Here is a 59944-nt window from a genome sequence, read left to right on the forward strand (position 1 = left end):
CAAAACTTTCCGAACTACATTGACCTGATTCCTGTTTAGCCCAGGATATGTAGGAAACCTCTGAAGCAAAGGTTCGGTCAAATCTTTTTCAAAAAATGCTTCATACGGAGTACTCGGATGGGCAAAAATCGCTCACTTTATCTTTGCACGAAAACCCTTCGTGTCTTCGGGCAAAGAGGGGCAGCTGTAAGCACGTGATTTTTGTCCTATATGAGAATTACTCCCAAAAAATTCAAAATAAAATGATTTTCCTTGGTGTGCAATTTTGAGAATTTTCGTGACATTTTTGGATAATTATTTGTATTTGTCTGTGCATGTTTATTTGTTAAATTAATAAAAAATACAAAAATATATCGCATTTTGCATGTAGGATTTAATTCTACAATTATTAGTAATTAAGTTTGTTTTACAAAAATTGAAAATTACAAAAATAGGCATCTTTTGCATTTTTAGCATTTAATGTCCCATTGTACAATTTTATGCTTAATTATTACTTAATTGTGCATTAATTGTTATTGGGAGTTAATTTGCGCTTTTATAACTTAATTTAGTTCTTAATAATAATTTAAGAATTTTTAGAATTTAGTTTTAGAAAAATAAAAGAAGAAAAGAGAGCAAAAATACAAAAAATCGGAATTGGGCTCTTCTTCTAATTCAAGCTACAAGCCCAAAAATACCCAACCTTCCCCATGACCCGATCCATCTCCACACGGGTCGACCCGGTCCGCCCCATAACCCCAATATCTAACCCCTCTTCATTTTTCATTTTTTTCCCAAAACAAAACAAAAACAAAAAACAAAACCAAACCCTAAACTAAACTATCCGCCCCCCGCCCTTTCTTCTTCTTTTCAAACTCCCCGAGCTCCCCAACCATGGAAGCTACCCTTTCCCCCTCTGTCTCACCTTCGTACACATGCACAGACCCTCCGTCGACCAACCACAGCACCCATCGACGACCTCACATCCGAAATAACCAACGTCCATGGCTGCCATGGCTAGCGCTGCCACTGCTGCGTCTTCGTCTTCTCCATGGCGAGCTCAGGCTCGTCCATGGACTGCTCTCCACTGCCATCTCCGAGCTTCTGCTAAGTTATCGCTGCCTCAACCCCGTCTAGCAGCTTCATCTTCTCATCAACAAGCGACTTCACGTCCAAACGGCCCCTCCTCTGTGGTCCACCATTGACGCAGCCAACAGAACTGCTTCAGGACTGCTGCTCATGCTTCTGCTTCCTGCTGCGACCACGCTTCTGTTTCTGCTTCATCTTCTTCGTTCTTCGTCAAACTCGAGCTTGAGCTCGACATCTATGGCTGCTTCAAGACTGTGCTTCATCTTCTTCAGTCGTTTCCCAGCCTGCTTCAGCTGCTTTGCTGCTGCCCCGTCGTCCATCACGTTCAAAACCAATTCCCACCGCTACTGCTTCATCGCTGCCATGGTTATGTCTTCTGCTTCACCTCCTTCAGTTGCTTCTTAGGATCGTCTTCGTCGTCGTTTGTTCGAGTTTTGGTTGGGGTTGTCGAAATAGTCCATACATAGTTCGAGTTCATCATTGTTCGTCGTTTCGATCCAGTTAGTGGATTTTGAGTTTCACTTTTGTCCATATTTTGTTTTTGATATTCTCAAATCTAAAATTGGTAAATGTTTGATTTTTGTTTTGTTCGTGTTCATTGTTTTGTTAATTTTTCAGTTTGTTCATGTGAAATTGTTAGTTTAATGTTTGTTAAATTCAAATTGAAATTTAATTAATTATTTCTTCAGTTTGTTTCATGTGTTTTATGTATTTTTCAGAAATTGTTAATGTTGTTAGATTCAAGTTTAAATTCATAATTGTTTCTTCTTCGGTTTTTTTTATTTGTCTAAAAGAATTTAGTTGTAATAGGGAAATATGTTGGTTTAATCATTTGAATCCGTCATGTTTGTTATTTAATATGGATTTAATGCATGTTTATTCTTTGTTTGAAGTTCATCCAGTAATTTAATTTGAGTTGGTTTTGGTTTTTGATTTGTTGATTTAGTTTGAATCATGTATTTTGTTGTTGGTATTGTTGTCTCTTTGCTCATTCATTTTTGGTCTAAGTTAACCAGGATTGGTTCCCAATATGGTTAACTTATTTCTATTAATTTGAAGTTGTATGATTCATCTGTGTTCATATGATTTGTTGTTGAATTTGTTTAGAAATTGGTCATATTGGCTATATTTTGGTTGAGATTGATTAGGTGAATTGGTTATAGCTGATGGGGTAGTTTGGTAAATTGCAGTACGTTCAGGGGTAAAATAGTAATTGCAATAAGGTCGGAGGGGTAGTTTTGAAATTGACCATTTTGAATAATTCTTTATGTTAAGCATGTGAGACAAAATGTAATGGGGTGGGGTTGATATAATTGTTTAACATAATGGGGGACAAGACATAATGTAGTGGGGGGGAATATTATAATTGTTTATGTTAGGCATGTGGGACAAGATGTAATGGGTTGGGTTGATATATTTATTTAATGTAGTGGGGGACAAAAGCATGTAGGCATGAGGGACAAGGTTTAAAATAAAGAAAACATTAATTAGTGGGGAAAAAGCATGCCATTGGGGAATATTTCGGGTTGGGGATTCAAGACAAGAGTCTTGTTATAAATAGAGTTATTTGACACATTCTTAGGGAGAGTTTTGGGGCTTGACGACTTAAGACAATTTTTACACTTGGGGACTTTTACAAAACAGGACTTTTACACTTGAAAAACTAAGACTTAGAGTTGGAAGACTTGAAAGATTTTTGAGGTTGACTTTTGAGAGAGTGAGACATTCTGAAAATCCTAAGAGAGTGTTAGAGAGTTAAAAAAAAAAAGAGAAAACAAAAACAAAGTGAGAAACGAGTTTAGTTTCGGGTTTAATACACGCGTGGTTTGTTGTTGTCTAGTTTGTTTACAAACTTTTGGGTTTGCTCTATTGCGTTGTTCGGTTTTTCTTCAAAGTTTTCTGGGCCTTGAATCCGGTTCGAATTGCTGCTGTTGGGTTGTTGTTGTTGCTGTGTATTTACACTACTGCTGCTTCTACTGATCTTCATCTTCTTTCCTTGCTTTCCAAATACCAGGTACACAAATTGATACACTGGTTCATCTTGTAAGCCACTCGAAGCATGAATGCAAAAATGAGAAAGATTTGAAGTTGTAGCTTAATGTAGTCTTTTCTTTCTTTTACTGTATGTATATAGAACATTATATCCATTGTCCATGTAAACTCTTTAAACGACTCACTTTTGAAACTTGACTATAATAACTCGAAAGTATGTAAATAAAGTAGGACCTTTTCTTCATTTATTTTAGAAAACGAAAAAATAGAAAATGTAGTCATGCTAAGATTATCCTTTTAAAAATAATGAGACGAGCCTCGCCAAATAAAAATACAAATTGCGGGGCCCTCAATAATTAGTCATAATAAATACTTAGAACTTGGGATGGATTGTTTAGTGAATTTCACTGCCTTCCCCAAAGATAATAACACGTTAGACTCTTTAGACGCGATTTAATTAAATTAATTTTCTTAAACTCGGGTGCACATTTATGTGACCCAAATCCAAATCTCAACGGAGTCGAAATGTGTCTCTAATCAGGGGTACATTGATTGTGACGTGGTTCGAGATGCGTGTCCATGACGTTGCAAATTCCTTTTAAAAAAATAAGAATGAGATGAGCCTCGCATTTATGTGGCGCAATTCGAGATGCATTCTCACGACGTTGCAATTCTTTGAATAAATAATAATAAAGCGGTAAACAGTTAAAATTTGCACGTTGGTTCATAATTGTATAAAATCAGATAATCAAGCCGAATATGACAGTTGAACGACCGTGCTAGAACCACGGAACTCGGGAATGCCTAACACCTTCTCCCGGGTTAACAGAATTCCTTATCCGGATTTCTGGTACACAGACTGTAATATGGAGTCATTCTTTTTCCTCGATTCGGGATTAAATTGGTGACTTGGGACACACCTAAATCTCCCAAGTGGCGACTCTGAAATAAATAAACAAATCCCGTTTCGATTGTCCTTTAATTGGAAAAAAAAACCCTTCACCCCTCGCGGGGGCGGAAAAAAGAGGTGTGACAATAGTGACATTGTAAAATTGGAAAAATGACTAATAGTGAGATAATATTTATAACAAATAACTTAATATAAAAATATAATATAGCGAAATGTTGTCATTTGTTGGACGAAATGCAAAAAGTAAAAAGATAAAAATGAAAACTTATTTATGGTACATTTTGTTTTCTATTATTTTATTTCATTATTTTAAATTTATATTTTTACCAATTGAACTCTCAACAATATACTATAATCAATTTGGCTTTATATTCTGATTTCTTTCACTGCCGATGCTCTTTTTATGAAAATAAATTTATGTACCTTAGTAGTTTAGTCAACTTGACAAGTAATTAATTTTATTAATACGATGAACTTGATAAAGAATAAAATTGGATGTTCTTGCTAATTATTTAATTCAAATATTCAATTATGTGTTCTATTAGAGGAAATAATTTAGTTTTTGTTAATTTAAATTATTAGTTTTTATTATTTCCTAATATTTTACCTTAAAACCAACTAACGTTATGGGTTATTAAATTTTTCTTTATTTACAATAAATTTGGATTTTCTTTTATATAAATTATTTTTTATCATAGTATCTACTTATACTTTTATAAAATCAAAGAAATTAGGCTACCGCCTTTTTTTATTTTTTATTACCCATACAATTTAATTCATCACGTTTGAAAACTGTGTAAACACATTCCTCAATTGCTAATTTATAATTAAACAAATATGCTAAGACAAGTGAGTTATCACTTGAATAACCTGAAGCACGTTATATTATATTAGTAGCATATATAATATATGTATAGATAAACTATTTTCAAAACATTGATAGTCTTTTATTGTGGGTTGTAAGCAATACTCAAAATTTATGTATCAAAATATGATAGTAACAATGACGGAAATATATTAGCAAGGTATTGAATCTTCTCGGTCTTCACAAATTCAAACCATAAAAGAATTTATATAAAATAAAATTGTGTCTAGTTCAAACCGACAAAGGATTATGTTAAAAAATAAGACTCTTAAACCAAAAAGGAGTTCAAAACATTATTTTTTACCTAATATATTTGTAAAAAAGTAATTTGTCAAAATTTTATTAACTAAAAAACCTTCCTAAACCTAGAAGAAGTATATATTGGTTAAAACTTTTCAAAGTGCAAAATTTAGTACTCTTAGATCCAAATGGAGTTGAAAGTAAAAACTTTCCTCGTGAAGAAATTGAAAACGAATAAAACTTTCCAAGCGAAGGAAGGGATTTGAAATCAAACAAAACTTTGTTGGTGAAGAAGAACTAATTTTTCTTACGGAAGGAATTAAAAAGTTAAATTAATTATCTAAGATTCCTAGTGTGAATTGGACGTCCTTGAAATTCTAGTATGGAAAGAAATTGAAAAATTAAAGCTTGAATATTCGAAAAATAATTAGTTGACTATTCCTAAATATTAGAGAATTAATTAAATGAGTATTCTTAAATATTAGAAAAAATAGTTAAATGACTATTTTGTCCAGTGTGAACTCTATTTTTAAAGGATAATAAGGTGAACGACATTTGACTAAGGGCTTTCGTGCTTTTAATATAGTATAGATTTAGATTAATCGACTAAAATACTCTACACATTCATAACATAGTATGCTTTGTTGGTATATTATTATTATTATTATTACAAGTTTATAACAATGCTTGAATAATGATAATACTATTGAAAGTCTACAACTTAGATAATTTATTATCAACACATACGAGGTCATAATTGTTCTTGACTTTTTTCCCTTGAATACTTACTATAGACTTTCTCGTGTCACCTGTTTAGAAGATCTAATTTCGCAGTTCGCAGTATCCCCTAAAATCTATATAATTTCATTAGTCAATCCCATTTCCCCTCTTATCATATTTGATTTGCGCCGGTCATTTTGTTTAAAAAATTAAATTTTTCTTAAAGTTTTTTATGATATAATTTAATGTCAACCTGAATTTGTATCGAAAGCAATGATAATAATATAATTAAGATTGGAAGTTTATACGTTCGAACATTTCCTCAAAGTTTTAGACATATTTGAAGCCAAACAATGTCAGTAACACGACAACACATTTAAGGAAATTTGAAAGGGGAAGCAATAGAAAATAACTCTTTATTAATTGTTATTTATGTATTGATGTTATTTTCTGTTAACTTTCTTTTTTTATACATTCCGCTGACTGGGTTCTCGGAAAATTTTATTTTGTGTCTCATACAACTTACACTAGTTGTATGAAGTATCTTTTTTGTCTTACAGTTTTATGGACCCAAATTTTTGTGAACCCAAAAATGTAATATTGGGGTCCACAAATTTATGAAACAAAAAGAAGTCTCACACAACTAATATCAGTTATATGAGACACAAAATAAAACTTCTTCCAATGTTTTAAAATTTGAAATAATATTTGAAGATTATTTCAACGTTTGGCTGGTTGGCCAAGAGTCATCATTACCTAAAAGTTTTTGTTTCGTCAGTGAAATTGCAAAAGAATGTTATGAAACTTCAAGGGTTTGAGTGCCCTCTTTTCAAAAAAACTGACTTCAAAACCTTTTAAAATAAAATTTACATCGATAACGAGAAGAATTATAATTTACAGAAATTTACAATAAAACAATATCAAAGTATTTTAAATTATAATGAAAAAAATTATGTTTGTAACAACAAATTTTTGCGTCGAGAAAAATAAATAATCAAGACTGAAAAATTGCGTAACAAATGTAGTATTTGATTTGAATAAATGACAGTGTTACAATCTCTATGGTATTCCTCTGATTCTTCGAGAATGTAAAGTATCTTAATGAGTTTGACTTTGATTTGATTCAAGGGCTTGTAAAGCTTGATCTTGAATCTACTCCTAGAACTTGAATTTGGGTTTGATCACGAACAAGTAATTTGATCTTAAACGCATTTGTATTTGACTTGACTTCGTTCTTGATCTTGAACTTGAACTTGTAGCTTGAGTGTTTGAACTTGTAGCTTGAATGCTTGAACTTGTAGCTTGTAGAGAAATCTGTTGTGTTTGATCCACGAGCTCTCTACTTACTTCTTGTTATCACTTTTGGTGTCTTCTAGCTTTATGAAGACCTCTATTTATAGTTGTAGGGAGTGGTATGACTCTGCGATTTGATTGGTCCGTTTGAACTGACCAATACTATCCCGACACTTGGCATGATTTAATTGGCTCATTTATTTAGCTTGGATTGCCATATTACTTGACACATGTTATGATTTCATTGGCTCATTTACTTGCCTTGGATTGACACATGGCATGATTTTGTTGGCTCATTCTTTTGACTTGGATTGCCAAATCACTTGACACGTGGCACGGGCCTAGGCTTTAAGACGGGCAAATAGCCATTTGGACCCTTCGCTACTGAATTGAGCTTATCATTTAATTTATAGTCCAATTATATGGACTAGCCCAACACATATATTGGCTTTTAATAATTAGCCCAATTTACTAGCCATAATATTTGTTTTGACTAATGTCTTGAATTTAATATGGTCCAAATTATTTTATGAATTTAAATCCAATAAAATTTATATGCTTGCAAATGCCCCCTACTTCAAGACTTATCATTTTTTTTTTGAAGACTAGGCTTGAAGTACAAACTCAAAGACAACATATGTATTTGAAGCAATTGACACATGAGACAATTGTTCTCCTGGATCTTGTGGGCCTAGGGAGGACTGTTGATTAGGGATTTTTACCTATCTATACCATATATCAAACCTTATTACCCTCAATATTTAAGGTTTGTGTTTATTACATTTAAGCATACCAAATTACCATTTCTCTACCATAATTCAAATTAGGGATATAATTAAGGGTTCATTTATATTAGGCATAATTATAGGACTGTATCTTCCCACTTTCTCTTTCCTTTCATCTCAACTGTTCACAACACACACACACAACTCACGATGCTCCTATGCTTCCTCTCGTTGATCATCCCCAACTGCCTACCACCGTCGAAGAATATCATATTTTCAAATTCACAAGAAAATTTTAAATTCTTTGATCCAACCGCTTGAATTCCCACTGGAAATAATAATGGCAGAGAGTTCGAAATTCTTTGACCTATTTTTTTTTTGGACAGTGGTTGAAGGTTACTGGTTAACACAGTCGATTGAAATTCGAAGAAGAAGATGAGGAAGACATATTTCCAGAATTTGTAGATATTTTGTAGTCAAATTGTAGTCAAATTAGAAAAATTGTAGATAAATTGTAGACTGTTTTTTGCATAAGATTTTGTAGAAGCTTTAGTCTTTTTGGATTTGTGAAAACAGAAAATAATGCATCTACAATCAGAATACAAATAATCTACAATTTATCTAAAAAATAGATACATTGAATTTTAATATCCAAATTCTCATTTCAATTGTAGCATAATTGACATTTTCGACATAATTGTAGAAGATTTGTAGAAGTTTTAGTCTTCCCAATCTACAATTCATCTACAATTTATCTACAATATATCTACAATTCTACAATTTAACTACAATTTAACTACAATTTCTGGAAATACATCTTCTTCTTCTTCTTCTTCTTCTTCTTCTTCTTCTTCGAGTTTCAATCTAAAATTCAGTCAAAACCAAGTATAATCTTCACCAAAACCCCTCAAAATTGAGATATAAACTCATAAACATATTCCGAATTATTTACAACAACACCCAATCCAAACAAATAATGATTTTTTAAAACCCAAATTTGAATTCAAAGCTTTCAAGCTTTTTAATGGCTATCAATGGTGGAAAATATATGGAAGAACAGATGAAGATGAAGAACAGAAATCTCCTTTCCGTTTGATTACCGGAGCTTCAGTAGCTTGCGTTTTTTGAGAATTGTAGTTGAGTGAGAGAAGAGAGATCTCTTTCCGTTGAGGAAGGAGAGAATTACGCAGCAATTCGAATTTGATGTTGACAGAATCACACGCAGATCTGGTGCCTCATTTTAGGGCTTTTTTTATGGCAAAATCTACCTATTTTTGGATTGGTATATAATTTGTAGTAAAAGTGTGGACTACACGGGTAAATAACAAATTATGAACATTTTTGGTAATAAGATTTGATATATGGTATAGATAGGTAAAAATCCCTTGATTATATTTGATAAATTTTGATCCCCATCCAATTAAAGAATAACTATTTTGGATCCATAAAATTCTCCTTTTTTTTTAAGAAATAATGATCTCGCCCATGGATAAACATAATTCACAAGGGAATGTGATATGAAGATGTCACTTCTGCCAGTAGTAAAACAAAAAGACAACCACTTTCCTCTAGGCCTTATCATATTTTCTTCTCTTTCTTTATTTACTTTAATTTTTTTCCGTTGGATTCTTCATCATTTCACATTTATTCTCTCATGCATATGTACTCCTTTTCAGTTATGTGGATACATCGGCTTCTTTGAGGGCCACTCCTGATTGGATATTTCAAAGTTTAACTCAATCCTTTTTAAAAATGGATAATAATCACTTTTACCATCTCCTAATTTTTTAGAGATGTCAAATCCTATTTTTTTTGGAAAGATAATTGTTTACAGATATCTAGATGCATTAGGATAGCTCCTTAAAGCATCTATATAAAGGGCCAATCTCTTCAACCTTAGCACACTACAATTTTTATTCATATATTACCGTATGCTTTTTTTCTTCTTGGGCAACATCACCAGCTTGAAGTTCTTCATTTTTTGTGGTTTACAAGTCCTTTTCTTTGAATAAGAAGAATTACTTTATTAGCTTTTCAGCATGTATAATATCACTTTTCTTGCACCATTCAAGAAATACATGACAAATCTTATCACAGATTTTACCTCAAGCTATTTTTTTTACTTCAAGCTGTAGAATAAGTCAATGCCAACTCTTGTTTGCTTTATGGCATTTTCAACAAGTACGTCATTATTTTTTTGTACTTTCACTTCTTCTTCTTTTTTTTTTTTTGCAAGAAACACCCAACTTGAAGATATTCTTGGACTTTTATCACAAACTTTGTTTCAAACCTCTTCCCCTTTTTTCAGGCGAAGGAGATTACACTGTCTAAGCCAAAATTTTACTTTATCTGAAGCAAAAACCATTACACCGTCTAAGTCGAATTATTATTTTGTCTAAAGCGAAGACCCTTACATCGTCTGAGTTGAAAACTTTATTTTGTTTGAAGATTTGACTTTACTTTATCTGAAACGAAGACCATTACACTGTATAAGCCAAAGATTTTATTTTTGTCTGAAACGAAGACCATTACATCGTCTAAGCTAAAGACTTCATTTTGTTTGAAGATTTAACTTCATTTTATCAGAGGCATAAACCATTACACCGTCTGGGCCAAAAATTTATTTTGTCTGAAGCGAAGACCATTACACCGTCTAAGCTAATGACTTCATCTTGTTTGAAGATTTAACTTCATTTTATCTGAGGCATAGATCATTTTACTGTCTAAGCCAAAGACTTCACTTTATTTGAAAACTTGACTTTCTTTATCTATGGCAAAGACCATTACACTGTCCAAGCCAAAGACTTTGCCTTTTCCATGCTTGGTAGGATTAGTCTTGAGATATGACACATTATATTATGAATTTAAGGCCATGAATATCACATTTCTAAGTTAAGTGCTAATAAACACTTTTCTCTCTTTTTGCAGTCTAAACATGGTTTACTTTAGAGACTCAAGAATTTCTTCCTCTAATTCGCAATGCCTTATTATTTTGGACCATAACGGAAGCAGGGAGGGGAAAAGGTTACTAGTTGATCGGTCACTAATCGGCCAATATGCTGCAGCTTCATGGGTACCTTTGAGGGACCCACCTTATTTGGCAGACTGGACGCTTGAATATAGTAGTCGTCCTCCCAAGACATGGATGCTTTGCACCACTACTCATTATGCTTGGAATATCGCGAGTACCTTACCATGCCTAGGGCGTCGAATTATTAACAAGGAAACTTATTGGGGCAATGATTTGTCGTTCGGCGGTGAATTTCATTACATTCTTGGCTACTGGGAATGGGCAGAATACGTCTTAAGTAGGTGTCGCTTGTCACTGGAGGGTGCAAGAATTTATGAAGATGTATATGCTTCACTCTTCACATATGACCGTAATACAAATATTATGCAGGCTTTCTGTGAGGCATGGTGCCCTGTTACCAACACATTGCTTACCTCTGCTGGAGAACTATCTATATCACTTTGGGATTTGTATAAGATCGGTAGTTTGCCTATAACAGAATCTCCTTACGAGGAAGTTGTGCCAAATGTTAAAGAGCTTACAGGCACGTACGACAAGGGGAGAAGGTTTCTTCCCCAGACTTGTGAGCATTTATTTGATGCCTTCCATCGGCTACGAGAGAGAGAGAGAGATAGCAACGATCCAAAGGTTTCTGCGAAAAAATGGGTAGAGTTTTGGTGCAGGAAGACAATGAAGTATGCTTAGCCTCCTTTAAGGAAAGAAAAGAAGTCCGCTCGTTTTGGTGCAGGAAGACAATGGGTAGAGTTTCGCTCGAATTATCTTCCTTTAAGGGATGGATTCAACTTTATTATTGAACCTTATAGCTCTCATTGATTTAGCCGCCAATTTGGTTTTTATTAAGACACCCCTGGTCGCTTGGAGCAAGATTTTCGTCAAGCCTCATTAGAAGAAGGGTTAAGACTTGCGCGAATTTGTGTGTTGACTAGATCTAAGTCGAGGGCAGTATTTCCTCCTTTTGGGTCCAACATGAAGAAGTTTACATTGTCTAACTATAGATCTTGGTGGGCAATGGCACATGGAAGCCTTCTTGAAGACCACTTACAATTTTTGATGAATACTGTTGAGCCCATCACAAATACCATTCAAGACCGCAATGAGGATGTCTTAGTGATTGATAAGCTTCCATTTTTACAGTTTAAGGTTGTTGAGATGCGCGCAGGTAACGGACCCATGCTACACAAAGAAATTCGAAGAGATGAGATCCCTGCTCCAGCTGACAAAGGTCTTATTCCATTTGGTGTAGTCGTTGATGCCTCTAACAAGCGCATATCCCAAGAGAAGAGTGATAGCAGCAAAGGAGATCAATGTTGGAAAAAGAAAAGGCCAAATCTAGAAGGGGTTGTAGAGGTCCAAAGCGTTGATAGCCCTTCAAGAACACTAACAGCTCAGAACGAGAAGGTAAAAGAAAACATAAACTTTTTATTTTTTGTTATCCATGGCCCAAATGGCTTTGCTGAAGTGTTCTTACATTTATTTATTTATTATCATTTTTTTAGGCTAATAACATTGGAGCGTTGCAACGAGTAAGGCCACAAGATAGTGGTGAGTCTATAGCAGGACCGAACCCATAAAAATCATCTTCCACAACCAAGGGAGATCAAGAGGCAACTTCTATTTCTCATGATGGAATTAGGGCAAAGTCGGGCTCTGAGTTGCGTGAACGACCAACAATTGCAGCTTCAGTTTTTGATGGAAAGAAGGTTGTCTTGGATATCCGAAAGGAGTTTATCTTGAAGCTTTGGACTTCAATTCAGCGTAAGCTGAAAGGCAGCACTGCAGACAATGTATTTGAGCTTGAAGAAAATACTAAAGTGATCCTTGAGGCAATGGGTGGGGATGATGTAGATATTTCCCCTTTGAGAAACCTATTAGAGTCCCTTTTTGAGCTTGTTGCTTCATATAACAAGACACGCTCGGATTTATCTGAGAAGGTTGAAGAGAATGCAATATCAGATGTTGAGGTACACCTTACAAATGCCATGATTGAAGAAGAAGAGAAGGTTAGAGAAGTGTCATTTATCCGTCATTCCCTAGTTACAGTGAAAGAGAAGATAAAGAAGCTCCGTGAAAAAGAGAAGAACTTAGAAGCCCTTTTAGAAGTCGCTGAGAAAGAAGTTAAAGAAGCCAAGTTAGGAGCCTTAACTATTAGAAAGGAGTATGATGCATGTTGCACTGCCTCGTTGACTGCTGATGACTTGGCCGATTTGAAGAAGAAGAAGAAGAAATATTTGGAAGCTATGCTCAAAGATTTGGCCAACTACAAGTTGTGCTTAGATTAGGCTATAAACATTGCTTTATTTGTTGTTTTTTTTCTTTTCTTCTCGCATTTAATTGTTTAGTAGATGTTCTCATCAGCAATAAAACTTCTTTTGCGTCACTTTATATTGTGTGTTCTCATTAATGTTCCCCTTTGTTCTTGACTTTTTTTAGTGCTTTATGGATTTGAAGCCTTAACATGCTTGCAGACTTTAATTTAAAGAACTAGCCAGTTTGAACACTTCAAATTGATGATATAACAAACCTGGCAAAAATCAACTTGATTTAAAATCGGAGACTTCTTAAACAAACTACAATCATTCCATCAAAGACCTCAATTTGACATAGAGGACTTGCTCCCGCTAAGCCATCAAGATAAGATAGAGAGTTCAACGAAAGAATACATGTACACCCAATTTTTAAGTGTCAATCAAGTGAATCATATTCCATCATATCTCATTTGAAGAATGACTTGGGTAATATGTATTTTTGAACTCATATGACTGAACTTAGAATGAAACTCTAAGTTGCCTACATACCTCGGTGAAGAGGATCAAGTCATTCGTAGTTCAAACTGGGTGATTTTTTTTTATTTTTATGCCCTAACTTTTGCCTAGGTCGCCTCTTTTGAGGTTTTCAACCTAGTGGACCTTTTATTATTTATTTTTTTGTGGGCCATGCATAGTTTATACTCTTGCGGGCCAGGAGTAACATGCGGTTTATGCTCGTGCGTTAAGGAGCATATTTGTTTTCTTCAAGGATAGTATGTCTTCATGAATTTCCCGTTGATGGGGCCAATATGCAAACCTTCCGAGTCAACTATCTTGAAAGCGCCACTTGAGTATACCTCTTGTACGATATATGGTCCATCCCACTTAGCAGAGAATTTTCTCCCAGATCGACGAGAGGTAATAATAGGCCTTTTGACCACAAGAACTTGGTCACCCACTTGGAAAGATCTAAGGCGTACCCTTTTGTTAAAAGATCGAGACAGGCGAGCTTGATAACATTCAAGGCTTTGTTGAGCTTCTAGCCTCTTTTCATCAAGAGCTTCCAATTTTTCAAGGCGTAACCGAGCATTTTTTTCATCGATGATTCCTTCTTGAATGCAAACCGCAACGATGGGATTTGTTGCTCAAGTGGAAGGACCGTTTCAACTCCATAAACAAGTGAATAAGGAGTTGTTTGTGTTGGTGTGCGATATGTGGTCCTGTATGCCCAAAGAGCTTCTTCCATCCTTTCATGTCAATCTCTCTTAGACTTAGAAACAACCTTTTTTCAACAAGTTGCAGAGTGTCTTGTTAAATACTTCAGCAAGTCCATTAACAACAACATAATACATGGAGGAATTGTGTTGCTTGAAGCCAAAAAGATCACATATTTTATTCATAAACTTGTTACCAAATGGCTTACCATTGTCCGTCAATATATATCGCGGAATGCCAAATCGATAGATAATATTGACTCGGATGAAGTTAGCTACATTTTCTTTCTTTACTTCTTAAGAGAAACAACTTCTGCCCACTTCGAAAAGTAATTAGTTGCGGCCAAAATATATAGATGTCCACCAGAAGACTTTGGCAAAGGACCAACAACATCCAAACCCCAAGCATCAAATAACCAAGAAGCAACAGTTGGGTGTAATACTTTCAGTGGTTGATGTATGAAGTTAGCATGGAACTGGCAAGCTTTACACCTTCGAGCGTAATCCAAACAATCTTTCACCATGGTTGGCCAATAATACCCCATTCTTTTTATGTGGAAATGAAGTTTTGGCCTAGATTGTTGCGCACCACATACTCTAGAGTGTGCTTCTTGCAATGCTTGAAGGGATTCGTCAGTCCCCAAACAACGTAGGAGCACTCCATCAAATGATCGTCTGTAGAGTGTATTCTTGTAATAAAGAAAACGAGGGGCTCTCCTTCGGATTTCCTTTTTCCTTCGAGGATTTTCTGGAAATATACCGTAACAAAGATAATCTATTATTGGTCGTCACCAGTCTTCAATTTCAACCTCAAGAACGGAAGCAATATGCTCAACTTCGCTTTCTTCTTCCTCATAGTCATTTGGTGGAGTAACTACCCATCTTTGTGAAACAACGACTTGTGTCTGATCAGGCAAAGATAATGTAGAATCTAAGGTTGCTAATGCATCAGCTCTCTTGTTTTCCTTTCTCGGCACGTGTTGAATAGTTACCTCTCCAAGCCAATTTACCAGTCTTTGAGCATATTTGTGATATGGCACCAACTCTGGCTTCTTGACCTCATAGCTACCCAAAATCTGATTAATCACTAACTTGGAATCTCCAAAAACTTTTAATTGCAATTGTTTAATATCCACAACCATTTCAAGCCCAAGTATGAGCACTTGATATTCAGCAACATTTTTGGATCACCGTTGTGTCAGAGTGAAATAATAGGGCAAAACTTCTCCTTGAGAAGTGATAAACACTATTCCAATGCCAGCTCCTTCATGATGTGCAGCGCCATCAAAATACATCTTCCAAGGAGGCTGAATTTCTATGACCATTGCATCTTCATCAGGCAATTCTTCAAACAACTCCCAATTATCTAGAATCGGATGGTCAGCTAGGAAGTCTGCTAATACTTGTCCTTTTACTGCCTTTTGAGGAACATACACAATTTCAAATTGTTGAAACTAGAGGTACCACCTCGCTAATCGATCACTTAGGACTGGTTTAGACATGACAAACTTGATAGGGTTCGCTTTTGAGACGAGACGCACAACGTGATCTTGGAAGTAATGCTTCCGCTTTTGAATAGAGAAGACAAGTGCCAAACATAACTTCTCAATAGGCGAATACTTGAGCTCATTTGGCGTCATCATCCTACTCAAGTAATAAGGCATATTTTCTTTGCCTTCATTGTTTCCTTGAGCGAGAAGCGCTCTTACTGACCTTTCCTGTGCTGAAATATATAATATTAATGGCTTTCCAGGTATGGGGGCTGCCAGTACTGGAGGTTTCATCAGATAAGACTTAATGCTTTCAAAAGCATTTCTGCAAGCTTGGTCCCATTCAAAAGGAACCCCTTTCTTCATGAGGCGACTAAATGGTTGGCATCTTCTAGCCAGATTCGAAATAAATCTTCTAATATATGCCAACTTACCCTGCAAGCTTTTTAATTCATGAATATCTTTAGGCTCGGGCATTTTCAAGATAGAATCCACCTTAGCTTGATCAATTTCGATACCTCAATGTCAAACAATAAAACCGAGGAACTTCCTAGAAGTAACTCCAAAAGCGCACTTTAACGGATTCATTCTGAGTTGGTATCTCCGAAGTCGTTCAAATACCATCCTCAAATCTTGCAAGTGATCATCTTTCTTCCTTGACTTTACTACCAAGTCGTTAATATAACACTCTGCGTTTTTATGAAGCATGTCATCAAAAATATTTTGCATGGCACGTTGATATGTAGCAACAACATTCTTCAAACCGAAAGGCATTATCTTGTAGCAGTATATACCTTTAGGGGTACGAAAGGCAGTAAGTTCTTCATCCTTCAGTGCCATGCGAATTTGATTATATCCTGATGAACCATCCATGAAAGACATCGCCTCATATCCAGTTGTTGCATTAATCATGAGCTCAGGGATATGAAGAGGAAATTCACCCTTAGGACAAGCGTTATTTAGGTCCTTAAAGTCAATACAAACTCGGATTTGGCCATTCTTCTTTCTTACAGGGACGATGCTTTAAATCCATGTAGGATATTTAACTTCACGAACAAAACTAGCCTCAATAAGCTTGTTAACTTCAGTTTCAATCAAGGGAACCAGTTCAGGTCTGAAGCGACGTTGTGCTTGCTTCACATGACGAGCACCTCGTCTGACAACAAGATGATGAACAACCACTTTGGGGTCTAAACCTGGCATTTCCTTGTAGCTCCAAGCAAATACGTCTTTTAATTCCTTAAGTAGCTCAATATATTTGCCCTCTTCATCATTAGTTAGAGAGACACTTATATATGTGGGCTTTGGATCTTCAACTACTCCGAGATTGACTTCTTTTAGTGCATCAACCGTTGTCTTCACCCCTTCTTCAAGCTCAGGTTGTGCATCTTTAACGTTTTCATCCTCTTGAGGATCACCATCATTGAAAGATATGTGACGACACACATGAATATCAAGGCACTTTTCCTCGGCTTCCGTATAAGATGAAGCATTTTATTCGTCATGAATGGTGATATGATATGATGACCCCACACTTTCTTCATCTTCCTCTGTTCTTTAGTGTGTACTATAGTATGAGCCTTGCTTTGAGGACCTTTTTGCATGAAACTACAAGTTTGGTCTCTCGCCTCATTCTAGAAGGAATCAGACTTGGGCATTGTGTGGTTAAAATCTCCTTTTTAGCGAAGATAGGTGCTCCAATCCTTCTATCGCTTCCATGACGCTTGTTTTCCTTCTTCAGTGGTCCCAACCTATCAAAGACTGAGGTCCTTGTCTTCGTAAGTCGATCAAACACAGAAGGCTTCTTATTAAGTGTCATAGACACTTCTTTAGTAGTAATGTAGTTATAACTTGCCCTTTTAATGGAGATACGGATTGGCGGGGGTTGTTTGTAACCCAATCCTTCACGTGATTGCTTTAGTGGGTACCCTTTCTCCATCATCATCTTTTGAGTAGGCTTTGAAGCTTCAGGCGGGAGCTTTCCCAACTTGGATGGTTCGTTGGGATCATATCTAGCTTTTGACAACAACTTGTAGGCGTTTGGGTCAAAACCCTTATCTGTGCGCTTTGCATGAAGTACTAGATTTAGAAGCGAATTGTGGCTTGATGATTTGACAAACCCTTTAAGCAACTTTGTTGATGACTTAATTGCATCTATTCGCTTGATAGAAAGGGTCAAGTCTCCTATCACCTTACCTTGTAGTTCAGAAGATGGATCTTCGATCTTCCTTGTCTTCGGGACATAGCGAAGAAGATGAGCCACTTTCTTACTTGAAGATGCCTTATTCATCTTGTTCCGATAATGAAGCACCTGGTCAACTGTAATATTTTCCTTGCTAGTTGTGACCTCAACCTTCTTTGCAACAATTTTGGTCAATATTACTTCATCAACCTTAACCTCCTTTGAGACGTAATTCTTTAAGTAGAATTTTGCATCGGCAAAGTATGATTCAGCCTCAATAAAGGGCTTATCATCAGCAACTATCTTCTTTTCGACCCCATCTTCGCAATATTTCAAGCACTGATGGTAGGTGGATGAAACCACTTTGTTCTCGTATATCCATGGCCTTCCTAACAAGATATTATATGAGGTCTTTGCATCAATCACGTGCATCCATGCACTCGAATGCAAATCTCCCATATTTATCTCCAATTTGATAGCCCCTATAGCTCTTTGCCCCCCTTGATTGAACCCTTGAATCATCAAACGACTTTCACATAGTTCATCCATCGGTATGTCAAGCTCTTTGATAGTACGAATTGGGAGAATATTGACACCAGACCCATCATCGATCAAGATTCTACTTATTCTCTGTTCTCGCACAAAGCCAACCATAAATAGGGGGCGATTATGGTATGTTTCACCAAGCAAAAGATCATCATTAGTAAATGTGATTTTTGCATCACAAACGTCCACTTATTCAAAATTCCCAGTGAGTTTTTCAGGCAAGGGAGGTGGCAGCAATGATGGACCCTCCTTCTTTGTCTCTTCTTCATCTATCTTACAACATGAGGCCTTCATATATTCACAGGAAGCTCGCGGGTGTAACCAGTTTGGCAGGAATTCCTCCAATGTCACTGGAAGACGTAGCCTTTGATAGTGATTCTCAGCCATTTTTGCTTTCTTTTAGTTCTTTTTTATCATTTTCTTCTTGGGTCCTTTCACCATTTTTACCCCTAGTCAACTGCTTATTTGACTCCCTTTGTGAATTTTTTTTGCAGCGTCTCCGCCGAGTCACAAGAATCCAACCTTCATCCTCAGTTTCATCATCACGTGATTCACTTTTCTCTTGAGATCTTTCTTCCACTATTAGTTTATACGCCATAGGGGAAAGCAATGGTTTACTCACATCGATAGGTTCAAAGTCACCAAATTTAATCATATCTAGTAATGATGCAGTTTGGATGTCATCACTGTAGACATGTGATTTTTGACCCGCCCCAAGATTTTTCATATTTTAACACATAAATATTTAATTTAGGTCTAATATAGCTATTTCAACTATTTTTTGACTTCTTTACTTTATTTTCGTCATAAAAATGGAAAATTACAAAAAAAAAAAAAATTTTAGTATGTATCTTTCATAAAAAATAATTAAATAATAATAATAATAATACAAAAAATAGTACCTTATTTTTATCTTTATAAAATTTTGAAAATACAAAAAATATATAATAGTTTCATGTTAGCTTTTGCATTGTGTAATATTTTTATCTTATTTTAAAATGAGTCGATTAAGGTGTTGGATCACAATTTTAAGAGTTTTAGAGCCTAATTCTTGGCCCAATTCAGATTTGTCCATTAAGCTTAGGGACTTTTCTAGACTCTTCTTTGGAACAAAAATAAATAAAAAAAGACCCTAAGGACTTAACACAAAAAGACCTAGGGACTAATTGACAAAATACACAAAATAATAACCTAAACCTAGACTCTACATAAAGAGAACACCTAAAAAATCTGAAGGGGAGGAGGCCTAAAATATTTTGCAAAAACGTAGCGCCCGCAGACCTGGGGCCCACCTCTCCCTTTCTCACGTCGTTCTTCTTCTTCAAAAACAACTCCATAACAGCCATTTTAGGACCTTCCTTCCACAGACAAAAACCGACGAGGCTTCTTCATTCCAAAGAACCTAGACCTTAACCGAGGACCTTCCTCACAAAAGCAGCAGCAACTGCTGATTTCGACTTTTTTGCTTCCTTCATTCGAAGCTGCTGCCTTGCCGGACAGAGCAAAGCAGATTGTTGCTCTAGAAACCATTTTACCCGTGAGTTTCAATTGATTATTAACTCCAGTTGTCGTTTGAGGCTGAGTCCATTTTTGAAACTCGTTTGTGAGATCCGTTCGAAGTTTTTGATTTGAGTTCCGGTTGAGGTTACTTGAGGTTGCTTTCAGATTTCTGTTCGCGTTTGAGCTCCCATTTCCGTCGAGGTCCGAGCTTTGGTCCGATAAAGTTTTCTGTTCGAACTTCTTGCACGTCGGCTCGGGTTAGCCATTTAATGAGAGGTTCCGTTTCTCTCTTCTTAAATTCTGCTGCTTTTGTTTTCCATCACAAATTTTGTCAATTTATAAATATTTTACATTGAAATGATGTTCATGTTACATACTAATTTGGTTGTATCTGTTGGATATTTTCATGAATGTGATAGATTTGTGCTTGTTAATTGATAATTTCATAGTTTGTGTTCACTTAGCATAAGCAGTTCCAATCTTCTCTGTTTGTTTTTATTTGTTGCGACAATCATAGTGTGGTATAAGAACCTTTGATGCCTTTTATGATGATAATGTTATATCTAATGGTGTGGGGTTCTGAATTATATGGTTTGTTGGAATTAATTTTGAGAATGGTCGCAGGCTATGCGGATACAGAATATTAAAAGGATTTGAGCTTGGTTGTTCTTTTGCTTGGTCACTGTGTGTACATAAATCTATAGTTGCCTTACAAATTTCAGTAGCCAAAGCTACAGTTATTTTTTTTTTAAAACCCTTTCCGCTAATATTTCTCCAAGTCCAAGCTGAAATTGCAAGTTGAGTAGTGCCTTCAATTTTTTTCTATGATTTTAATCTGTTAGCAATAACTTAGAAGTAAGGTTGAGTCGTAAGGATATCTCAGTCTAGTCAAATGCACAGTTGCTCTAGGCGCTGTAAGCACGTGATTTTTGCCCTATATGAGAATTATTGCCAAAAAAATTCAAAATCAAATGATTTTCCTTGGTGTGCAATTTTGTGAGATTTTGTGATATTTTTGGATAATTATTTGTATTTGTCTGTGCATGTTTATTTGTTAAATTAATAAAAAATACAAAAAATATGTCGCATTTTGCATGTAGGATTTAATTCTACAATTTGTTAGTAATTAAGTTTGTTTACAAAAAACGAAAATTACAAAAATAGGCATCTTTTGTAATTTTAGCATTTAATGTCCAAATATACAATTTTATGCTTAATTGTTACTTAATTATGCGTTAATTGTTATTGGGAGTTAATTTGCGCTTTTATAACTTAATTTATTTCTTAATAATAATTTAAGTACTTTTATAATTTAGTTTTAGAAAAATAAAAGAAGAAAAGAGCAAAAATACAAAGAAAAATTGGATTGAGCCATTTCTTTAAATTTCAACCCCAAGCCCAAACAATTGTCCAATCTTCCCCATGACTCGGTCCATTTCAAACCGGGTCGACCCGGTCCGCCCCATAACTAAACCATCCGCCCAACCCCCTCTCATTTTTCATTTTTTCTTGTTGAAACCCAAAAACAAAAACCCTAAAAACAAACTTAGGAGACCCCCCCTCTTTCTTTCTTCATCTTCCCAAAGCTCCAAACCTTCCAACCATGGCTGCCCAACGTCGACAAAACCAGAAGCTCCAACGAACTCCATCTTCTCCAAACAAAACGCCAAGCAAGCTGCCTTTCTTCTTCGTCATCGCGTCCAAACGACCATCGTCGTAGCTGTTTCTGCGTCGTCCATGTCGCTGCTGCTGCGTCCTTTTCTCTTCGCCATTGCTGCTGCTTTTTGTCCTCCATTGTTGCTGCGTTTCCACTACTCCATCGACGATGAACAGCTCGTCGACCTTCACCTTCTCCGTCGCAGCTGCTGCCCGCGTCCGCCATTGACGCAGCCGTTGCTGCCCGCGCTCCAGTGTTGCTGCTTCTCTTCCTCCTTTCTTCTCCGCCATGGACGAGCACGCACAACTGCTCACGTTTCAGCCCATGTCGCTGCTGCTTCCCTTCCTCCTTCCAGCTGCGTCGACCAGCTGCTGCGGCTTCGTTTCTGCTTCTGATGGTGCGTTATCTTCTTCGTTTTCGTCAAGGATTCGTTTGTTTTTCGTTTGAGTCTGTTGTGTGTTGTTTTGAGTTCAAGAGGAAGGGGAGTTTATCGTTAAAGGCAAGATCCGTTAGGGCGTTGGTAATCTTGGTACGATAATCATTTTTCGGACAGATTTGTTTCATTCAAGATCTTCGTCGTTGGTCGTTTACGGTTAGTTGGTTTAAGTTTTATTTCGTCCGTAATTTGTTTGATATTTTCAAATTTGGAATTAGCACAAGTTTGCTTTATTTTCTTATTTATTTTTAGATAAAAATTGTTAGTTTAATTATATTGTTGTTAGATTTAAGTTGAAGATTCAATTTAATTATTTTCAGTTTGTTTTATTAATTTTAAGAGGATTTAGTTTTAATATAGAAAGGTATTAGTTTAAATCGTTCAAATCCGTTGTTTGTTGTTAATATAGATTTAGTTCGTGTTCATCTTGTTTGAAGTTTGTTTTTAATTTAGTAATTTAATGCGAAGTTATGTTTTTAATTTTTGGATCATGCATCTTTGTTATAAGTTTTGTTGGATTTAATTTAAGAAAGATTAGCTGATTATTTGAAGATTAGTAATTTGAATATGTTTATTTGTTTTGTTTAAGTTTAATTCAAAGTTTGAACAAAGTTTGTTTGTTATTGTTATTGAATATTTTCATTCATGTTCATACTTTGTTTGGTTGATCTTGAATCCGAAATTTGTATAGTTTGATTTCTTGTTTATCATTTATGATTATTTCTTGAATTTGTCTCATAATCTTGTTTAAGTTTAATATAGGAATTGTTGGTTGTAATGTTGTTAGAGTTGATTTTAAGTTCAATATTATTGAATTTAGAAATCTGAATATACTTGTTTGTTGTTGTTGTTGATGAATCTGAAAATAGGTTTGTTTGTTGCTAAAAATATTGTTCAATCAAATTTTAGTTGTTCTTTGTTGTTCAAATTGTGTTCATATGATTTGTTGTTGAATTGTTGAAGAAATCATGTTCATGTGATTTGTTGTTTGAATTTGTGTAGAAATTGGTCATATTGGCTATATTTTGGTTGAGTTTGATTAAGTGAAGTGTTTATAGCGGATGGGGGTAGTTTGGTAATTTGCAGTACGTTCAGGGGTAGTTTGGTAATTTCAGTAAGAGCAGAGGGGCATTTTTGGAATTTAATTTCTGAATAATTATTTATTTTAAATGTTCTTTCCATTAAAATCAAGATAATATTAAAGTAATTAAGCATGGGGAACAAAATGTAATGGGGTGAGTTTTGATATAATTGTTTAATTTAATGGGGGACAAGACAAAATATAGTGGAGGGGAATATGACAATTGTTTATGGTAGGCATGAGGGACAAAATGTAATGGGTTGGGTTGATATATTTATTTAATGTAATGGGGATGAGTGGGAAGAATAATGGGTTTGGTAGGAAAAAATATTGATTTATTAGTTAATTAAAGGGTTTGGGGAAGGTGTTATAAATAAGAAGTCTTGAATCAGATTTTAAAGAGAGAATAGGAGAATACAGAAAAAAAAAGAAACGAATCTGAAGAATTGAGAGAGAGAATTAAAACACAAACAGAAAAAAAAAAGTTGAATATTTAAGAGAGAGAAAAATTCCGAAAATATTCAAACTCTCAAATAAAAAAAAAACTAAAAAAAATCTTCTGCTTTCTTTTATTGTTTGAAATTAGCATTAATTGTTGTTGTGTAAGCTTTTGTTTTGGGATTAATACTCCACCGGTTTGCAAACTCTGTTCCTGGGTTGTTACTGCTCCTGGACTGTTGTTGCTGTGCTGTATTGTTATTACTGCTACTGATTCTCATCTTCATTTTCTTTTGCTTCCAATATCAGGTACACAACTGACACGCTGGTTATTGTAATCTGAAATATGAAGCATGAATACGAAAAATGAAGAGTTGAAATTCCAAATTTACTTTAATTATATTCTGAATTTTATTTGTATGTATATTTATTTAGTTTGCAAAAAATCAGAATCGTGTAGCTATTTAATACATATAGTGGAACATCCGACGATAGCTTAACGATTGAACTATCTATATATTGCCTAAAAATAAATAAATGGTGTAGTAACTCCGTCAAGTAAAATGAATAAGCCATCTAGTAGGAACTTGGTAGAAATATTGTTTAGTTAAATAATATTGGTTAATTTCAGCATGTAAATGGTCTAGGATTAAAATTAGATTGCTAAGTTTTTTTTCTTTAATTTGACAAACTGAGAGCATGCCTAGTATAATGTAACTAGGTAATAACATGTGAATAAGACGGCCCAGGTCTAGTTTTATGTCATACACGTTGGGCCTGGGCCTGCAGTGGCAACGGACTGTCCTGTTTGCATCATTTTCAGATTTTATGAATCATATTCAAAATTCATCTATAACAACTCAAACATGTAAATAAATTAAGATATTTTCTCTTTTATTTTGTAGAAACAAATTTCAATAGAAAAATGTAGGCATTTTAGGACTGTCTTTTAAAAAAAAAAAATGAGATGAGCCTCGCCCAATAAAATGCACCAATTGCGGGGCCCTCAATAAATGTTTAATTGAGTATTTAGAATTCAGGATGGACTGTTTAGTGAATTCCACGACCTTACCCATAAATAATAATACGCTAATCGCTTTAGGCACGGTTTTAATAATAATACAATCTTAAACACGGGTGCGCATTTATACGACCCAAATCCAAATCCCAAAACATTGAATAAAAATATGTTCCGGATCGCGGGTGCATTTTATGTGACGCAATCCAAAGACATATTTTAAACGATGTTCACATTCTTTTAAAAAAAAATATAATGATAAAAGCGGTAAAAGAGTTAAAACTTGCACATGAGCACATAATTGTATAAAATCAGATAAACAAGCCGAATATGACAGTTGAGCGACCGTGCTAGAACCACGGAATTCGGGAATGCCTAACACCTTCTCCCGGGTTAACAGAATTCCTTATCCGGATTTCTGGTACGCAGACTGTAATATGGAGTCATTCTTTTCCTCGATTCGGGATTAAAATTGGTGACTTGGGACACCCTAAATCTCCCAAGTGGCGACTCTGAAATAAACAAACAAATCCCGTTTCGATTGTCCTTTAATTGGAAAAAACTCCTTCACCCCTCGCGGGGGCGGAAAAAGGAGGTGTGACAGACATGGATACTTCCTATAATTTCCTCTTGGGAAGGGTTCCCATGACATGGTCGTGATACCTAATCTAAAATCCGGGGTACATTTCATGTGACCTGAGTCTAATTTCCAACAAGGTTAGATAGAACGTGTCGTCAACCGCGGGTGCATTTCATGTAGCGTGACTTGCGATGTGTTTTAAATAACCTTGATTTTTCCTTAAATAATTAAAAGCGGTTTAAAGTTAAAATGCACATAGGTTCAAAATATTTTAAAATCAGATAATTATGCCAATAATAACAGTTAAGTGACCGTGCTAGAACCACGGAACTCGGGAATGCCTAACACCTTTTCCCGGGTTAACAGAATTCCTTACCCGAATTTCTAGTTCGCGCACTGTAATACAGAGTCAATCTCTTCCTCGACTCGGGATTTGAACCGGTGACTTGGGACACCATAAAATTATCCTAAGTAGCGACTCTGAATTTTTTAAAAAATAAATAATCTCGTTTCGATCGTCACTTAAATTGGAAAAAACTCCTTTATACCCTCCCTTCCGGGAGTGCAGGGAAAAGGAGGTGTGACAATCACATTTATGTACTTCGACAAAATTGCAAAGGACAATGGGATCAAGTGAACCAAAAATGAAAGAGACTTGATTCGAAATGTCTTTCTCATCCTCAAGCAAGATTTTTCCTTCAACGGCCAAGTCCATGACTTTCTCATTAAAGACAAAGCACTTTTCAATAGGGTGACCAATCAACCGATGGTACTTGTAATATTGGATCATTAGTCTTTCCAGCTTCGTTTGGCCGCTTCATTTCAGGTAACTCAATGAGTTTCAACTCAAGGAGTTCTTCAAAAAATTTTGGGACATCGGAGTCCAAGAATGGATATTCTTTCGCTTGCATTTCCTTCAGAGTTAACTTTCGGCCAACTTTATCTTGTAAAGATGTTGTCTTCACACTTTGCTTCTTACTCACTTTTGTAGTGACCTTTAATGGCGAGGCATTAACATTCATTGATTCCTTGCTCTCAGACTTCGGCAAAAACTTTTCTCCTTTCTTTATTTCTTGTTTATCCTTCACTTTACGAGGTTCATAAACAGGTGGCCCTTGATTTCCATTTGAAGACATACTTAGCTCCATATCATGAGCATGTGTAGCCAATTATTCAAAAGACTTAGGCTTGATACCCTGCAGGATGTAGCGAAGTCCCCAATGCATTCCTTGGATACATATTTCTATTCCAGAAGCTTTACTAAGTTTGTCTTTACAATTGAGGCTCGCATTCCTCCATTGATTGATGAAATCGACAATTGGTTCATCCTTCTATTGACGCGTATTTGTGAGTTCAACCATGCTTACGGTTCGACTTGTGCTATAGAAGCGGTTAAGAAATTCATGTTCAAGTTGCTCCCAGCTATCGATGAAACCAGCCTCGAGATCAGTGTACCAATCAAAAGCATTTCCTTTTAAGGAACGGACAAACTGCTTGACAAGATAATCTCCATAGGTTCTAGCATTATTACAAGTTTCAACAAAGTGTGCAATGTGTTGCTTTGGATTTTCTTTACCATCAAGTTGTTGAAACTTTGGGGGTTGATAACCTGCAGGCATTTTCAAACTATCAATTCTCATAGTGTACGTGCATATGCGAGAGAAGACTTGGCAAAAACATCGTACTTATCTTTGATGGTTCCCATAATGAAGTCTTTCAATTGGTCAATGGGAATAACCCCGTCAGATGAAATCTAAAATTGTTTAGAAGCCGTTGTCCGCCTTGCAGATGAGTCCCCCTTATCTTGCATCACTGGGAGCTTTCCAGGTGCATGACTTGAATCTCCCTCCATTATGCTTTCAACTCTATCTGTCAGCTTGACAATTTGATTATCTTGATTTTGCATATACTTCGTTAACCCTTTAATTGCCTTTGTTAAATTTGCAAGTTGTTCTTCAACAGTTGAGGTATTAGTCACCATTGCTTGGATAACCATCGTGGATGGTGGAGCAAAGCACGGATTTTCTATTACACCATACTTTGAGTGGAACAACTCACGTGGAGTGCTTGGAGTAGATCCAATTATCAAGACATCATCATCACCCTATGTGATGAGTTCTTAGATCTAGAAGGGCTAAGTAGAGTCAATGTCTTTTCAACAATTTCAGCAATGTTTGCTCCTTCTTCCAATTCAGTTGGAAAGGATCTTGCCCCCTTTGAGGATTGAAAATCAAAGATAGGAACCGATGCAGACGACATTTGAAATGCTTTTTGTCCCAACAATTTTGCTTTATTCCTAGTGACAGGTCCTACGCTTTCCACAGTAGCATCCAGCATGTTTTCCACATCAGATGAAAACTTGGAATCCGTAGCCTTAGCAGTAGTGAGTTTGAAGTTGATCTTCTTAGGAGTCATTTCTGTGTTCTTGAAATTTGGTAATTTGAAGAGATGAGAGATAGAGATGGTCCCACTGGGCGTGCCAAAAATTTGTAACAACAAATTTTTGCGTCGAGAAAAATAAATAATCAAGACTGGAAAATTGCGTAACAAATGTAGTATTTGATTTGAATAAATGAAAGTGTTACAATCTCTATGGTATTACTCTGATTCTTCGAGAGTGTAAAGTATCTTAATGAGCTTGACTTTGATTTGATTCAAGGGCTTGTAAAACTTGATCTTGAATCTCCTCCTAGAACTTGAATTTGGGTTTGATCACGAACAAGTAATTTGATCTTGAACGCATTTGTATTTGATTTGGCTTCGTTCTTGATCTTGAACTTGAACTTGAACTTGCAGCTTAAATGTTTGAACTTGTAGCTTGAATGCTTGAACTTGTAGCTTGAATGCTTGAGTGCTTGAACTTGTAGCTTGTAGAGAAATCTGCGGTGTTTGATCCACGAGCTCTCTGCTTGCTTCTTGTTATCACTTTTGGTGTCTTCTAGCTTTATGAAGACCTCTATTTATAGTTGTAGGGAGTGGTATGACTCTTCGATTTGATTGGTCCGTTTGAACTGACCAATACTATCCCGACACTTGGCATGATTTAATTGGCTCATTTATTTAGCTTGGATTGCCACATTACTTGACACATGACATGATTTTGTTGGCTCATTCTTTTGACTTCGATTGCCACATCATTTGACACGTGGCACGAGTCTGGGCTTTAAGACGGGCAAATAGCCATTTGGACCCTACGCTACTGAAGTGGGCTTATCATTTAATTTATAGTCCATTAAATGGACTAGCCCAACACATATATTGGCTTTTAATAATTAGCCCAATTTACTAGCCATAATATTTGTTTGGACTAATGTCTTGAATTTAATATGGTCCAAATTATTTTATGAATTTAAATCCAATAAAATTTATATGCTTACAATGTCATTTTCTAAATAGTGCGATATATAATATGTCGTTACATTTTAAATATTTATAAACTTTTAAATTAATATTATTTATTTTAAAAAGATCGTGCTTTTTGAAATAGGCTAAAAAAAAGAATCACCAATTTACTGGGATAGTATTTCTGTTGGGATGGAGGAAGTAATTTGTTTTGTATTCACTTATTCCCCATTTTTTCTTGCTAAAATGTGCAATTTTTACTGGAAAATTTCATTAATATGCAATTTTTATGAGTTTTTTAAAAATGTGGAAAATCTATATCTATATATATATTAAAGCAAGAAAGTTACCATATATATTTGACATTATAGTTAAGCCAAGTGACAAGCTAATAAATGTCAATAGTATATGGTAACTTTATTCTATATTTGACTGTTTTAGTTATATATATATATATATATATATATATATATATATATATATATATATATATATATATATATATATACGGAATTTGAATTAAAAGATAATTTTTGAATTTATAGATAAATTTCTAAAATTTGAATTTAAATTAAAAATAAAATATATCTTTTTTATCATGTTATCATACTTAATTTGGTTAATGATCACTATGAACTTTTTTTATTTTTTATAATTATTTAAATACTACTTCGCCTCTAGCAAAAAAAAAATCCACTCCATATAGTTATAAAACTCTTTCACATTAAAATCCTATAAGTATAGTTCTTTGAAACACTGTAGCTAGATTTGAATAAACAAAATTCTTTTAAAATAAATGTAATATATAGGGTACACGTCTATGTTTATTAACAAAAAAGAGTTTACAAAACCAAATAAAGTTTACTTACATATATAATAAAGTAAACATACATGCTGGAGAAAGAAACATCACAAAATCAGTCAATTAAAAAAAAGTTGTTTCTTTTTTCTTCTTGAAGAATATATGTTTGAAGAGTCAATTTGCATAAATGGAGATCAAACAAATAATAAAATTTTGGCTATACAATTGCTATCATTAATTTCAATTTAGCACATTCAAGGAATTGAAGGGTATAAGCTGAAACCCCTTCATTTAGCTGTAGTCAAGCCAATATTGCAAGGGTATAATATTTTTTTCGTTGAAGGATATTAGTTTTGAATATGTATGTGAATTTTTTTTTTCAAACTCAACAAGAGATAAATTAGTTTCTAATTGATAGTTTCTATAGTGACTTTTAAGTGTAACAACGAGTATATATAAAGAAAAAATTGGTATGACGTGAAATATCTTTTTTTTTTAAATGTAAACAAATTATTTCGAAAAATCTCTTTACTTTTTTAACTCAAAGATAATAAAAAGATAAGATATTTTTGAACATTAGTAGAGAGTTTTAAAATTATTATAATAGAAGTTATATCATGGATAAACTCAAAAAACTGAAATCTTATGGAATATTTACATAATATCCGGCCATATTTATTGTTTACTTTTTATAACTAATATAATTAGATGATATACCAACAACACATAATTATACACGTATTATATATGGATTAATATATAAATTACACATCATTCAATTTTTTAATTTAAGTGGTCGGGTGCGCACCTATTTAGGCTGATTACATAAAGCCAAAAGAAAAATATGAAATAATTTCAACCAAAGACTAAAAATATAATTAAAGTTTATATGTAGATAATTTTTATTAAAACTCATTATTTTATAGTGAAATAAAATAATTTTTTGTAACAACAGAAATAATGACATAAAAAATAAGATAAAAGAAAATAAATATTGAAAGTAATGATAGAAAGATCTAAAAACGAGAAATAAAAGATGACAACAAATTTCTTCTTATGTTTCATCTTTGTTGAATATAAAAAATTTGAAAGTTAATCTCATCGATTTTAAATATATTTTTTTTCAACTCAAATACATAGATTATAAGATAAAGATATCTTTGAATATTTTTTTTTAATTTACATTATGTGTCCTTTTTAAAAATCACAATTACTAACAAATTAATATGATATTCAAATTTGAATTGGAATGTAATTTGAGTAGTTTGTATTGAGGTTAAACCAAGTACGATATTGGAAAATAAACTACTTGACAATTTTAAGACAATATATGCAATGTTTTATAATAATAATCAACTAATTTAACATTTAATGATTCAAAGAATATTTTTTTTAATATATATAAGGTATTAAAAATTTAAATTTTGGGGCTAGAGATATCGATAAGCTTAAAATGGAGTCATACTGAAATAAATCTGGCCAAAGAATCATTTAAATTTTTAGATAGCCGATTAAAGTGAATTTTAAATTAAGGATAATATCTTCACTTGCATCATTATAAAGATAATCATTATTATAATATATATAAAGTTTTAGAAATTGAAATTTCAAAATAGAAATATTTTTTGAAAGATAAAATCATACCAAATAAGAGTTCAAGTCGTAGTATAAGAGTCACGTCGTAATCAAAGAATCATTTATATCGTGTCAACCTTTGTGCTTTGCCATAAATATGAGTTATTATTTCACTTTGTGGCTATTTTTAGGTTCTAATGACACCTATGAGAATAGTGCAAAAATAAAATTATCACTACGAGAATTGAGAAGATGTTAGTCTTTTTTCATCTAGTGTTTCTTAATTAATATCTGACGATTATCTATAATTATTTAGAAGGTTTAAATGTTAAGGTTATTTACATATAATTCAAATAACTCAGATATTTAACATGGTTAATGTCAAATATCAAAATGGAGTAAAAATAATTCACTAGCTAAAGAATTTTTTATATTTTTTGTTAGCCAACTAAAATGAGTTTTGAATTAAGAACAATATTTTCAATTACATTATTATAAAAATAATTGAAAAATAATGTTTTAGAAACTGAAAATTTAAGAAAGAAATATTTTTTAAGAGATATCAACACACCGAATAAGAGTTCAAGTAGTAGTAAAAGAGTTAAGTCTTATCCAAAGAGTCATTCATTGTCTCAACATTTGATTGTTTTGCCATAAATATGAGTTATTATTTTGCTTCCCGACTATTTTTAGGATTCAATGACACCGGCAAGAATGATATCAAAAAAGAAAAATAGAAGAAATTGTTAATTTTTTTTTCCATATAGTTAATATCCAATGATTATCTATATTTACTGAAAAAGTGTAAATTTTAAGATTATTTACATACAATCCAAATAACTTAAATATTGACATGATTAGAGTCGGCGCATCCGCACGGTACTAATACTAGTTTATATGTAAAAGGCATTTACATGTTTCTTAGTAGGATAGATGACGCTAGCTAAAATTTCATTTCCGAAATGCACTTTGTAAATCGTATTGGTAAGGACTGGAAACGTGAATTCGCAAGTCGCATAATGTGATTACAAATGCCCTTATAGCCGGATTTAGTCAATGCACTTTGCATGTCGTATTCAGCAGTTACGATTTACAAGTCGAATTCATTAGAATGCGTTTTATAAGCTAAAGCAACTTCTGTATTTGCTGCATACTACCACGGACCTAGGCCAGTACTGTTTTCCAGCAAAGAGTATGGCTAGAGGCGGGAAGAAGGCAGCAGCAGCAGCAGCAAATGTAGAAGCCAACCCAGATATGGTGGAGAAAAAGAGGTTGAAGAAACTGGCAATTTCAAAGCAAATGCTCTCAGAAAATCCTTCAAGGGTCAGGACTAGTGCTTTGAGCCCATCAAAAACAGTAATTAAACACCACGGCAAAGACATCTTGCGCAAGTCTCAACGAAAGAACCGTTTCCTCTTCTCTTTTCCCGGTTTACTTGCTCCTGTTTCCGGAGGTAAAATTGGCGAGCTCAAAGACCTTGGTACCAAAAACCCTATTCTTTACCTCGACTTTCCTCAGGTATAGCTATTTTTTACTACTTAATCAATTATTGCTACTTGCTCTTGATTATTTCTGTATTAGCAAATAAGGAAGCAAAAGGACATTTTACATTCATTCTTCTCAAGTAGATTGTCTACTTGTTTGGGATTGAGTGCTAAGAAATAGTAATGATTACTTGGGAGCAAGTAGAGTTAATTTTTCCTTTTATTTTTAGGTTTAGTGTGAATGATTACCATTAAATATATGTAATTTTTTCGAATTTTCTTTTCCTGATATATTTACTAAGCTGAAAGTAATTGCTACCATATAATTCTTAGCATTTAAATTTTCATCTAACATTTTAGTTAAACTCATTTTTGTACTCCGTTGGATCTGCAGGGCCAAATGAAGTTGTTTGGGACAATTGTATATCCAGAGAATAGGTATTTGACTTTGCAGTTCTCAAGAGGTGGGAAGAATGTAGTGTGCGAAGATTACTTTGACAATATGGTTGGTAATTCCGCACACGCTCTATTCTTCTGATTCCTAATCCGTTTAGCTTATATCTATTTGAATGGCAGGGGCTTTGTCTTGCAAATACTTATCTTCCTAAGTAGTTAATTTTTTTCGATCACAATGGAAATAATCATCATGAAGGCGTCGTTTTTAGATGGACCAAGGTGGTAAAATTTCTGTTCACATTAATCTGTTGTAGGCTGTGGAATTATATTGTCTACAGATACAAAATACCTCTTCCGATGGTTGAAAAGGAAGTATCCAGGAGCCTTCCTCTCAGGAATGGGGATGAATCGAGAGGAAATATTTATCTTTTACCTAACAGATATGTTTCATGACAATGAAAAATAGAACCAAGAATGAATCTTTAGTTAAGTTTGACACAAACCATATTTCTGATATGGTTTTAATATTGTCATATTTTTGATATATGAATTTATGATTTTACACTGTCCAGTGGTTCTTCTTTGTCGGCTAAGGAGCTTACTGCTGGGGTTGTAGAATGGGAGTGCGTTGTAAAGCTAGCTTGCTCCATATTTTGACTCATAGAACTTATTAGGCTAAAGCTGTCTGTGCTTCTGGATTTTCATTTGATTAGCATGGATATTGTTCTTTCAAGTTTCCTTCTCAAGTTATTGATCTTTTAAAAATGCTGTAAGTTGAATAGCTTTGACGAAACTTCCAAACTGACTGCTATTAATTAATACCTTACGCTTCTCTGTTTTGTACTTCTCATCCGTTCTATGAAATGTTCCTTTCGTGTTTTTCCGTAAGGATGAAACCTTCCTTCATATGTTAATAAATTGCACAATTGATTTCATTTTACAATCCAAAAGTTTAATCAAATATTCTTGTAAATAGAGTTGTCTTATCCATCAAGAAGGCATATTGTTAAGTCTGTTTCTGATGACCTTGTAGATTTCTCTTAAACTATGTTATTTTTAGATATTAAAAACATGTTGAATATCAAATGCCAATGACCATTGCAAAAGTTTTCTCTCTCGAGTTTAAGAAAAAATTTAGATCTACTTTTTGTTTGTTGACTCTGTTCAACCAAATTTGGGGTTTGGTTTACTTCTGTTACGGTTCAAGTTATTATAAGGTTCTGATGAAAAAGAGAAAGGATTTATTCTGCACTTAGTTACATTTAGTTCTCCTGTTTCCTTTTTCTTGATTTATGGCTTATTTCTTTTGCAGATTGTGTTTTCAGATGCATGGTGGATAGGGAGGAAAGACGAGAATCCAGAAGAAGCACGGCTTGAGTTTCCAAAGGAGCTGAATGTGGTTAGTTTTTTGTTGAGTTATTCCCTTAATTCAACCAGTTAAAGGCTTAAAGCCTTAATTAGTAGAGTATATTAAAGTTACAAATTGTTTTCAAAGGATTGCTGACACTACTCTAGATTTCTTATTTGTTTACAGCAAGAGAAATTGGAGTGTGATTTCAAAGGCGGTGCAGGTGCTACAAGCGTTAAAAAACGAAGCAGTGGCGAATGTGAGGTCAAGCATGTGGAACAACTGTCTCCTGAACACGAACAGGAGGAGAATATATCAGAAAGTCAAAATGATTCAAAAGAACTTGTTGAGTTAACTCCAACTCGTCGTTCAGCAAGGGCAGCAGGGAAAAAAATCAAGTATATGCTTTGACTTGTATAATATGTAGTTTTCCTCATTATTGATCCCTTGCACACTGACTGTATCATATTGCATGCAACTGTACTAGTATATAACATAGCTTTTATCAAGGAGCTGAAAGACAACTTCATGGACTTCCCAGGATTACTGTACCTACATAAAGTAAAGCATAAGAGAGAAAGGCATTTAAATTAAGCTCATCCAGAAAATGTGCCTTCATTATCAGGGAAATAGGAATCTGTTAGAACTCCTAAGGATATTGGTTAAGGAGCCTTAATTTGGTACTCATTCAAGGACTATTCAAAGAAGTGACTGAATGACCACTTCTATTTTGTTTCAACTTTGTATGCTTATAATTTTTTTTCTTTGAAATTTTAGTTTGTATTTTTTTTTGCATTAATTTCTTGAGGGATGTTTTATTCTTTATTAACTAAGATCCAGTCGAGTTTGATGTCTTCCTCTGCTTAACCATTATCAGGAGTTTTATGTTCAGTAACTCAGTTTTGCAGAAGCTTCTTCGGGGGATGATTTGACTGACAATGGAGCTGAAACTTCTGAAGACGAAGAAAAAAGTGGTATGGATCATTCAACAAAAAATTGTACGTTTGGAATCATCTCCACGAATAATTTCTTATTCTCAAACTTCTTCATAGAAGCCACTAGAGTCAGAGTCGCTCAAAATCTCGCTGTTCTCTGGGCTTGTTCTGTTGTTCATCTCCCTTTACCTGCTATCTCCTAGTTCCTTTACATAGTTTCATGGATTGAAAAATCTGTGGTGCAGTCTGTGACATTCCTTTTGATGATACTGTAGCACGAGGTCAAGTTGCTGAAAGAGTTAGAGCTGCTGCTGAATCTGCTTCCAAGTCTAAGGAATCCTCCCGTACTAAGCAAAATTCTCTTGTTCAGGCTACTATTTCCACATTGTTTAAGAAAGTGGACAAGGTACATACTCGTAGCTCTGGTATGGGGCTACAAGTTTGTTTTTGAAATTGTTGAATATTTTGTCTGTTTACCAATGTCGATGCATACTTGTTGAAGAGAGAGGGAGGGACCCATGCTTGTTTCTTACCATCTCCCTTCACGGGTCACCACAGCTCTTCATCCCTTAAATCGATCTAAAGCTTGTATCCTGAAACCTGCATTCAGAATTGTATTTAGCGACACCTGATGCTAAACCATGTGATTGTGTATATACAGTACAATGATTGTAGTGACATGGTTATGAAGGTGATCGAATATCAATAGGCACGGCAGAATATGGTTATTGGGAGCAAAAAGAGTTGCTGTCCTGGATTAACAACATTCCTTGTAAAAGAGGGTAGAGATGGCGAAGAGAGATCATGCAAGAATCATGGGAGGAAAGAATAGGAAAGATAGGAAATTTGGAGACCAGTTTCACAAATAGGAGCAATAGCTTTGATGTTTTCATTTTCAGATGATAATGTGGACGTTATCATAATGGCATTCTCTGAAATAGTTCCCTGGGGAAAAATTTCTAAGAACTTTCCTCCTACAACAACAACCCACCGACCCACCCACCCCACCCACCCCAAAAAAAAAACACCGCAAACTCCTTTTTAGTTTTTCTCGCATTTTGCCTAAATTTTATTGCAGAATATGGCCTTAACCATTGAGTTGTATTCTCAAAGAGATAACTGAGGGACTATAGGTGGGGATACCACATAATATTTCATACTATCACAGATGGATTCTCATGGCTAACTCTGAATTTTGTTTTGGGGTAAAAGTGATTCTTTCGTCAACGTCTCTTCATATTTTTGTTGGGTCATGCTCATGCTTATTCTATTGATGCACAAATAATTATGTTCGTATTTCTCCACAAACTTTGAAGGTTGTCAGTCCAGCTAGAGTTTCCCAAAGAAAAACAACAAAATCAACAAACAAAGGGACATCCAGCACAGGATGTGGTTCGACCGTGTCTGATCATGTTGGTACTTCTCAGGTAAAATTCAGACTAGCAATTTATCCATTCGGTGCGCTCAGTCCTACTCTGGGTGACTCTGTTTCTTGCATCTTCTTTGTCTGCTCGTAAGTGGTAGTTTTGACTACCTAGCAAAGATAAAGAAAGGAAGTCTGGCAGGCTCTTATAAGACTGTTGAAGATATATTTTATAATAATTGGATTGGTTCATGGACTATGAATCCAGGTCAAATACATAGTAATTAATTTTCTGAATCGTTGTTAGTTCGACAATTGGATATCTTCTCACCCCTGAATGATGCTTGGATGTTCCAATTTTGGGAAGTAGCTCTCCTTAATCTGAGTTAAAGTAGACAGTGCTAGCTTTGCCAAACTTTTTTATCACCTTCATCTGCTAAGGAAAGTTTGGGAGAGGCGAGGATCTCTCTTTTTTCTGTGCTCATAATACACATTGCAAGATTATGGTGGTTCTTGAAGATAATGCATTGTTGTAATTAACATTTCTCCCATGAAAAACAGTTTCACGTGGAAGTTATGCCGATTCCTTGATCTGCAGCTTTGAATGTAGCTTTCTAAATTTATCTGTCATGTTTTCTTGGACTGTTGCTATATATGTTTGATCCAGATACTCACGAAAACTCTTTTGTGTGTAAATTAAAAACAAAATTAAAAAACCTGTTCTGATGAGTGCATTTATTTTCCTATCCATTCATGTTGTATAAAATAAAATGGACTACAGCTTCATGGATTGGAAAGCGAACTTTTCTCATGCTCGGCTGACTAGAGATCAATGTATCTTGGTTCATTTGATTTGTCCAAAAGAAAGAAAAATATCTGTACTGGTTGTGCAACTCTCTCATTTCTAAATTCAGGTAATATAAAATATAATTGCTGTTCCCTGTGCTTTGACGCTCTGTAGGGTGAAGATGACATTGAAGAATTCTCTAGTTCATCAAAGGTTTGAGTTCTGACACACTTCCCTTTCTTTTTCTTCTTTTTCATTGATTATTTTTTATATGGTAATTTAGCTGCTGCTGTGTTGTGTCGTTAAGTTTGTACACTGCTGTGAAGTCCTAGACCCTCACATTTTGGAACATTCTTTGATTCTTAATATGTTCAGGATGCAGACGAAGCTAGCGATGAAGATTGGGCTGCTTGAGTTATTATATTTTATAATTCGATAGAATGATGGCAACTGTTCTCAATGGTTCTGCAATTGCTCTCGTGGGCGAACCTTGCTATAGATGTCATGAATACAAAAGGCAAACAAAAGTGTTGTCATCTTTTGTTTGTTTCATTTCTACTTAAGTTACATGTACACACACATTCATGAAGTCTTTGGCTGTAGAGTGACACTTGAATTTCCATACGGGAACATATGTAACATTAAAGTTTTAGTTCCAAAATGCAAGGTCTGGCCGTTGCTTGTGAGAGAAATTTCTCGTACGTTGGTCTCGTCTTATACAGCAGTGCAACTCCCAATAGTTGTCTAAGCCAACCTAAGTTCACACATATAATATGTTAAGTAAAATCAAAATTAACTTTATCTAGGGTGTGTTTGGCATGAAGGAAAACATTTTTCGGAAAATGTTTTCTAATTTTCCCATGTTTGGTTGGCTTAAATGTTTTGAAAAATATTTTCCTTATCAATTCATTTTCCTCCAATTGGAGGAAAATGTTTTCCTTATCAAGAGAAGGGAAAACATTTTCCAAAGCCCCTTCTCAACCTTTCCCACCTTCACCAACCCACCCCACCCCCTCTCCAAATTTTTTTTTTCAAATTCCAGTTTTTCCGTTACCACCCACCCTATTACCCCTCCATTCCCTCCCCCCGCAAAAAAAAACCCGCACAATTTTTTTTTGTAATTTAAATTTCTGTTTTTTTTGTTTTACTGCCCCCCCTCCCCGGAAAAAATATTTTTTAAATATATTTTTTAGTTTTAATTTTTTTATTTATCGGTTTAAAGGTTCAAAATTTTACAAGTTCCAAAATTATGAGTTCGGAGGTTTATGTGTTTGGAAGTTTACGGGTTTAGAAATTATAAAGTTTACAGGTTCGAAATTCTGCGATTTTGAAAGTTTAGCGATTGGAAAGTTTATGAAATTTGTGGGTCCGGAAGGTTGTTGGTTTGAAAGTTTATGGATTCATGTTTATTATATCTAAATTATTTATGAATACTCTTGAGAAGTCATTTTCCTTAATTTGCGTACCAAACACCGGAAAATGAATAAGATTACTACTTGTTTTCCAAGAAAACATTTTCTTGGAAAACATTTTCCGTTATACCAAACACACCCCTAGTTTGCCAAGTTTTCAGTATGGAAAGGTCCATGCTTTTACCAACCAAACGTATTACCAATCAACTATGCTCCGAACAACTAGAGTGGGTTAATATAATCCTATTATATCAACTCTACTCTGTTTAAATTCATTGCATTGTCAGCAGAATCGTCTGATTTCTGACTATAACCTTCCTATTTTATTCGGGTTCATAACCAGCTACATTTTGTGAAACTACAACCCAGTTTGCTCCCACAAGTGGGATCTGCGGAGGGTATGATGTACGCAGCCTTACCCCTATCCTGGACAGGCAGAGAGGCTGTTTCCGATAGAAGGCATGCTGAAAGTCGGTGCACACAGTGAATGTGGAAACCGAATCTCAAAGTTACAACTTATTAACTGAACTATCTGTGACTTTTAATCCGCAAAAATCATCTCATAACATGCTCTGCGTAATTTAATTCCAACTAGACAAAACTACATATATACAACTTACTTCAGAACTTACAAGAAGAAGCACCGGTAAAATTCCTAACTGTAACCAGCAAGCACTACTTTCAACCCCGAAAAGGGGATCCTATAGGTATACTAACTATTTACAGAGCATAACTTACAATCAGAATACGAGGATCAGAAGCAATTAACGTCGCCGGGATAGGAAGAACTCATAATCAGGATGTCTGTTCACGAGCGTGTCACTTCCAATCTTTCTCACAGCTCGTGACATAATACTTGCTGTCTGCTCTAACGTTCGTATTCGCTCTCTCAGAACTGTATGAAGGTCCATATCCAAGAATTCTTCAGTCAGGTCGTCAGCAGAGTGCCTTGGCTGAAACCAGCATTCACCCTGTTTGTTTTACCATTCAGACAAAAAGTAATGTCAAGGTCATGTATGGCGTATTTTACATGCAGGGATAATATTATACTAAGAAAGAGTTGAATACATAAACAGTTCTCCCAGTTGTAAATGAGTACAATTCCAGTTGCTTGAACCACCTTGTAATCTTTGCCTAACAAGGCCATTCAAACAATCAACTACACCTCAATCCTAAATTAGTTGGGTTCAGCTAATTCGCTGTCTCCATTCTGCTCTTTTAATGCAGTATTCAAGGAATTATTAGGTTATTTCTATATTGACTGCTACCCCACTGCAATCCTTTTTTATACGGATATGGGAGCACTTATGCTTTGTGAAGCTCATATAAGTTCAGATGACTAATATATGACCTAAGCTAGCAAATATTTAGCTTTGAAATGACTATTTTCAGAAACTTTCCGTGATTATTAGCATAATATGTTTCTTCAACACAAAACTTCAGGAATTGTGACGAAGAATATAGCATAGTCGTTACTATTGTTTGTTGCTTTATTTTCACTGTTCCTTGAGCCGAGGGTCTATGGGAAACAACATTTCTATGTTTACAAGATAGGGGTAAGGTCTCATACACACTACCCTCCCCAAACCCCACTTATGGGATTGGGTTTGCTATTGTTGTTGTAATATAGCATGACAATTAATTCTAGTCGTGCTCATTTTGCCTTGGACATACTTCCTAAAGTCTTAATATGCTCTATGGGTTGACATCACCAAAGATATCTCCAAAATTCAGCATTTTGTTATAGATATATTCTTTTGAAGAATTATTCTTATCATGATAATTTTAACTGTTACCATGTTATTAACTCAAAAGTAGTCTAATAAACTTCAGAAATTCTATGAGAGACCTTCAAATTGCGAGATTAGCCACTATGATTCTACCTGAGCATTGTAGCTTTGGAGGCCTATGATTGGAGAAACTATACAGTCATCCACACTTGGGGGTTTTAGTGTCTGGTTTCCGTGAATAAAATGGCCAAGCGAATGATAAGTCAAGAAAGCAGCACGCAAATTTCCATCGGGTATCCTATAAATGGGGTACCATGCAACCGAAAACCTGTAAAGACATGGAATAATCAGATCTAAAACAATGTTGCTCTGGAACTAGAAGATGGCTTTTCACGCACTTATTTCATTCTATTTCTTTTCTCCAAACAGGGATGTAGATATGCATTGCGCTTCACATATTTAAGAACCATATAAAATCATAATAGCTACGCATTTCTGCCACTAACCAGGAATGAGGATGCAGGTCATCTAAGCTCGTAGTATGTAGGAGCGATGGATCTCCATATGATCTACAGTTTGAGGGTCCATTGCCAGAGACAAGTTCCTGTATTCTGTAATAGAGAATTCAAAGAAAGATCAGCAGAATGCTATCAACCCCACAAAAAAAACATTTCCTGGCGACGAGCTGCATAGAGCCTTATGCAGAACTCAAGATGACAAATCAATCAAACTAGAGTTTCCCTGCTTAGAGAGCTGAGCATGGGAAATAGCACAAAATGAATATGCTTCCCAAAAATCCAACACCAGAGAATATGGAAATAAAAGTTAGTTCTTCACCAGAAGCAAAGTAAGGGTAACCATGGAGTATAAATGATCAGTATTGAGGACAACGATTTACCGACAGTAAATTCGCTAGTGATGGGCTAATGTTGCATTGCAAGAGGACATGACAGGTTGGTCATTTTTTTTCCCCCAACGATAAACTCTTAACAAAGAAAAACTAAATGCTAGCAGAAACAACTTAAGTATCACATACGTTTCAAACAACGGTCGCCGCCTTTGAGGCTGCTCAGATTCGAAATATTCAAAGAGAAGCTCCATATCATCAGACAAGTTAAATTCATCAGGTAGATGATGTAAATCACCATTATTGCACTCTGAAGATGACGTCGAGTCAGAAAGAACACCTTTCTGTAGTAAAGAGCTTGAATCCTCAATAAGAGGTTGAGGTACAAGTACAGAAAATATTGAGCGCAGATCTGCACTAGGTGAACTCTCAGATATTCTATTCATCTTACACTCCGCCACATCCACGGACCCCAGAGTCCTATTATCATTATGGATTGGACGAGTCCTATGGTACTTGAAGAGCTGAATGGCTGACAAATATGGAACAAAATAGGCACGAAACTTAGAATGATCCATCCCATAATGTCTTGCATTTCTGTGATCCTCTGCTTTTACTTCTAAACCATAGCTCCCATGTTTCTCATACCACTGCCACAAGTTCTCCAAAGAGATATTAGGTATCTCATGTCTGCATAGAGGATCATTAGTAGCTTGACTGCGGAAGCAAGCCTGACAAGTCCGAATACTAACAGATGGGCATATAAATGGAGAGGCAGAATGAAGAAGTTTCTCAAACTCGGCAGCAGGATAGCCATTACCGATCTCAATGGCTTTAGAGGCTAGCTGTGCCCTATGGGCATCATTCACTGCCTGATAAATGTTTCTACAATCATTTTCAAGACTATGAAAGGTTTGGCTTTTAGCTTCAGGAACGAAGAACTTCGCCGTAGCAGCATTGTCGTAGCCCTGCTCTAGAGTGCATGTGTTATGATTTCTCAACTTCCCAAACTGAGCATCACCAGGTAATGCTTTTATATTATCTGAATATTGACCTGCATTTATCACTCTGACATTCACTGAGGAAGAAACAGGAGCTTGACATTTAGAAGCTAGTTGTTCATGTGTAACATTTTGACCAGAAGGAGAAACTTCTTGGTCCGCGTTGTCACCCTCTCCATCCACAGCAGGAAGCTCCTGCCGCTGTGCTGTTAGGTCATCGAACTTTCCTGATCTAGATAACAAGCCAAATTGATGTTCAACTGTTTGATCATCCACGCTGGATACAACAATTGGGACATTTTCTGTTGCTTCCACATTACGGGAACAAGCTTTGGGATTCGGGATTGGTTTAAGGGAAACATATTGAACATTCCCTTTCTTGTATCTAGCCCTAAAAGAACTTGTTCCAGTTCGAGAATCTGCAGCATTAATTGATCTTTTTGCTGAAGCTATTTGGGTAGCTGAACCAAATACATCATCTGATTGCATGTTAGTCTTCAAACAAACATTTGAAGAGGCTCCATTAACTGGAGATCCTTTTTGACATTGACTTTCATTCTCCTCCAGTGGATCTAGACACTTATTTCTCCTCGGATTTTTTGGAACTTTGAGCTTTTCTTGATTTTCATGTGCGGATTGTGATAATATAATAGAATCAACACGATTAGGAAGCTCTTTCTTCACTGTACTCTTTTTCAACCTATTATCAAACTGTGAGAAACCTAAGTTCAATTTTTCCAAGTCACAATTGCTTACATCAGCATCATTCTTCTGGACCCTTTTCCAAATACAATGATAATTTTCCTTTCTCACATGGCTATTCTGGTTTCCAGTACTACTTGCATAGACATTTGAGTCTTTGGGGACTCTTCTAAAATACTTATCCTTCTTTTCTGTTACATAAGGATTCCCAACATGCTGCTTTGAACGCTTTTTCTTCTCACCAGCACTGTTTAAGATGTCTCCAGTAGAAGAAACCTCTGTACTTACAATAGTATGAGGTGATTTACATCCACCCGAACTACATCTTTCATTACTACTTAAGCCAAGAGCAATAGAGTTCACGGTCATGGCATCAGTCATCAAGGAATTAGACATATTAGCAGAACTAATTGATCTATGTTGTATACTTTGTATCACAGCTTGAGTTATTGAACATCCAACAGCAGATTGCAGCTCATTTAGGCCATTACTGCACTTGAGATTTCTATTCCGCTTCCCCTTCTTTCTAGGTTTTTTCCTTGAGCATCTGTCTGTGGATCTATTTTCCTTAGGGTCATGAACATCCATATCTTCTACACTATTGGCATCAGATCCCACGGAGATGGTTCCAGGAAATTCACATTCGATAATTGGATTTTGGCCAGAAGGAATGATTGATAACATGTCCCATTTCTTTAGATGGCTGAAAGCACCTCCATCGTGTAGAGAGCTTCTAGACGAGATTGATTCAAGAGGAGAGCCAATATTAAAAACTCTTTGAATTTTCTCTCTACCAAACAAGAAAGAAGTTAATGCCAACAACGAACCAACTTGAAAACTATTTACATTTGATTGAAGTGATCTCCGACATATTTCACGGTAGAGATATTGTTGTGGAAGAACAAGAACTCTCCATAGTCCATTGGATTCCAAGACAAAGAATGTGACATCTGTAGACCTGCAAAATGATTCATATGTTCACATATGAACATTGTTAAGCTTAAACCAATATCATGTGAAAAAATATCGGGCCAACTATTGGTATCTCATGCAATATTTTCATTGTTATAAGAAAAGCTATAAATGTGGTATATGACATCAAAATTTATACAATTCCACTTCCCAACGACGTAGTTGGTATAAAGTGACAAGCTACAGAAAATGAACTTCAACAATAATACACAAATACAAAAATATATGTAGCTCATCGATAGTACCAAGAAACTGTCTTTACCTACAATTGGAAAATCTCCATATAACAGAAGATACTCCATAGTCCTAGAAGAAAGTACCATAATACATGTCAGAACTACTCCAGATGAACGACAAAGCGTTAGTATATCCATGTGATGTGCAGCAATTTATATACACAACCATAGAAGATGAACTGAACTTATGCACCTCGAGAGATTTCAGGGACAATGCACTGTCATCCATATCTGGATCTTTCTGAATGATGCTACCTGATCTCCGAAGGATACAATGCATTTTTCTGCAATGTAAAGAGATCACATAGAGATCACCATATGTGCTACTTCAGTAGTCTTCAACTTCAGGGAAATGCAAATTGACATATATCCAAGAATGAAATTCATGATGCAAGGCTACCTAAAGTTTGTATAACTTATTACTTCTTCTAGAAAAACTATACCTACTATCTTGTTCGTATACCGCAAAAACTTGACTTAGAATTTAAATGCTTAAAAGTTTTCCTTCTTGAAAAATAAGACTTCAAATTAATATAAACTAATACCATTATATGTTATTTTAACCTGACGCGACATTTGAAAACAATGTTTTCAAACTTTGTTTACCAAAATTCCCTGCTTGCCAAAGTAGGTACATACTAGAATTAAGGAGGTTCAACTGCACTCGCATATACCCAGTGAATCAATGAACTTCTAAATAAATGGAGCTCCATTTAGAAAGAACATGGCCAAGCAAAGCAAGAAGAAGGTTAAGAACAATGTGGTCCATTACACTACGAGCAGTAAAGGCTGCTTTTTGGATGAATATGATCATGCAAACTTGCATCAGAGCTGCTTATGTTCAGTGTTAGGAAAAACAAAGACCAGGCGTAGTTAGAAGAAGAAGGTTTACAGGGTATAAAAGTGACAAAGTAAAGAAATTTCACATTGTTTTTATAGGTCAATTAGTTCTCAAAATTACATTGTGATAGATGCTCAATTCTATGGCCTTTAAAAATACATCCCGAGGTAATAATAGGAGGAAAGCTTACTGATTTACAACGAAAAAAGTTATGAAAATATCACTAATATAATAGTGTAAATTATGCCAGCTTGAATCAGGAAAACCAGAGATTTGAATGACACCTAAATTTCCAGTCAAATAGTATCCAGAAGATTAGCTGACAGGGGATGGACAGATAATTAGACTTTAAAGGATCACGTCAAACGTCAGAACCGATTTACAATACATTTTCTCTTTATACATACAATAAATTTTCTCTTTATAACTTAAAACATGAACCTGAAGATTAACAAATACCTGACCTCAAGACCTCAGCAATTATCTCTGCAGGAAAAATGGATGCACATAATAAAACTAATGTTCAAAATTCAAGAAATCATTGAACATTACAATGGGAAAGGGTAAAAAAGAGAGGCAAAAATTTATACCAGCCAAGCAATTGAAGATGACAAGAACATTATGTTGCAACTAATGCTTTAAGACAAAGGAATGAAAATCAATAGAAAAATAAAAATAAAAATAAAAAGAGAGAAGAACCCTGTGAGCATGTGAAACTCAAGTTGGGCACTTCCCTTACTGGTGCAGAAACTGAAATCAAAGAGGCCACAAAAATTTACACAAATCCAATTTAATTTAGTCTTAATCACTAATTTTTTGTTGTGTGGATAAATTAGCAACCAAATATAACACTCATAGCCACAAAATAGAAACAACCAAGAAAGAAAAACATAGACAAAACATGGATTATTACTAATCTACATGCAAATACCTTAATCCAATCGCAAACCCAAAATCACAAAGCTTAATACTTTAACAAAAAATAAGAGCAATTCAGGGTTCCTGGAATTTAGGAAATGACTGCTATACATTTTTTAAGTCAAGATTAGTCGTTTTTCTCAAACCTCAACCATTCACCTCATGTACAACACCAAAGAAAATAAAAAATAAAAAGTTATTATCACCTAAGAAAAATAGGGCTACGAAATTATTAACTTTATTTTTCTTCTTCTTTTTCATTTTATGCTTTCTGGGTTTTGAGGCCCTCAAAAAACGTACAGAATGAGTTCAAGAAAAGATTACAAAAACTTGCCTTTAGAATGAAGAACGAGCTACAAGATTTAAAAAAACAGTAAAAGTTCAAAGAATCATGGCTGTGTTTATGTATGAATTATGTTTAAGGAAGTAGCAAGAAAAGTGGGGTCTTTTGTTTCTTTTTGCCCTTTTTGTGTTTTCATTTTTGTTTCCTTGGGGGTGGGTGGTCAGAGACAAGAGGCCACTGATATTTCGACAGGTGGGGTTTCAATGAGATAAGGACTCATAGTCACAATTTGAAGGGGATGACACGGACCATTGAGTCTCACTTTACGGGCTTACGCGACGTTGATTTAATTTTGCTACATTAACAGTTTCGTAGTGGTTTATGCGAGACGAAACAGTACAAGTAATTCTTGTTAAGTAGCATCTAAAGAGAAGGGCGATAAAGAAGCAATAAAATTCTATTTTTTTAAGGTTTTGCATATGCTGAGGATCTCTCAATCTTTTGCCCAAGCTGAGGTAAAAACTCGTCCCACATGCGATTCGAAGGCTGAGCCTCACTTCCAACAATAAGGGTGCTCCTTATGTGAAATTAAAACAAAAAAGATACAGTTCACGAAACAATTGCTCTTTCAACTTCGTGATAAAATTGCAACTGTTAGTGACAATAGTTTATGCTGCAAACAATACCACTAAGGATGCTTGCTTGCATTTTCTGCAAAGGAAGACAAGTAATTAATCAAACGTGTTTCATTTCAAAAGCATGTCAAATTATACTTAATCAGTCGTTAAAGAAAGACAAGAGAACAAAATACTTCTAATGTTACGAATAATAACTAATTAAAACAGAAAATTTAAGAGTTGATTCTTCTCTTCACTGATCCATAGTTCTTTGTTCTTCATTCATCCAAACAATATCATTTAGAAATACAAACCCAACCTTAATGACGAGTTTTACAATAGGGTAAAAGAAACAACCAATATATCCCGCACTCAAATTGGGAAACAAGCACTATTCTATTGCATGAGGAATATGTAATCAACCAGTAGTTAAATCCAAAATGAGAGTCAATACATTCTGCTACGATTGAAATACCTCAAAAATACACATGCACCATCTTGATGTAAACTTGAGCTCTGAGAACATTACATCAGGATCTTAATTAGTTCATCTCTTTATCCAAAATTGCTCTTAAAGTATGTGCTCTTGCAGAAAAATGAACTCAAATTCTATTCACAAACAGATAAATAGATGAAGTTCATATGAATGATGAATCAAAAACGATCCTTTCTTTTACGTGCTGTGTATTTGGTATCTGCAGGCACTGTATTTCCCTTTCTCCTCATCTGTTCTTTCTTCTTCAGAACCCAATCTCTTCCTTTGCCTCTCTTGTTTACTTTTTGTTTTTTTCTAGGTCTGTGCCTATCAGATACGCAAACCTGCATGGTAGGGTGAAAAGGTAATTAGATAACCAAAGACTGACAGAATAAGAGGGGAAAAAGAAAACAGGAAAAACGAGGGGGTTTAAGAGGAAAGGGGGAAAAAACTTACTGTCTGGTTTTCTTCATCCCCGCTATTATCTTCATCAGAGCAACTCTCTCCATCTTCACCCTTCCCGTTGGGAGTGATGAAGCTGAGAGATGGCGGACCACAAGTGAGCACTAAGTACTCTTTCCTCCTTTTAGTACTGTGACAAGAGAGAGCATTCAGTGTCAAGTCAGTACACCAAATATCAAAGAGTTGAATCTTCATACCTTGAAAATTCATCTCTTTGCATCAGAGTTTAGGGTGTATCTCACATACAAGTTTCCCTTTTCCTTCCCTCATTTTTAGCTAATTCTAGTTCAGTCCCTTCATTATTGTGTCACACATTTAACCTTCAATCCTCAGATATACTCCAACTATTGTGGTATGAGAAAGAAGAGAAGAGATTGGGAGGACACATGAGCATGCATGCATAACTTCAACGGGGGCAGCCTCTCGGTGTTGCTCGCACAATAATTCCTATCTTTTCTAAAAGCTTGAAGTTAAAGTAGGGACACTATGCTTAATTATGTCTTTGACGGATCAAATCCACTGAGCTTTTGAAGGTTGAGTGGAGGGACGCCTGACAGTCACAAATAGGTGGCTGTTTTAAGTATTTATATTTAAATTTGATTGATCCTGCTTGTAGAGGGATTCACCTATCCCACTCTGGATAAACTAAGGTTGATGTGTTAAGAGCGATAACATGAAGTCTACCACTAGAATTAAGCTTTATGTAGACACAATTAGCAATGCCACATAAAGCTTCCTGGGACCCTGTAATTTCAGTTCAGAGGATGAGCTTCCAGACAGGAAAACCAATGTTGATCTCCGAACTGTTTCACCTTTTATTCTTTCAGTTGTGTAAGCCTTCCATCTCACCATAAAACTAGCAAAAATGAAGAACAGAGGATATTTATAAGCTTCTTCTCTACCTGTGGGGGTAGTCAACAACTATGCCTCCAGAAAAACCAGCTCGCATGGCAAAACCCAGTATCAACTCCCGCTGAGCGATATTTTCAGGATAGACTTGAAGTACTGCTCTTGCGCCTCTTCCCAAACATCTATATAAGGAACCAAAGAATGCCCTACAGAAATTTTTGATGAAGTAATCAAAATGCATTAATAAGGCATCAAGAAGATGCAGAATTACAAAAAGGAGAAGGAACAGTTCCAGTATAAACCAGGAGCTATCATGGAAAAAAAACCGTAAACAGCAGAAGGTTATCCCCAGTACAGTAACTATGCTAATATCAGGGAACTAACAAAATCCAAAAAATTATCAACACTGTTTACGAGGGTGTGAAACTTCCAACTGAACAAACTAACTAAATATGTTCAGGTTTCACACTGCTTGTTCAATACTGCTGACATAATAATTGAATCTTGGGCAGATCAGTATCTACCAACAATCAATCTAAGATAGAATGAACTCACACTTACTTCAACCTTAACCGAGGTTCATGAGAAGACTTGTCAGCATTGCACAGCCACTGCTCGAGCAAATAAAGAACATTAGTAGTAAGCAAGAACCAAGCATAGCAAGTATGATACAGATGGCAAGATGACCAAGAGTTGAGATGTTAAAAAAAAGAGCACTCAAACCTAACCTATATAGTCAACTGAAAGAAGCCCGCTTACCACTCCCTTTTCCCTTAGATGCTTTGCCCTCTTGATTTGTATATGTTAAAAGGACTACAATCAATTGAAAATGCCTCTTGCTTAAAAAGTGTGACTAAGTGCGTGCAAACTGACTTGAACACCATTGTTAATTTGAAATAGAAAAAAGATGCCTAACTCACAGGTGTGCACACACGCACACACGTGATTGTATGTGTGAGTATGATAAAATAAGTAGTATCTTTTTTCCTTTTAATCTTTTTATACTGGGTCTAATATTGATGTGCAACGTCCTCATAATCATCTTCAGAGTTTCTCCCCATTAAGAGCTCTGAGAGGATACTAACCTGATAACCAACATTAAATTAGGTCGACGAACATCCTACTTCTTAGATAGGTAAAGAACTGACCCCTCCAACCATAAGGTTTGGCATTCAAGTCACCAGAGCAAAGTGAGAAATGACCAGTATTGGGCTTTCAGGTAGGAAGTTTGGGGGATTGATTTCCATTAAAAGAAATGGAAAGGAAAAGAGCTAGTGATGCCTATTATTTCTCTTGCATATATACTGATAATTTAGCAACATCCAATACAAGTAACAACCAGGATAAAATTTTTGAAAGTTGATGATGAGATTACAAAAGTTATTGCTTCGATAATTCTTTAAAGTTATACGCGGACCAAATCTTTTCATATGGATATATGAGTTAATTATGGAAAAAGAAAAAAAACAATTTTGTATAATTAAACATTGCCGAGCTCCCCTTGACCAAATGTGAAGTGCAGTTTAAAGTAGCTACCATCATAGCTACTCCCAGCATTATCAGGGAAGAACAAATCAATAGAGACAAGAATATACCTGGACAGCTGAGATACTGATGGCACCATCTAGAACTCCAGGTCGAAGCCCTAAGCCCTAAAACAAGATGCAACCTATTATTTAGGTTCATTCAATCAAATGAAGAACAGGTTGCAAGTATATAGGAGATGCAAATTTTGAACTAGCCAATCTTTGGGACTCATCAACAAGTGTATTGTGTCAAAAGAAAGTAGTTTCACAGATATTTAATTTTCAGAGAAATGCTTTCTTAAAAATCCAAAGCAATGTCAATATACACGAAAAATAACCAAGAGAGGCAACCGCCTTTTATATTCTCTTTACCCTCAAGGCCTCAACCATGACTTATAAGAAAAACCAAGTCAAGCAAAGAAACTGTGCACAATTAATGACTAAAAACATGTTCAAAATGCTTTTGCCTAAAAAAACCCAATTATAGGCAGGAAGCTACATGTTTTTTTGTTGTTGTTGGGATGATTAAACTTATGGCCAGACAATACAAGCAAAGTTTCTCCGACTGGTTTTTGTGTAAAACATCACATAATATACTGTAGTGATGACCTGCCAGCAAATTTCCATGCAAGTGTGAAATCTCTAGTTTCAGGAGTAGCATCACAAACGTACGCTGGTAAACTAAGATTCACCACTAGCATGGCCTTTAAAACAAAAAAGAGAGATGCATCGGGAGACATTCCATATTGTATTGGGGAAAACAACAAGTAATGTAGTAACAGGTTACTGTATGCTACAAATTACTATGTTCTAATATGTTTTAGATAGGTTGATAACTCTGCTACATCATTACTGTCATGACATCCTTCAGTTGCATTTTGAGATTTCCGTATGACTGCAACGATAAATACTATGGGTGTAAAGGCATACATATCCACAAGCAACAAGGTGTATCTGGTCTTAATACCTGCAGTGGGAGAAATATAAAGAAAACATGTAGCTGAGATTTTAGGTACCTACCTGACCCATGTCACCAAGTACTAGATCACCATCAACCTCGCGCTCCAGTGCAACGTCTGGAACATGAAAACCATTATCTAACAATAGTGAAACGTGAAAAACTTTGCACTTAGACGACAAGAAATTTACGCACCAAGCATTGACTGTGATATATCCAAGCCAAGCCACTGGTGTCCATGCTCAGTGATTGTTTCACCACTTAGACCTGATCCACATCCTTCAGAATGGAAAACAAGTAATTACTGCCTGGTTGTTTAACTAATAAAGTGGAATAAATACGAAAACCTCACAACTCCACAATTGAAAAGATAAAGAACTATCATTGTTTCAAAAGACATCTGTTAGAAGCCACGAGGACAACAATTCCGAAAGGCCACATTGAAGGAGCCAACCTTCTGGGAAATTGCGTAACTCGGACCAAATATACTGCAAAACAGTTTCTTACTGATCAGCCAAAAGAAAATCTTAAAACCTTCCCCGTTTCTCTGGTATGAATGAGCAATTAACCATTTCTATCTACTGTGTGTTTTTCCATCACTACATGTTGTTCCTTTCGCCTTGTTTTCTTATTATGTTACTGCTTTATTTTCATCTTTCCATGTGCCGAGGGTCTATTGGAAACAACATCTCTACATTCACATTAGGGGTAAGGTTTGCATACTCACTAGCCTCCTCAGAGCCCACTTGTGGGATTATACTGGGTTTGTTGCTTTTGTTGCTGTATAGTTCATCTGGTTTATAATAAGCCAGTTTATTCCTTAACTATCTTAAAATGTATGAGGCTTTACAATGTTCCGTTACAATTCACTAAACACTAGTTCTTTGTGTAATGCTATAAAACAACTCCCTTTCTCTTTATTCACCCTAAATAAAAAAACACCATAGCTAAAACTTAGCTCATCAAATTCACTAATACAACTACAACGTAAAACAAGTGCGTACCAATATCAAGAAGTAATCTCGGGACTCCATCATCTGGTAAGGCAAGAAGCTCCAATGCTCTCTCTGTAAGTTGCGACTTTGCATAATTACAAACTAAAGTCAGCTAAGTATCCAACACTGTGAATGGAATGTCTTATTTTATTTTAGTATAAGAAAGCACAAACCTGAATGTCGATTATTCGAGAAGATGAAGTGTACTTGCGAGCTTCATCGTCGTTGTAGAATATTTCAGGCGGCGCTAGGAGCTCCGGTCTTGATGTCGACATTTTTTTCTTCACTCAGAAAGTGTGGTATTTTGTTTAACAGAGTCAACTGGTCAAAAAGGATTTGGTTTTAAGATAATAAAATAAAATATGGTTCCAAAACCCTAATTTTATGGTTTCTGATATCTTTTTGTAATTTTTACATTACTATACCCTATATCAAATTATATTACCCTCCTTGCTCAAGTTTTACTATGATTACATTTTATATACTCAATTATCATTTATGTTCATTTTAAGGGAAGTGGGCGATTCTCGATACCACTGACGCCCGCCGGAGTGTGGCTGGAAATTTTCAGATCCGGCAGTGAAGTGTTAAACGACGGTGAACCTTTTTTCTGTTTATCTTATCTTATAACCACCTGTGTTTAAAAAAAACGGGAACTATTTTCATTCCCTCAAGGTGGTGATTCCGAGTTTCCGATCGTTGTTCAATTGTTCCGGCCGACATTTCGACTCCGTCCTTGATTCATTAATGCAAAGAGGTAGCGGTGATACCTCCTTCTGGTTTTTGGGTCGTGGTATTTTCTGTATTTTCAGGAATTCTCGGAGTAATTGAGACAAGTTGGGCGCACGAGCACTGGCAAAGGAGAGCAACCTGGGCGAGTGTCAGCAAGTGGGCGGGAGCGTACAACTACATCGAGCACAGCAAATCAGCCACAGGTTTTGTTATCGGGAATTGGTACCTCCTGTTTTACTGTTTCCCTTTTGGTGTTAGCTAAATTACTGTTATTTTACTTCGCAATAGTTAAACCTTTGAACTAGGATACTAGCTACCACGTGTTTCCTTCAAGTTTGATTTGTGTACGTTGTACACTAGCGAGACTTCTCTAGATTGTTGTAGGTGTAGTGGCTGCAGTCTGGGATGATAGAATAAGGGCATGTCCTCGGGTGGGGCAGAGTGTGGGGTGGGGTTCAGGGGGTGGGTCGGGTAGCAGGGTAGGTAGAGGGGGCAAGGGAGCATATAGGTTGAGAATCGGGTCATGGAACATAGGTTCACTAACGAGTAAATCCATAGAGTTGGCGAAAATCCTGCAGAAGAGGAAGATTAATATAGCGTGTGTCCAGGAAACTAGGTGGGTCGGATCGAGGGCGAAAAACGTGGATGGGTATAAGTTGTGGTACTCTGGTGTCCTGAGGGGTAAGAATGGAGTGGGTATCCTGGTAGATAGCCATCTTAGGGAGTCCGTGGTAGAGGTCAGGCGGGTGAATGATAGGCTAATGACTATAAAGTTGGTGGTGGGTGAGGGTACTTTAAATGTCGTTAGCGCGTACGCACCACAAGCAGGCTTGGATGAGGATATTAAAAGGCAATTTTGGGAGGGGTTGGATGAGATTGTTCGTAGTATACCGCCTTCTGAGAGGTTATTCATAGGAGGAGATTTCAATGGTCATATTGGGTTATCTGCAGGTGGGTACACTGAGGTGCATGGCGGATTTGGTTTCGGAGAGCGGAACGGAGGGGGCATTGCGCTGTTGGACTTTGCCAAGGCTTTCGATCTAGTCATTGCAAACTCGAGTTTTACGAAGCGGGATGAACATTTGGTTACTTACCAAAGTTCGGTGGTGAAGACTCAGATTGACTATCTACTCCTCAGGAGATGCGACAGAAGGTTGTGCGAGGACTGCAAGGTTATCCCAGGTGAGACCCTCTCAACGCAGCATAGGCTTTTGGTGATGGACATTTGTATTAGGATAAGGAGGAAGAAGAGGTCAGTACAAGGACGCCCCAGGATTAGGTGGGGCGCCTTAACTAAGGATAAAGCTAAAGAGTTGGAAGGAAGGTTATCGGCAATGGGAGCTTGGAGAAGTAGTGGGGACGCAAACACAATGTGGTCGACGACTGCGGACTGTATAAGAAAGGCGGCGAGAGAGGTGTTAGGGATATCTACGGGACACTATGGTGGACACAAAGGAGATTGGTGGTGGAATGCAGTTGTCCAAAGTAAAGTGGAAGCAAAGAAGGCGGCTTACCTAAGGTTAGTAGGGAGCACTGACGAGGAGGAGAAGAGAGAGAACAGTCAAAGGTATAAGGTAGCTAGGAAGGAGGCGAAGATGGCAGTGACAGAGGCTAAAACGACAGCTTTTGCTCGTCTGTATGAGGAGCTAAGGAACAAAGGTGGGGAGAAGAAGTTATTCCGACTCGCTAAGGCGAGAGAGAGGACAACTCGGGATCTGGACCAAGTGAGGTGCATAAAAGATGATGATGGCAAAGTTTTGATGGGAGATGACCAGATTAAGAGGAGGTGGCAGACCTACTTTCATAAACTTCTAAGTGAAGAAGGGGATCAGGATATTATACTTGGGGAATCGAGGAATGCCGACAGTCACTATGAAGTAAGTAATTGTAGGGACATTGAGATCGATGAAGTCATGGAGGCAATGCGTAAGATGAGAAGGGGCAGAGCTACCGGGCCAGACGAGATTCCGGTTGAACTGTGGAGGTGTGTGGGTCAAGCAGGCTTGGAATGGCTTAGTGCATTGTTTAGTGTTATATTCAAGACTAATAGAATGCCTGAAGAGTGGAGGTGGAGTACAATGGTCCCGTTGTATAAGAACAAAGGTGATGTCCAGAGCTGTAACAACTATAGGGGCATCAAATTACTAAGTCATACCATGAAAGTTTGGGAGAGAGTGGTAGAAATGAGAGTGCGAAGGACAGTGTCTATTTCAGACAACCAGTTCGGGTTCATGCCGGGACGATCTACCACAGAAGCTATCCACCTTATTAGGAGGATGGTGGAACAGTACAGAGATAAGAAGAAGGATCTCCACATGGTGTTTATTGATCTGGAGAAAGCGTACGATAAGGTTCCTAGGAAGGTCTTATGGAGCTGCTTAGAGGATAAAGGGGTCCCGAGTAACTATATTAGGGTGATTAAAGACATGTATGATGGAGCTAAGACTCGGGTTAGGACAGTAGGAGGCGACTCTGAACACTTTCCAGTTATTACGGGATTGCACCAAGGGTCTGCGCTCAGCCCATTCCTATTTGCCCTGGTGATGGATGCACTGACTCATCATATTCAATGGGAGGTTCCATGGTGCATGCTATTTGCTGATGACATTATTCTAATTGACGAGACAAGAGGCGGCGTCAACGAGAGGCTAGAGATTTGGAGACATGCTCTTGAGTCTAAAGGTTTCAAGTTGAGTAGGACGAAGACGGAATACCTCGAGTGCAAATTTGGAGTTGAGTCGACGGAAGCGGGAGTTGAAGTGAGGCTTGACTCTCAAGGCATTCCCAAGAAAGATAGTTTCAAGTACCTTGGATCGGTTATTCAGGGGATCGGGGGGATTGACGAGGATATCACACACCGTATAGGGGTGGGGTGGATGAAGTGGAGGTTAGCGTCGGGAGTTTTGTGTGACAAGAAAGTGCCACCGTTACTAAAAGGTAAGTTTTATAGAGCAGTGGTTAGGCCTGCCATGTTGTATGGAACTGAATGTTGGCCGGTAAAGAACTCACACACCCAGAAGATGAAAGTAGCAGAGATGAGGATGTTGAGGTGGATGTGCGGGCATACAAGGATGGATAAGATTAGGAATGCAGATATTCGAGAGAAGGTGGGTGTGGCCCCCATGGAGGACAAGATGCGGGAAGTAAGACTCAGATGGTTTGGGCACATTTAGAGGAGGAGCACTGATGCACCGGTGAGGAGGTGTGAGCGACTGGCTGTAGTGGGCACGCGGAGAGGTAGAGGGAGACCTAAGAAGTATTGGGGAGAGGTGATCAGACAGGACATGACGCGACTTAGGATTACTGAGGACATGACCCTTGATAGGGAATTATGGAGGTCGAGCATTAAGGTTGTAGGTTAGGGGAGAGGGTGAATATTTCTATAGCACAACTGAGAGAGACTATCTAGTTAGGAGTTAGACTAGGAATGTCAGTGGTCGTCTATTGATGCAGGGCTTTACCTTCTAGTTGTACTATACCAGCCATCTATTTCGTATTTCGTATTTCGTATCCTGTATTTCATATTTCGTATCTCTTATATATTGTTGTTATTTTATTACTCATTTTTATGGTACTAATATATTATCTCCTATTGCTTTTTTTGAGCCGAGGGTCTCCTGGAAACAGCCTCTCTACCCTTCGGAGTAGGGGTAAGGTCTGCGTACATATTACCCTCCCCAGACCCCACTTGTGGGATTATACTGGGTCGTTGTTGTTGTTGTTGTTGTTGTTGTTGTATTCTTTTTCTTTTAGCTCCTCTTGCTCTATCTACTTGCTCATCGCCCCACGTGTCTCTCTCCACATCCCGTCCCCCTCTCCCTCCACATATCTTGCACAAGAGAGTAGCAATTCCAATATTGACAACCATTAAAAGTTTTGAAGCTTTGAATTCGAATTTGGATTTTCAAAAAATATTATTTATTTGAATTGGATGTTGTTGCAAAGAATTGAGAATTCTCCATACGTCTCTCTCTATCTCTCAATCTCTAATTTAAGTAATATAAAGCAAAGGAAAAGAGAGGAGCAATTCCACCATTGACAATCATTAAAAAACTTTGAATTCGAATTTGGGGTTTTAAAAATCATTATTTGTTTGAATTGGGTGTTGTTGCAAATAATTGGAAATATGGTTTGGAGTTTATATCTCAATTTTGAGGGGTTTTGGTGAAGATTAGACTTAGTTTTTGCTGAATTTCAGATTGAAACTCGAAGAAGAAGAAGAAGAAGACATGATATACATTATATTTACGAAATTGTAGTAAAATTGTAGAAAAATTGTATTCTGTTGTTTATATATTTTTCTTTTATTTATTTGACTATTGTATGAAAGTTGAACAATATTGTATAAAAATTGTATTTAAGTTGTATGATATTGTAGTTGTATATAACTGAGTAAAAATAATGTATGAAAATTGTAGATAAATGTAGATAAGTTATATAATATATAATTAGTTGTATGAAATTTGTTTTTATTATATAAATCCCTGTTTTTTAGTTGATTTTGGGCCTTGTTTTATTTTTCACTGAGATCCCTACATTTTTAGCTCCTATCTGGTCATAGATTTTAACTTTATTTTTACAAAAAAAAATAGAAATATTATTTATTTATGGAATATGATCATATTTTGGGAAAAATAATTTTAAAATTAAACCATTTTTTTTGTAACATTTTTTCTTCACTCACAAAGCTTCAACTTTTCTGCTAATAAAATGCATGCCGAAACACAACTTTCAACTTCCAAAATTTATTTTTGAAAAACTCCTTATCAAGTTTCAATCAAATTTATGATCAAACGCTAGCTTAGTTTAATTTTTATTGCCCGATTATTTCGCCTTCACACTTTATGAAGAGAGATTTGATTTTAATTATTTTATAATCTATTCCAAATATTTTTTTAATTATATGTTCATTTTACGGGAGATTACTAAAAAATTTGAAATGAGGAGCTATTTGGGTTAATTCTTTTTTTCCCCAATTCGAATGGTAAATGGCATAAGAGATCCTGGTCGTTTCCCGTACAAATAAACAACCTTTTATCCTCCATTTCTGAGATTTCAACCAGAATTTTTTCCTTGAACTTTTTTTTCATATTTTGTGTGTGAATTCTCTAGAGGCAGATTAAGAACTTGGGGGATTCTATCTATTTCATCTCCCAGCCTTGAAAGAAATTCCTTACTTTTCAATTTCCATGTATTTTCTTTTTACTTTTGATTTGCATGGTCACACAAGTTATTATTTTTTCTAATGGTAATATAACACTAAAGTTAGTATGTAGGCTTGATTGGTTATGAAACGTCTATAAATTTCTCATAGGCAATTTATAACTTATTACAACTATTAGATCAAATTGGCCTTTTGCTAGGAGCTAATTAATTTTGTGGTTTTATCCACATCAATCAAAGTTTTAAAAAGGTAAAGAAAATCAAGAATGTGTTGAACTACTCTAATTAACAATTCATGCTAATGATTTCCCTAATTGTCGGATTAATTCCTAACACGTTAGTTATAATCTCGTTGTAACACTCTATAAGGACTATGAGTTCTGGGCTACCGCAATTATCTCTCGATCAATTACGATAATTTACTAGAAGCATTCTCTCGAACTACTCGGGTTAACAATTTTTGCAACTCAGAATTATCCCACCAAAACTTTGTTATCTCTAACCCTACTTTTAAATTCAAGTAATTAATCTCTTAACTTACCCGAAGGTGGTGGTGTTCAACAACAATCTAATCAAGTATTCTTTTTCAAGCAACACAAGATAACTAAACACGATTAATCAAGAGCTCTTTCAATTAATCACAAGACAACACGTAGTTGAACAATCATAGAGTAAAACGGCTCAATTATATCAAAACAGAATCAAGACTTCATCCAACAATTGGTTCCATCAAACCCAGATGACGAATTTAGCTACTCATACTTATAGATAGAAATTCACTATAGAAAGTTATAATCAACAATGGAATTAAGAAGAAGATGATGAAAACTTTTAAGGAAATTCTCTATCTTCCTCTCGTGTTCTTGCATCCAAAATCTCTCTAAAATAGCTATCTTTCTCTTCTGAGCGAATTAGGCTTCATATAGGTTTAGGTTAGTTGCCTTAGAAATTACGTAATTGACCATGGGTTATTGGCTTCCGTCAACTCGTTCGCGGCCGCGGATTTAATCGCGGATTTTGCCCGGTATTCTGCCTTTCACGCTCCATATTGACTCCAAAACACTCTTTAACTTCCTCATAGCTCGAAGTGGCTACTGCAAATCATAAACTCTTAATTAGAGCATTTTGTTATCTTTTAACATTCAAACATTGATAAAGTGCGGCTAAATTAGAGTGTAAATAGTATCTGAATTGCATAATTGTAGCCTACTATCAACACCCCACACTTAAACATTTGTTCGTCCTCGAGCAATCAAACCACACTCTATAGAGGCCTAACTTCCCTGAGCGACTTCCCTAACTCGTCACACCAAGAATTTCCACATAAATTGAGTGCATTAATGTAACATCTACACCTCAAGAGTTGACTCCCGCGAGCCACGCAATATTCCTAACCGGCTTGCTTACTCTAACTCAGAGGTCCAGACTTACCTCTCCTTCATGAATCAAGTGTATGCTCACAATAAAAGAGACTCATTCTGCAATCAATAAAATACATGCACACTGAGGAACTTCAAAATGAACAGAATTCACTCACCCTCAAAAATGACATTCATATGCTACAAAAGATGCACCATAGTCTTCTCCGTAGTGTACTACTCTACTAATCGAGCTCATTCAGTCTATCGGGTAGGAATTTATTTGGTTGTAATGCAGATTGCGGGACAGGTATGATACATTTAGGTATAAGAGTGACTACACCTCCCTAAGCATTTTAATACATATACTTTAACATTCAAAACCCCACATTTATGTCAAACCATAACTCCACCTTCACATCACTATATATTAAATCCATTCTTCTTTAAGTACACTTACATCAAGAGCCACCACTTATCAAGGAATATTTTTCACAACAATCGAACTATTTTTTTCAATTCAAGTGGCTCTTACTTTATCAAAACAGTGCACCTTTCTCCTTATTTTATTAGTTCCACTCAAAACCCAAACCAACTACCCTA

General features: G+C 35.8%; 4 protein-coding genes across 15 annotated transcripts; 1 reads left to right on the plus strand and 3 right to left on the minus strand.

Moving 5' to 3' along the window:
* Positions 1-16319: 16319 nt before the first annotated feature.
* On the minus strand, positions 16320-18630 carry LOC107819815 (uncharacterized). The gene is made up of 3 exons (XM_016645969.2): positions 17445-18630; positions 16851-17266; positions 16320-16736 (listed from the first exon to the last, which is right to left on the minus strand). Exons 1-3 carry the CDS (start codon positions 18628-18630, stop codon positions 16320-16322), a joined length of 2019 nt encoding a protein of 672 aa, XP_016501455.2.
* A 13245-nt stretch (positions 18631-31875) lies between these two features.
* Positions 31876-37956, plus strand: LOC107821159 (DNA-binding protein RHL1). Of its 7 annotated transcripts, none has more exons than XM_016647572.2 (9): positions 31876-32469; positions 32830-32940; positions 34144-34230; positions 34366-34577; positions 35080-35177; positions 35390-35520; positions 36431-36541; positions 37439-37477; positions 37640-37956. In XM_016647572.2, the coding sequence occupies exons 1-9, from the start codon at positions 32146-32148 to the stop codon at positions 37676-37678; spliced, it is 1152 nt and encodes a 383-aa protein (XP_016503058.1). In that variant the 5' UTR covers positions 31876-32145; the 3' UTR covers positions 37679-37956. The 7 variants fall into 7 exon arrangements, 5 of the variants coding, with proteins under 5 accessions (XP_016503058.1, XP_016503055.1, XP_016503056.1 ...); XR_012710889.1 differs by having other exon boundaries at positions 32015-32469; positions 37392-37477; XR_012710890.1 differs by having other exon boundaries at positions 32015-32469; positions 35080-35153; positions 37392-37477.
* Positions 37957-39199: 1243 nt separating this feature from the next.
* On the minus strand, positions 39200-46585 carry LOC107821160 (uncharacterized). Of its 6 annotated transcripts, none has more exons than XM_016647577.2 (8): positions 46258-46562; positions 45470-45491; positions 44358-44448; positions 44191-44234; positions 41443-43914; positions 40913-41017; positions 40560-40734; positions 39200-39647 (listed from the first exon to the last, which is right to left on the minus strand). In XM_016647577.2, exons 3-8 carry the CDS (start codon positions 44442-44444, stop codon positions 39441-39443), a joined length of 3090 nt encoding a protein of 1029 aa, XP_016503063.2. In that variant the 5' UTR covers positions 44445-44448; positions 45470-45491; positions 46258-46562; the 3' UTR covers positions 39200-39440. The 6 variants fall into 6 exon arrangements, with proteins under 6 accessions (XP_016503063.2, XP_016503060.2, XP_016503061.2 ...); XM_016647574.2 differs by having other exon boundaries at positions 45465-45491; XM_016647575.2 differs by lacking the exon at positions 45470-45491 and having other exon boundaries at positions 46258-46585.
* A 470-nt stretch (positions 46586-47055) lies between these two features.
* Positions 47056-52421, minus strand: LOC107821161 (18S rRNA (guanine-N(7))-methyltransferase RID2-like). Its single transcript, XM_016647580.2, has 9 exons — positions 52262-52421; positions 52098-52173; positions 51289-51372; positions 51156-51211; positions 50205-50261; positions 49171-49220; positions 48663-48815; positions 47755-47890; positions 47056-47642 (listed from the first exon to the last, which is right to left on the minus strand). The coding sequence occupies exons 1-9, from the start codon at positions 52361-52363 to the stop codon at positions 47478-47480; spliced, it is 879 nt and encodes a 292-aa protein (XP_016503066.1). The 5' UTR covers positions 52364-52421; the 3' UTR covers positions 47056-47477.
* Positions 52422-59944: the final 7523 nt, after the last annotated feature.

Source organism: Nicotiana tabacum, chromosome 6, assembly GCF_000715075.1.
Source record: "Nicotiana tabacum cultivar K326 chromosome 6, ASM71507v2, whole genome shotgun sequence".
NCBI classification, from domain to species: domain Eukaryota; kingdom Viridiplantae; phylum Streptophyta; class Magnoliopsida; order Solanales; family Solanaceae; genus Nicotiana; species Nicotiana tabacum.

Excerpts from the sequence above, each read along its gene's own strand:
- LOC107819815 (XM_016645969.2), bottom strand. The coding sequence starts at position 18,630 with ATGGTTGGCTTTGTGCGAGAACAGAGAATAAGTAGAATCTTGATCGAT. Across the intron at positions 17,267-17,444 it reads TTTAACCACACAATGCCCAA|CCGAGGAAAAGTGCCTTGAT; the intron begins GTCTGATTCCTT and ends CTTATACGGAAG. Across the intron at positions 16,737-16,850 it reads AGCTTATTGAGGCTAGTTTT|GGTGAATTTCCTCTTCATAT; the intron begins GTTCGTGAAGTT and ends GCTTGTCCTAAG.
- LOC107821159 (XM_016647569.2), top strand. The coding sequence starts at position 32,146 with ATGGCTAGAGGCGGGAAGAAGGCAGCAGCAGCAGCAGCAAATGTAGAA. Across the intron at positions 35,178-35,359 it reads GGATCATTCAACAAAAAATT|TCTGTGACATTCCTTTTGAT; the intron begins GTACGTTTGGAA and ends TCTGTGGTGCAG. Across the intron at positions 36,542-37,438 it reads ATCATGTTGGTACTTCTCAG|GGTGAAGATGACATTGAAGA; the intron begins GTAAAATTCAGA and ends GACGCTCTGTAG.
- LOC107821160 (XM_016647575.2), bottom strand. The coding sequence starts at position 44,444 with ATGCATTGTATCCTTCGGAGATCAGGTAGCATCATTCAGAAAGATCCA. Across the intron at positions 41,018-41,442 it reads CGGCGACCGTTGTTTGAAAC|AATACAGGAACTTGTCTCTG; the intron begins GTATGTGATACT and ends TCTCTATTACAG. Across the intron at positions 39,648-40,559 it reads TCCAAAGCTACAATGCTCAG|GGTGAATGCTGGTTTCAGCC; the intron begins GTAGAATCATAG and ends TAAAACAAACAG.
- LOC107821161 (XM_016647580.2), bottom strand. The coding sequence starts at position 52,363 with ATGTCGACATCAAGACCGGAGCTCCTAGCGCCGCCTGAAATATTCTAC. Across the intron at positions 51,212-51,288 it reads TATATCACAGTCAATGCTTG|ACGTTGCACTGGAGCGCGAG; the intron begins GTGCGTAAATTT and ends TTCATGTTCCAG. Across the intron at positions 47,643-47,754 it reads GGGATGAAGAAAACCAGACA|GTTTGCGTATCTGATAGGCA; the intron begins GTAAGTTTTTTC and ends CCTACCATGCAG.